Here is a 72,089-nt window from a genome sequence, read left to right as displayed (position 1 = left end):
GTTCCTTCATACCATCCATAGGTACTCATGATGGTGTGGAGACCCGAACAAGTAGTTATTGAATACCAAAACACTTTTCATAAACATTTCATAAAAAATTCATTCTGTCCTGGCCAGTTTGGCTCAGCGGTTAGAGCGTTGGCCCATGGACCGGAGAGTCCCGGGTTCAGTTCCCACTAAGGGCATGAACCTCGGTTGCAGTTTGTTCCCGGCCCTGGTTAGGGTTGTGTGGGTGGCAACCACGCAATGTGTCTCTCTCACGTTGATGTTTTTCTCTCTCTCTCTTCCTCCCTTTCTCCCTCCTACTCTATCTGAAGATACATGCAAAAATGTCCTCAAGTGAGGATAAAAGAAAAAAAATATTCTGCTGGTAGGTTACTTTTGAGATTGCCACAACACTTTAATTATAACATAATATGCAAATTTGGAAAAAATCTTACTAGGATCAGTGCATAACACATTCTCATATAGTTAAACACTCCTAAACTTTTTGAGATCTCATTTTACACAGTTGGAGCCAGCCTGCCAATGAATATGCTATGTATGCTTGAGAAATTTGCAGAACTATTTAAAAATACATGGCTTAAGTCTTTCTCCATTGTTGGAATTGGGCACAATTTATTTGATTAAATGATAACCCAATATAAGCAGTACTTTAGAATCAGCCAATACTTCCTGCCCCCAACTTGATTTCAAAGGCAGAGGCATAAAATTTCCATCATACTCTATAATTTAGGTATTAATCTTCGACTCATCCTTGACATTCTACTTACACCTACACAGTCTTTCAGTCTTACAAAACGTCACCATTTCAAGGTTTAGCAAATTGAGGCCTATAGCTTATTACCACTCAGAGAAAAATCTCTCTCCCTTCTGGCTTCTTGCTCCCTCCCTCTCTCCCAAACTACTTTAACATATGACAAATTTCTGTCCTGTCTCTGCTAACTTTAAAAAATGTTTGTGTAGCCCTGGCCGGTTTGGCTCAGTGGTTGGAGCGTTGGCCTGCAGACCAGAGAGTCCTGGGTTCGGTTTCTGCTAGGGGCATGTACCAAAAAAAAAAAAAAAAAAAAATGTTTGTGTAAGTTTTCTAAGTTAATCAATTGAAACTCTTACAAGTTAAGAGCTTAATAAGAACTCATAGGTTCCCTAAGGAATATGCCATCTTTTGTCATCAATGACACCTCCTAGAAGTTACCTGCACACCATCCTGCTGAAGAACAGCTAAGGCTTCTATTATTAATACATGGCAGCATTATTCTCTCATGATGAAGCATCCTATTATATGTGATTGGATTTAGAGTTCTGCATCCCTTTAAGACTTCTGAGCACAATGATTCTCTTCCATATCTATACATTAGAATCACCTGGGGAGTGTCTGGGCCTCACCCCAGAACATATAAATCAGAATATCTAGGAGCAAAGTCTGCACTTCAGTATATGTTTGAAGTTATGAAAGTTCTTTCAATGTGCAACCAGGGTTTAAATTACAGGCGTGCCTCTGAGATATTTCTGGTTCAGTTCCAGACCACTGTGATAAAGTGAGTATTGCAATAAAAGTAGTTGTGATCTTTTTGCTGGTGGTGGGTATTGCCTTCAATTTGAAGAAGAAAAAAAAAATCCTCACAACACCTGTGAAGCTCAACAAAGCAACACACAATAAGATGAGGTGTGCCTGCACTGTTTTAGTAATACAGGGGTACTTCAGTTGGGTATATCCAGGTCCTCCCAGTTATCTTCCACGGAGGATCCTGGTGGAGTTTAATGTGTGAAGCAGGCATTTAAACCTTGACATGCATAGACATCACCTGCAAATCTAAGGCAAAAGCAGATTCTGAATCAGTAGGTCATAGGCGAGGCCTGAGACTCTGCATTTCGAACGAGTTGCCAGGTGAGACTGATGCTGCTCTGTGGACCACTTTATTTCTAAGTGCTCACACTTGTCTTCACTGCTTCAACTTCCAACTCTGCTGAATAGGAATCCGCACCTGTAGGTATGGCCCCCACCCTTTAGACTCAAAATTTGTATTCCCTTTTAAACCTCTATAATCGAATGTTTCTGAGACTCTTGAAATTCAAAGTGACTCCCACTGAATTCCACTGTCTTAAGTCAAGTTTTCATTGTATTTTGCCTGGATATTGTCAATTACTGCTTAACAAGATTCCCTGCCTGGAGTCTAGAAAATAAAGCCAGAATAGGGCATCCTTCAGGGTGCGGTGCCTGTTGACCGCCTTATCCTCCTCGTCAATGTCTGAACCTGTCCTCCCTCTACTTGTTCCTCCCGAATAGTTAGGCTCTGCCTTGCTTCTGTGCCTTTCTCAAGCCGCCCCTCTTCCTCACCTTTTATCTTCCTGCTTGACTAGGACCTAATGGTTAACTGTTGTCACACAATACCGGCTCTTACACACTCACTAACGCCCAAGCCGAGCTGATCAATTCCCCTTCTCCCTTGTCTCCTTTAAAACACTTCAGATTCTAAATTGCAGTTGTTTGTTTTACAACAATTTCCTTGTACGAAATTAGAGCCACCCTCTGCCTCTGCCCTAGGCAAGGCCCCTTGTTGTTTTTTTGTTGTTGTGATATAAATCCTTTTGAACCAATTAAAGCAATTGCAAACTGAAGGGGCAGCACGAAATGGTCACTAACGTGGCCTTCTTTGACTCTAAAAGAATTCAGGTTTTGTTTGCTTCATTCTTTTTTGCAATCAGCATTTATTGATTGAAGATCAAATTGATTGCTCAGCTGCCCTAGAGAACATCAGAGTTGAGAGATGGAGATTTAGCAAAAAGAAAAAACAAATACTTATGTATCAGGATGAATTCAAACGCAGAAATGGTGGTTTTTATTAAATAGTCTGGCTGCTAGTCTCTGTACACTTCACCCACGGTTAGTCCCAGATACAAGTGTCATATGTTCGTCATCATAAAAGCAACTCAAGATCAGTTCGAAAAAGGTGAGGCAGTTCCAACGGCACTTTTATTTATCATAAAAATGTGGCTTTCCAGTCACTGCAGTATGAACAAAGCCAAATTTCCAAGCTAAGTTCTGTAAGTAGCAATGCGAGGCTATGGTTAAGTGAACAGAAATAGAATTGACAACCAGAATGTGTCAACATCAATGAAAGGTGATATCAGCAGGTTGTGACCTATTGTTTTTTGTTTGTTTGTTTTTTTAAGGTGAGTAGGTGTTTAAAACTTTTAAATGTTTTGAAAGTATTCTCTTCAGCTTATTTTTCTTTATATAATTTTTTAAACAAGAAAAACATTCTTTACAAGGATTGGAATACCTCTATGAACACCAACAAATGTAAAATCTTCTATCTGGCTAAACACAGGGGCATCAAGAAAGACTACAGACATCTCCCAATAAATATAATTTGTGGGTTATTATAATAATCCTAAGTCATTGGAAGAGGGCTCTGCATCGTGAATCAGACGGTGACCCTCAACCAAGCGTTGGCCATGGAATGACATCACAGGGCGGTTCTGAATAGACATCCCAGGGCGGTTCCATACGAACATCATAGGGGGCATTCTAAATGGACATAACAGGGGGCGTTCTAAATGGACATCACAGGGCGGTTCTAAATAGACATCACAGGGCGGTTCCATACAGACATCACAGGGCGGTTTCATATGGACATCACAGGGCTGTTCCAAATAGATATCACAGGGGGGTTCTAAATGGACATCACAGGGCGGTTCCATACGAACACCACTGGGCGGTTCTAAATGGACATCACAGGGCAGTTCTAAATGGACATCACAGGGCGGTTCCATACGAACATCGCAGGGCGGTTCCATACGAACGTCGCAGGGCGGTTCCATACGGACATCACAGGGCGGTTTCATATGGACATCACAGGGCTGTTCCAAATAGATATCACAGGGGGGTTCCATACGGACATCACAGGGGGGTTCCATACGGACATCACAGGGTGATTCTAAATGGACATCCGAAGGCGGTTCTAAATTGACAACCCAGGGCTGTTCCAAATTGTCATCACAGGGCGGTTCCATATGGACTACACAGGGTGGTTCCATATGGACATCACAATGCGGTTCTAAATGGACATCAAAGGGCAGTTCTACATGGACATCACAGGGCGGTTCCATACTGACATCCCAGGGCGGTTCCAAATGAATATCACAGGGCAGTTTTAAATGGAGATCACAGGGTGGTCCTAAATGGACATCAAGGGCGGCTCTAAATTCACATCACAGGGAACAGGGCAGTTCCAAATAGACATCACAGGTCGGTTCCATACGGACTTCACAAGGCTGGTCTAAATGGACATCACAGGGCGGTTCCAAAAGGACATCACAGGGCGATTCCATACGGACTTCACAGGGCGGTTCCATACGGACATCACAGGGCGGTTCTAAATGGACATCACAGGGCGGTTCCAAAAGGACATCACAGGGCGGTTCCATACGGAATTCACAGGGCGGTTCCATACGGACTTCACAGGGCGGTTCTAAATGGACATCACAGGGCGGTTCCATATGGACTTCACAGGGCGGTTCCATACGGAATTCACAGGGCGGTTCCATACGGACCTCACAGGGAGGTTCCATACTGACATCACAGGGCGGTTCCATACAAACATCACAGGGAGGTTCTAAATGGACATCACAGGGCGGTTCTAAATGGACATCACAGGGCGGTTCCATATGGACATCATAGGGCGGTTTCATACGATTGTTTGGTGATGGCCTCCTTGCTGATATCCAAAGGAATTTCAAAGGAATTTTTCAAGAGAACAGAAAAACACATCAGTTTAAAGTTTTTTGAGCACAAAAAGATGAAAACAGTCCCAGACAGTTCTCTTCCATCTTTCTGCATAAGGTTGTTGATCTTATTATCTTTCAGATGCATTTGTGAGCACAGAAAAGAATATGTAGGCTATTCCATTGATATATTTTATCTCTATTGGTGAATGGTAGTTAGTGAAATTCCTGTTGGAGCAAGCTAATCCCTCCATGCCCTCTACCCCCAAAGTCCCATGTCCATGGCTCTAAACATGACACTCATGTTTATTGTTATTTTGAGTCTGTTTACTTCAGTAGACTGAATTCTTCTTTAAATGCAGAAATTTTATTTCTAGTCATTTTTGATGTCGATGTTTAATGCTTATGCAGGCCAAAAGTTCAATACCAGCAATTTCATATTGTTTAACCTAATAATTGCTTAATGTTTAATGAGTTATTATTTAATCAATTACTTCACATTGATATCCCATTGAACAGAATTGGACTTTTCAAAAGAAAAGTCAGCACTTATTCTATGACTTTCCTGTAATACAATGTTAATGAAATTATAGAAAGTGTCATTTAGTCGATTTCTGGCTTAATACAATGGAGATTTGCACAATTTTTCTGGTATAAACAATTCAGCCCTAATGGTAACCAAATAGGATCTCTGTGCCTCGTTATATTCTGAGAAATGAATTAAAATTTCATCAATTTTTAAAATATGGGAATGTTCCTAGAAAGTTTACATTTGGTGTGTGCATGTTTCTGTGGTTATATTGTATTATATAGAGAATTTTCTCAACATTTCTTAAAAGCAATCAAGAAACTAAAATGAAAAATATAAACTCTGTAAGACATGAAATGTTCTTCCATATTTAAGAGGGTTTTGGGGGGAGATGCCTCCTTCCGAAGATAACTTCAGGGAAATTCAAACCTGCCAGTAATCTAAAAAAATACCAGAGTCAAAATGAAATAGGATAGAGCCATATTTATGTTAATTGCATTGCCCAAGTGATGATATGAAAAATTATTTATACCACTAAACAATCTATTTCAACACTAGTTCATTCTATGAAACAAGTTAACCACATAACCATTCCAAAGGACCATTTTTACTTTTTGATGTATATTTCTATCCTACTTCAAAAACATTTTGGCTTTGAAACCACTATGATTTTGCCTACAATCTCAAAAATACACTTTACTTGATATACTTACCACTTTTAAGACGCGTTTGCTTTTAGCATTAGTATTCAAAATGGGTTGCTGCTATGAAAAATAATTACAGCAAGACGTGCTGCTTGCGGACTGTAAAAGCCTCTCAACAGGTCATCTCTGCTGAAGAGTGAGGAGGATGCCGTGTCACCTTTCAGAGCATTGAAAAGCCTGTGGCGCTGATTCCAGAACTCAGTCTTTCATTTGGCGAAAACATCAAGTGAAAGAAATAATGTAGGAAAATGGACATTAGCCTTAATTATGGTATTAAGTTTTTCTTAAATTTAAAAAATAACTTTAAAAAAAAACATTCCACTGTTGGTGGGATTGTAAAATGATGCAGTTACTTTGGGAAGCCATTCCTCAAAAATTAAAAATAGAATTACCACATGACCCAGCAATTCCACTTCTGGACAAAAGCTCTAAAGAATTTAAAGTAGGAGCTTGAAGAGATATTTGTATGCCTATGTTCTCGGCAGCATTATTTACAACAGCCAAAAGGTAGAAGCCACTAATGTGTCCATCAACAAATGGAGGATCAAAATGTGGTATATACATACCATGGTATATTAGTCTTAAAAAAGAAGGAAATTATGCTGAGCTGGGTGGCTCAGTTGAATGAGCATCATTCTGTGCACCAAAAGGTTGGGTGATCGACTCTGATCTGGGCACACATACCTAGGCTGTGGATTCTATCTCCAGTCAGGGCACGTACAGGAGGCAACTAATCAATGTTGAGCATTGATGTTCTCTCTCTCTCTCTCTCTCTCTCTCTCTCTCTCTCATTAATGAAAATATCCTCAGGTGAAGATTAAAAAAAGGAAGGAAGGAAATTCTGACACATACTATAACATGAATGAACCTTGACGACATTATGATAATGAAATACACCAGTCACAAAGAAATAAATACCCTGGTATTTAAAGAAATAAATATCTGGTAAATACACGAGGTACCTAGATTAGTCAAATTTACAAAGACAGAAAGTAGAATAGTGGTTGCCAGGAACAGGGAAGAGGGGGCACGGAGAGTTATTCAATGTGTATAGAATTTTAGTTTTGCAAGATGAAAAGAGTTCTATAGATAGATGGTGGTAATGGTTTCACAACAATGTGAATGTACTTAATACCACTGAATTATATACTTTAAGATGGTTAAGATAGTAAATTTTATGTTATGCATATTGTACCACAATTAAAATGTTTTAATTTTTAAAAAGCATCTTCAAGAGGTCACTCTATCCATCATTTTGGATAGAGTGGTCTGCACAATGCATATTCTGAATCAAACACAGTATGGAGGCAATGACAACAGTACTAGGCTTGGCACCCACATATCTGGGGTTTTGCTTGGGCTCTATGACTTGGGCTCAAAGAAGTAAATTCAGTCCTCTAGGCTTTAAATCTTATCCTGTCTGAAAAATGAAGTAATAACTTCACCCCTGACTTTCATGTGATATTGTCATAAGAATAAAATGATGATTTTTAAAATTAAAAAAAATGCTATTTCAAGTTGGGAGGTGGGGAGAGTCCTCCAACGAGCTTCTTTGCCAGGAGATTATCTGTTAATAAATAAGAGAGGTTTAAGGTGGGCAATCTGAAGAAGAGCTAGTGGACACGCCTTACTCTCCTTAGCTGACTGGCCATACGGGAAATCTACCTTAAATCTTCTTTGGTTTCACCACTTCATAGTCTGTTTATTGTGTGACTACTGGCACGTTGCCTAATCTCTTTACACTTTGGTTTTCTCATCTGTTACTTGAGAATAGTAATTAATGATAACCTCAAGGGGGTGAGAGGAAGGTAAATCATGGTGCTTCCAATAATTCACCTTGCTGCCAACAAATTTATCAATAGAAATGCAGCCTCTTAATTTTTATTTCTTTATTGATTTTAGAGAGAGAGGAAGGGAGAGGGGGAGAAAGATGGAACTATCAATGAGAGAGAACATTGATTGGTCCCCTCCTGCATGCCCCCCACTGGGGATCGGGCCCACAACCTGGCCATGTGCCCTGACAGGAATCAAACCGGTGACTTCTTGGTGCAAGGGTCGACGCTCAACCACTGAGCCTCACGGGCTGGGTGAAATGCAGCCTCTTTAAGTGCTGAATGTCCGTGGTTCTCAAATTTTAATATGCATATGAATTTCCAGAAGAGATGGTTAACATGCAGGTTCTGAAACAGTGGATCTGGAGTGGGACCCAAGAGTCTACTGTTCTCAGGTGCCGAGGTCATGCTGCTGGTGGTCCATGGACGCATTGAGCAGCAAGACTCTCCCATGGGTCTCACAGTGTGGTCCACGTTTACATATTCTGGTCTCAGTTTACAGAAAAAAAAAAAAAGTTAGAGCTTAATCAGACCCCAATTCTATTGACTTCAGTTCAAATAGTTCTAGACTTTTCGAGCAATAAGATACCTTAGACTCAGAGACTTCATAGTTTAACTTCTCCATCTTCTAAGGGAAGGAAAGCACTATACCCAACATCACAGAGCTACAGATGAGAGAGCAACACCCGGGTGTTCCAGCTCCCAGTCCTTACGCTTACCAGGAATACAGTGATTGACGGTCCTAACCCAACACCCGCTAAACATACATCCCATTTGAGGAGTCATGGGGGACAGAGGGACAATGGTTAGTTCTGGAAAGAAGCCAACAGGGGTAGCATGCTTCATTCCGATCCAGAATGTTCCTCTGGACCTTCCCAAGGAGCAGAAGTGAACGACTAGTCCACAGTTCATCACTGTCTTGGAATCTAAGTAGGATTTTAGGCAAAACATCCTAGCCCATCTTCACCCTTAAAATTATGTTTTCCCCCCTTGGAAATTTTTTTAAAATGTCAGAACTTAAGCTGTCTTTGCTTGGCCTTTGGATCTTTGAATCTTAGGCTTCAGGTTCTCACACACCTCTAGGAGAACAGAGTCCTCCCTGAACAGGCAGACATGGTGACAGCCAGCCCCCGCGCCTGAGGCAGTCAGAGCAGAGGGGTCTTTCTCCAGACCCATGACTAATCACTGCAGCTTCCTGAGGATGTTATAAATGTTCCCAGCGCGGCCGCCCGGTGGCTGCTTTTTGGCTCTGTCTCACAACATATGTTATCTTCATGGTAGCTGGTCCCCAAAAGGGTTGTAACTCAAGGGAATCTCTTCACAGATTCATGTCTGGCTTTAAAACAAGAAGCTTTCAAACCTGTCAAATCAGGGAAGCAGACAGTAATTCTTTTAGGGGGGACATTTTCCCCTCTGGGTTTGTAAAGTTCTCCTCTGGGAGGACTCCCTCCTTTTACATTCCTGGGTCTGATGGCTTTCATGTCAGAAAGCAACCTGCCTGGAAGAGAGCGCTTTCCAAGGTGCACAGCTCTGTGAGGTTCGGGTTGAATCCACGGGGAGGGAGGCAGCAGGTGGGGGAGGCTCAGTGTACAAGGCATGCAGCACTAGTTGAATGCTTCTGCTGGTTGCCATAGGAATGAGAAGACTTGGAGTTTAAATCCTAGTTCCTCTGGAGCTATGTTAAAAATGTGACAGTGATTCTTGCCCTTTACCACTACCAGCTTTGAAATCAGGGGCTCTTTAAAAAATGCAGGATAAACTGATGAACAAAATTGACCCAGAGACATAGAGGTGGGGTACAGACTGACAAACCTCAGAAGAGGGGGTGTTGGGCGGAAGAGATAAACCACAGAATTTATATGCATGTACGTGTAACCAGTTGGACATAGATAACTGTGCAGGGACGGGGTGGGGGGATGGGAAGGAGGGTGTCAATGGGGGAAAGGGAGAAACATCTGTAACAAAAACAAATTGATAACAATAATTTAAGAAAAATAAATAAGAAATGCAGGACAAATGTTCACCCTGCCAGAGGAGGTCACACTAACCTAAAAAATGTCTATCCCGAGGCCCTGACAACTGAAGAACTTCCCAGTGACCTCGGGGGCCCCCCCAACTTCCAGGCTAGTGAAACACAATGCCGTTCTGTCCTTTTCCTCCCCATCAGGGATCTGTGACGTCCACAGACAAGCCTGACGCAGGTGGGAACTCACTCAAGGAAGGCAGTCATCATGGAATTGTTGTTGTGTGTGTGTGTGGGGGGGATATTTAAAAACCAAGGACTGGTTTTAAACCCGTAGCTCTTGAAACCGTTTTAAAGAGTATCTGTTGGAGACATGTACGTGTTTCCCCCGTCAGTCAGCTCTCTAGTTCTTTTCATTGCCCGTTCAAAGCCCTGACATCTATTGCCAACCCGCAAACTCAGCAGCGAACACCACACCACGTTTAATTCGTGTCCACCTCCTCCCTCCCCACACCACCGCTAGACACTGTGTTTTTCCATCTAATTTGAAAAGCTGTGGAGAAATGAAACACATCAGGAGCCGAGCACCTTACATAGAGTTTCCCAGCTGGCTTGCCACGAGGTCGCTCCTCAGCCCTGGACAGCTGAACCCCCGAAGCTGCCTGCCTCTAGCCTCATTTGCTCAAGTACAAATGTGATCATTTTCTATGTATAGTTCATATGACAAAAGTTGGAAGAAACTACGTTTAGCTAACTTGTCATTTCCTTGAGAAGAGGAATCGGTCTAGTTTATTGTGTTATCACCAGCAATTCATGCCATGATGAGAGCATAGTGAAAGATAAACAATGATCTGCCAGTTAAATCGTTATTAATAAATGATTAGTGACTGAACATATAGATTCAACAACTGCAGACCTAACTCTGAAAGAACAGAAACCTCTGCTGTTGAGCTATTCACTATGCCATAGATAAAGTGCCTCATCTAAGCCAAGCATCTACACATACTATGTTTGTTTGTTTGTTTGTTTTAATTTGGCTGAAGAAAGAGAAGCTGAGCTTATGGAAAACCGTGGCCAAAACTTTACTACACTTGAGCTCCTTGTTGTAAACATCTCCCAGGAAAGCAGAGTGGTGAAAAGAATGACAGGTGCCCTTTTGGTGAGGACATCTTGGCGTGGATCCTTCATGTCCCCTACTTTGCATGGCTCTCCAAAAAAGAACATGAGGAGCTCGCTAGAGTCCACCAGCTCTCTGTAGGAACTACCACTCTGGGGGCAATTACTACGGGCCAGGCACCATTCTAAACGTGTTACACATAGTAACTCATTTAATCCTCATGTGTACGTAACTAACTATAGGACAGGTTAGAAATGCAGACAAAATACAGTGGGATTTCATAGGACCTGGAGGTAATATTTCTTTTGTTTGTTTGTTTTTGTTTTGTTTGGGGAGTTTTTGTTTGTTTGTTTCCCAGGAGGTAATATTTCAAGTAATGTATGAGACAGATACAGTTGGGGTGCATGGGATGAGCTATCTTATTCCCATAACTCCTTGCATTTGTAAGCTGTTAAAAAATACTTAAATATAATACCTAACCTAAATACTTGATGTATGTCAGGTTCTGTGTTGCCTACATAGATGATCTCATTGGATTTTGGTTTTGAGTCTCGTTCTGCAGAGATGGACACTGTGGCTGGCTTGCTCAGCTAGTGAGCAGCAGAGCCAGGATCTCCAAGCCAATCTTATGAACCACGTTACTGCAGTGTCTCGTCTCCTGAGTAACTGGATAACATCTCTTTGCTGGTTTTTATACGGCGATGAGTGTTGTAAGGCTGAATATGACAAAAATTATTTCTATATTCTAATAATGCTGTGAAAAATTAAAACTCGGTGACCACCAATACGGTTCTCTTTGTTTCAGACGTGCACCCACCTATCACTCCCCTTTATACACATCGTGGAGGGGGCGGGTCTTCCGTTATCCTCAATCCATCAGGAGCAGAGGATGCTGATTTGGAGAACTGATACCTATCAACTGAAGCTCCTCAACACCGGCAAGTGATAGATCCTAAAGACATGTAACCCTGAAATCAAACCAAGGACTGTCATCAATGATGATATTTGTTATGGAAAGATGTGCATCAAATATGTACAAGAGTATAAGGCAAATATTTAGTATTAATAGTTAAGCACATAGACCTGTAGAATTTATCAGTGTATTCAAAGTGTTTAAAAACAAAAATCAATGGGGGAAAAAGAAGAAACATCTGTAACAAAAATAAATTAATAAAAAAAAATTTTTTTTATCCTCATCCAAGGATATTTTCCCATTTTTCGTTCAGATAGAGTGGGAGGGAGAGAGAGGAAGAAAGAGAGAGAGAAACATTGATGTGAAAGAAAAAAAATTTTTTTAAATAAATAAATAAATGAAACAGTTACTAAAGTTCCTTTGAATTCTATTTCTGCTTGTTTTTTTACCTTGGCACTTGGGAACACACCAAAAATGGTAGTTCAAGGTTACCACTACTTCTAAGTTCATTTTGATTATTTCTTAAATCTCTATATACCTCTTTTTCTGTCTGTTTCTTTCTAATCTCTATTTCTACCTACCTCTACATCTTTCTTTTCTTTCTTTCTTCCTTTCATCTATGTATCCATGTATTTATCTATGTATCTATCTATGTATCTATGTATCTTTGAATCTATCTATCTATCTATCTATCTATCTATCTAATCTATCTATTGGCAATCCTCATTTTGTATAGCAGTGCAGGATTGTAAAAATGACATTTCGATGATGTAAAAATGACTTACATGGTTTTGATAGAATTTAGAGTCACTCCCTGTGGGTTCTCACCACTATCCAATCTTATTTTCCTAATGTGTTTTGAAATGGCAAGGGCCATATCTTCTGTGCAGGGTCTGTAAACATTGTGGCCCTCAGAGATCACTATTCTTTCTTTCTTCAGTATGTCTTTGGATATTTGGAGGGTCCTATCTGGGTTTTTAGGAAGACTGGTGATTGATTTCTCAGCCCCCTCAAGGATAGTTGAAAACGCATTACACGCAAGCACATAAAGAACTGAGAGCAATATGATTTTTTTTTTTTTTGGCCAGAGGAAATAAGTCAAATAGCATTATTATATCTTCGCAAATTCGTGTTTCAAAAGCTCTACTCTCAACACATAGCTCTATCATCAAGAGGCCATTTTCATGTCTTTCTATTTAGGGATTTGAGAGTTATAGTAAATAGAGTTGCTTGAGAACGCCTCTTTTCCTATTTGACATTTCTTCATTTCCCTATTTCCAGATCAATTAGGTAAACACTGAGATACAAATATAATGTATGAGTAGTCTTTCTGCCAAGCAAAGAAATTTCCACATTGCAAGTAAGATCAACTTACCAGACTCCAGATGGCAGAAAGGCAAAGTGACATTTGATCTCTTGTTCTCCACTGTGAACCAGCCCCTCTGCAGAAAAGCGGATGGATATTTTCAGAAGCACCCAGCGGGCAAGTAGAGCCAAAGGCTTGAGTCCTCTTGGCTCTGACTTCGGTCATATTGGCCCATGCCACCTCTCTTCCAGTGTGGCCTCTCTCTCCAGGGCAATTTCAAGAGTAGAGAGCTGCATGATTCTGTTTTGAATCTTCTTGTTAACCGAGATGGGCCAAAGGGAAACTCCTTTGAAATAATGTCCTTCAGTAAGATTTAGGAGTCTGCCTCTGGTCCTCTAGGGCAACTTCAAATATTTATCGATTGTTTGCCCCTTTCTGCCACAGGAGTACCTGTTATCTTATACATAAGTAAGCCCTCAAAACATTACTACACATTTACATGGAATAAAATTAGGCTCATCCTCTCTCTGAGACTTGCTTTTTCTCAGTTCACCTTCCCAACCCTCCCAGTCTTCTTTAGCTTTCCAACTACCATCAAAAACTTCTCACAAGAAAATAATGGAAATTCATTTAACTCTAAAGTAAAAGTAACTGATGATGGCTTTAAGTCTTTCCTCGTCCAGGGAGATTTCCATATGAATAAAGCCTCAGATAAAATATTTACAGCACCCCAACCAATTCATGGCAAGCTTTAATGAAGAGGGAAGGATTTTTCAGTGATGGATTGAGGGATAGGAGAGTGACTTGCCAAGCAGAAGAAACCACTCCTATTGAAACATAATTATGTTTTTTTTTCTTGCAAAACAAATAAATATATTATTTTTATATGTATTTAGCAAGCTAGCTCTTAATCAGACATCTTCAATCTAGCCATCTCTCAAAGGGTTGCAAAATGTCCCCACACTTTGAGAGGGCTTCTAATTGTTTAAAGTTAAATTAGTTGGTTTTGTTGGGGAAGGAAACTTCCCAAAGATTGCCTGCAGGTGGAAGGCAGAACTTCATGCAGTCCAGCACAAATATAAAACATGCTCTTTTAGAAAGCTCTGGAATTAAAACAAGGCCAGTAAGGCAATTAAACAAGTAAAATTAATTGCATTATTGTCAATAACACAAATCTTTTTATCTCTTAGAAAACAGAAAACCACAGGCTGGTTCTGACGAAAGTCAATCGAATATTAGAAAAAGAGCAAAAGAGCACGTTGTTTACTTACAAGTCATGTGACCATCTTCCCCAGAATGTTTGTGTCTTGTGCTGGCCAATAGAATAAATGAGCAAACCCGAAACACAAATAAACACAAACTGATATTTTTACTGGTCTCCAGATTTCATCTTGAAATATGCCTCCATTTTGAATTAATCAAATACTTCTTCCCTTTTCCATGTAGACATATCTTCTTCCTACCAAAATGAACAGAAAAGTATATACATCTCTATGTCATGTATTTTTAGTGGTCCTAGATTATTTGTTTCAGCCTTCCAGTTCTAAACTTTCACACCGTAATGCCATCAATTAAAAGATAACATCTGGCCTGACCAGCGTGGCTCAGTGGATTGAGCACCGTCCCATGGACTGAGAGGTCCTGGTTGCATTCCCAGTCAGGGCCCATGTCTGGGTTGCAGGCTTGATCCCCAGTAGGGGGTGTGCAGGAGGTGGCCAATCAATGTTTTTCTTTTGCATTGATGTTTCTATCTCTCTCTCCCTTCCTTTCTCTCTAAAAAAATCAATAAAATGTATTTTATTTTATTTTATTTTTTTATTATTATTTTTTATCCTCACCCGAGGACATTTTTCCATTTTTTGTTCAGATAGAACGGGAGGGAGAGAGAGGAAGAGAGAGAGAGAGAAACATCGACGTGAAAGGGACACATCGAGTGGCTGCCACCCCGCACGACCAACCAGGGCAGGGGACAAACTGCAACCGAGGTACATGCCCTTAGTGGGAACCGAACCCGGGTCTCTCTGTACCGCAGGCCGACGCTCCAACCGCTGAGCCAAACTGGCCAGGGCTAAAATGTATTTTAAAACATAAAAATAAAGATAAAATTCTGCCCTGGCTGATGTGGCTCAGTTGGTTGGAGAGTCATACACCAAAAGATGCGGGTTCAATTCTCCATCAGGACACATAATTTGGATGCAGGTTCAGTCCTCAGGTGTTGGGGCGCATACGAAGGGCAACCAGTCAGTGTTTCTCTCTCTCACTCTTTTTCTCCCTCCCTCCCTCCCTCCCTCCTTCCCTTCCTCCCTCCTTCTCTTCCTCTCTATAAAATCAATAAACATATTCTTGGGTGAGGATTTTTTTAAAAGATAAAATTCTACTTTTTTTTTTTTTAATTCTAGCTCACTGAGATGGTAACACTGAGTTCATTTTTAGAACTGATGTCTTGAGGATGTTTTGGGCTGAATGGTTCAGTGCTGCATAAATGTGAGTCTGAATACTTGCTCTAACCTTGCCTTCTCTGTCAGGTTCTATTATAGCTCAGAACAATGGGCCTTTCCCAGTGTTGCCTTTGAGTAGCTTAAAGTTATAAAACAGAGCTGAGCTGATTGGATTTTGACATTGGGTTTTGAACACTATGGTGCTCCCCCACCTAAAAAACATTCCTCACACAGGTATTCCTGCATGTAAACTGCAGCTGTGCTCCCCAGGAGTAAAGTCATGTTTTGAACTTCAGAAACTGGTCAGTCTATTTTAAAGAACCCAGTCATTAACTATTTAGTAAAATAAAGTCCCGTTTTACAAGTGAATAATCCATCATCCTCTTTTAAAATACATTTCTTTTTACTAAGTTGAAACTTTTCTGAATTTTCTTAAGTCATGGCCCTTTTACATTTCTATGTAAGACATTTCAAATTTCCCTTTCTTGGTCAACTCTTCAGAAATGACTGACTTCGAAACTCATCCCCAACCCCTAGGAATCAACTCTATTTTTCAAATTTCCAATTTAGCATCTCCTTCAATCACACTTTCATTTGTGCTCACCTAAATGATTGGTGTTTGTCAGTAAATTGTACATTGTCTCTCATTTTCTCTCTCCCTCCCTCCCTCCCTCCCTCTCTCTCTCTCCTATGAGTCATTACAATTTCAGTCGAATCACAATAGAGTTCAGAACCTCTCGCCCACACTTCACTGTAAGCTAAAGGAACCAGAAGACAGCTTTCTCTTGTAAATGTCAAGTGTTCAGCATGTCTCCATTGGGGGCTGAATAGAAATGTAACCTTAGAAAAGTTAAGTTCCCGGGTCTTGGGCACAGCTTTCAGCACAGGCAGACCTCATTCTGTGGTGCTTTGCTTTGTTGCACTTCACAGGTGTTGCATTGCATTGTCTGTTTGTTACAAACTGAAGTCAAGACCCTCCACCAGCAAAAAGATGACGACTTGCTTTATTGTGCTGGTCTTGACTCAAACTCCCGGTATCTCCAAGGTTTGCCTGTTTTCTGAGTCTAAAGTGGACTTTTGACTTTCCCTACAAAGGACATATAATTGGTCATTTTAGCTTCCTCTTTCATTAGACTTAATTCTCTGTGACACCAACTTTGTGTCTAATTTGTTCTGATTGGGTAGGAAAACCCACAAGGCAAACAGTAGGTTTTCATGTTTGTCTTAAGAACAGTCAGCAGAACCCTGGCTGGTGTGGCTCAGCAGTTAGAGCATGGGCCTGTGGACCAAAGAGCTCCAGTTTGATTCCCCTTCAAGGGTGGGTACCTGGGTCACAGGTTTCATGCCCGGTCCTCGTCTGGGTCGTTCAGGAGGCAACCAATCGGTGTGTCTCTCTCATTGATGTTTCTTTCTCTCTCTCCCTCCTTTCCACTCTATTCCATTCTATCTAAAAATCAATAAAAAAAATATCCTTGGATGAGGATTAACAACAACAAAAAAGAACGGTCAGCAGAGCTATAGACATGGGAGAAAGGGGTCTAGGGAGGGGTCTGGTGATCTTCCTCAAAAGGCTTCTCAAATGTAGCTTTGTTTAATAACCCAACACGTCCCACACCACATCGTACTTGTTACCACGTCTGCTTGGTCAACAAAGGGTGCAAGAAGTTTGTAGAAAACCCATTAGAGGGTTTGTGTTTGGCTATCATTATGCCTTTCATGAGCTAATCTCAAATATTGTGCCTAAGAGTCCTTACTGAGTTTTGAATCTTTTTTTTTTTTTAATCCTCACCTGAGGATATTTTTCCATTTTTTGTACAGATAGAGTGGGAGGGAGAGAGAGTGAGAAACATCGACGTGAAGGGACACATCGAGTGGCTGCCACCCGCACGACCAACCAGGGCCGGGGACAAACTGCAACCGAAGTACATGCCCTTAGCGGGAACCGAACCCGGGTCTCTCCGGACCGCAGGCCGACACTCTAACCGCTGAGCCAAACTGGCCAGGGCCTTACTGAGTTTTGGTAGGGAGGATATCTAAGCAGAATCAACTCAGGAATCTAACCAAAGTTGGGTTTTGTTTTGTTTTGTTTTTGCTGTTGAGATTATTTTGCTACATTCAGGCAGAGAGGAATGCATTTAGACAGATTGGCATGATTTGGCCTGGAGGTTTGACCAAGCAATCAGAGGCAGAAAGAGGAAGAAAGACCAGGACTAAGGGAGAGAGGGGTGAAATGAAAGGTGCACAGTGTATTTCACTCCAGAAAACAGCTCACAATGATAATTACCCACCTTGCTTTGCAGCTCAGCATAAAAGCGGCGTTGCACCAAACCCTACCCAGGCAACCGTCGTGATTAGAAAGTACTCCACACCTTGGAGAACTGAGGAGACATGAGCATAATTTTAAATGCAAATTAAATTGAGGGGGTAGCGGAGAGAACACACGAAAGACAGTAAAACAAAACCTTTCAATTTTCTTAAATTAGCAGTCTAAAGAGCAACTCCACTCAGATCTCTTTTAGGGTTTGCATTTCATCACAGTATAAAATGGGCAAACCCATCTCCTTCTTCTGCTCAGCGCTCCGGAATTGGGATTGAAGGGAAAATTAGAAGCTGTTCGTTTGGGCTTGCACACTCAGCGGCTTGCACACTCAGCATCTTACACAGCTTCATCTTGTGCTCTACCGTGTCCTTTGAAAGGGGCCAACAAGTGCTGGTGAGTATGTGCTAACTTTAAGACTCTTCCTTTCGTGCATCTTTTCTGGCTACCTTTCTTTCGGAGGGGACTGGCGGGGAATCTCACCAAGATCTATGACAGAATGCGTCTTTTAAAAGCTGGGAGATTTCAGACAGCTTTTTCAGCGTCTTCCAGTGACTGATTCACAGAAGGCAAGAGAGTTATTTCCAGCCTAGATGCGGATGGCTGATCTTTGTAATAATTATAACGGGAGAATGTTTAACATGTGCTGGCTAAACACGGCCCTTTTCTACCACCCTACCCAGCATTAGGGTAAGAACTGGTGCCCCCAACAATTTCCAGACAACTTTCTTATCAGGTTAACTGTTTATTCATGCAATTCTGTTGCAATTGCACACCAAACTGTGACTTGGGGCTAGAGAAATAAATTACTAAGCCCCAAACCATTTTTTAGTGTCTATGACACTTCTCTGCAAAAGAGATGGGCGGGGACTGAGAGAGGGAGAGTGGACCCACGTGACTGTTACATATAGATTTTGATGGGCATGGTTTTATGCCAAAGTTTTACACAGGAAACCGGGCATTTTCTTCCTTCACAGTGGAGGATACAAAGAGACTGAGGTTGGCGTCACCTTCCGTTGCTAAGGTAACGTGCTCTGGCCATTTGAGCGGATAAAGCAAGTCCAGTGGAAGGTATACGTTATTCATTGCCGTTCTAATCGAACAATCAAAACTGTTTACTTCCACCGGGAATATTTAATGAGATCAATGACTCTCTGGCTGAAATTGCTCTTGCTTTTATTGCCGGCAGGTAGCTCTTGATTTTTTTTTTTTTTTTTTTTTATTTGCAGTAAGTATGATTTGCTGTTGGGGTACCTTTGGGTATTTCTTAAAGTTTCCTCTTACCAGACTTGGTTTCTTAGATTAAAATGTTAGAAAGAGAAATAGCTGAATTTGCCTTCTGAGCTTGATTTTAATGACTTTGTCTTGTTAATTCTTTCTAAAAGCATCTTGCAGAAATAGAGTAGTTAATTTGTGCAAGAGTCAGGAAAAGAACCCAACAGGCTAAATGTTTTCCAGTGAAGTGTACCAGCTTCCCGAAAGACTAGTGCATGATAATATTATGGGGATCGTAGTAATTCTGAAATAATTGTCACTGCTCTACAAACCAGAATTCTTTCTTAAACTCAGTCCGTGTCAGGGGTAAGCAGGTAATCCTGTAGCACTTTACAAAATGTGTTGAGGGAATCGCTATAAAAAAAAGAATTGGAGGCATTTTACAGCAAACATGTCAGCATGTGTCATAAATGCAAAACATCTATAAGCGGAGGCTCTGACTCCCAGGCGATTCTTTGCTGCTCAAGGGGAATCAGAACTCCCTGGACCAGCTGAGGGTGAGAGCTAGGAAAATCTCTGGTGATGCCATTTATCAGACAGACCTTTAGAAAACAGATGGCATATGAATTCAACAGCATATTTCCAGTCGGCAGACCACAAGGAAAGGCTGGTATGTTATCTCTCTTTAGCCTGCATCATCTGTTTGTTCCGAGTGGAATATATGACTTTCAATGAATGTTGCTTTAATGTGGCATTTTCTCATATAATAGGAAAGCTATATTGAAGGGTGACTTTAGAATTGGACACATCAGTCAAATACAGGATATTCTAATGAGATAACATATATGCTTATGATATATATGCATGTTTGAGGCTTTAACGATCTATTTGACAGTCTAAAATACTGTGATTTTTTTTCCCTCCTTCACAGGCAACCAAGTGACTATTTTGTCTTAAAACTCTGTTTTTGAAGCGTCAAGGATGGATTATCCCAAAATGGATTATTTTCTGGATGTCGAGTCTGCTCATAGACTCTTGGATGTGGAGTCGGCTCAAAGATTCTTCTACAGTCAAGGAGCTCAAGGTAATAAAGGAAATGGGAGAAAGAGAGGAAGTTTGAAAGGCATCAGGGACACTTTTACCCCCGGAAAGGCTGCTCCTGCAGGCTGTGCCCTTGCAGGGAGCACCTGTCTGGCTGAAATCCAGCTGGGAGAGAGGCTCCTGAGATAGGCATCAGCTCCTGCAGCTGCCTTACCTGTTTTACATGAGCCCAGCCCCTGCCCCAGGGAATCCCCAGTGCACTGGGGAGCAGGAAGGAGCATGCCTGTTGTGAAGTGTTGGTGATGTGTACATTTTTATTGCATATTTCAAGATGGTGCATCAGGCTCCAGTTTACTCTCTTTTCTGTTCAAGGATGCATTTAGAATGTTTTCCCACCACATTTCGTACTTTCTCTTTTCCGTGAAATAGGCAGGGCATTCAGTCTAAGCAACCTGACGACGGGCATATTCCAATGGTACCACGGTTGCTCTGAGGGACAGGACAATGCCTGTATTCGTCAATGGAAAAGTAGTTGAAATCTTGGAAGGCACAAGGCAGAGCTGGGAAGGAAGTGCTGTTTTGATCGTGCTGGCTGGTTGCCCTTTTAGGTGGCGCTTGTGCTCCCCACAGAGCACTGCTAATATTCTGCCTTGGTTTTCCCACTGGAGTCTGCTAAATTGGTTTTACCTCGCTCTCAGGCCAGTTTCTCATGGTAACCTTGAGGGCTTGCAAGACTTCTCCATCTCTGTTTCCAAATTTCTGGGCATGATCCAGTCTTCTTAAAGTCAAGAGGGGTTGGAATTTGTTTGATCTATCTATTTGAGTCAGTGCGCTCATCAGCAGAGCTTAAATTCACAAAAGTGATATAATAGCTAGTTCTGCTCACCCCTCTGCTGTCTGTGATTAGCATTGCTACTCTCAAACACTACAAAGACACAAAGATGTTGCTGAAGTAGGAGGAGGGTAAGAGACTGGCCAGACCTTCAGCTTCCACGGGGTCTGCAAGTAAGAAAATGCTCGAAGGAGATGGAAAATGGAGGAAGGGAAAGGGGGTTCGAGCAGGGCTCAAGCCCGACGGCAGACCTGCGCTGAAACATTGCTGGGTCTGGTCCGTTCAGTGTGAATGGGAGAAAACAATGGGTGGCGGAGTCACCCGCCCGAGCTGCACAGCTGTCAGAACAAGAGAAGGAGAGTGGCGGTTGATTGCAGATAATACACATGCCCACTGTGCCTGGCGGTAGAGACAATTTAAGCATTTAAGGAGACTACGCTTCGAATTTTTACAGAAGGAAAAAAGGCAGGAAGTGGGGAGTCTCAGAGGACTGAAGGCAGCCTGGTGGCTGCTGGCAGATGGAGCTGGGGGTGGAGTGGTCAGAATTGTCACCGTCAGTGACTGTGGTTTAGACACCGGAGTCGGAAATGTTTGGGGGAAGGGGATGGTATAGGTTACTGCTGCTTTGATATCATGCTCATTGCAGGGTAATCAGAATGATGTTTCAATCAGATCATTTTGGACTTGTAGTAAGGGTGGAAGTTCCCCACACATCATCTAGGTCTATTCCCCCAAATCCCAGACTTTCTCAGTCAGAGATCCAGGGTAAGGCTTCGGAGTTTGGACTTTGGGCAAGCGCCCCAACGACGATGACCTAGGAGCACATTCCAGAACAGTCCACCCAGTCCGGTTTCCCTCTCCGCCAGAGCAGGGACACTCCCCTCAGGATTAGCAGCAGGTAATGCAGCGAGCGGTCCGGTCCGGGATCACAGCCTGGCCCCTGGCTGCCTAGGTGCAATCCTGGGTCTGCCAAGGTCAATCTGGGTAAATTAACCTCTTCTGCAAATAAGAGAGCCTAATGTATAAATTCTTCAGTGCATGAGGAGGTGAGACTTTAAGTACTTAAAACAGTTTTTGCCACATAGGGGGTGCTATATGTAAGCAAAGCAATAAAATAAACATCTCTGGCAGAGGCCGTCGGTCCTCTGTTTGATGTCATAAGGAAGCCACTGCCTTTCAAACAAATGTGGCCCTATAGGAATTTAACTTCCTATTTAGGGTAACATTTTAAAAAAATGAAAATAAATGTTAAAACACAGTGATCATTTTCTTGCCTCATCAAAACGTAACTCAGAGAAAAACTGAACCATAGTAAAACTTTGTCTTGATACTTACTCCCTACCTACCTAGTCCTTCCTTTCACTTGAAAGGTAACAGGCCCTTTCCTTCAACACCTTATGCAGAGCCCCACCACCTAGCCCTGGTCAACCCCCCAAGTCTCCTTTCTGGGCTTCTGTGGCCACTAGAATGTGGGGCTTGTCCCTGCCCTGTGCCAGCCCCTCCCTCCATGCCCGCTTCCTCCCCTCGGCACAGACTCCAGTCTTTCCTGGACAACATGCCCCTCGGTCTGATAAACGGCTCAAGTGAGTGGGGAGAGGCCTGAGGGCCGAGGCCCGTGCCCCTCTCTTTCTGAAGCAATGCCCATGCTTTAGAGTGGATGACTAACGCACACACCTTTCCACTGGCGAGGCTCTACGGACCAGTGGGAGGAGGGCAGCATGGAGGCTGGCCCTTAAGATGGGCATTGAGTCAATTAGTTTGGCTCTGCCCTTGGCCAGTCCAACCCAGGACCAGAGGGGTATTAGTAAGGTCAGACCGCCCCATCTTGGTACCTTCTGTAATGTGGGTGGCCTAGGACACGGTCATGTGATTATTACCTTTTTGAGTTGTCCATTGCAGAGGTCATACAGATATTTCTGCAGACTGATCAAATGTTCTTATAGGTACAAATGCTTTAAAGGGGAAAGAAAGAAAATGTGATCTTCTCTCATTTTTCACATTACCATTCTTGTACCAATTTATTTACAAATTCATAAACTTCTTGGAAACCAACCCCTTCCGTATTAATTATAATATCAGAATTGTAATTTTTTGACCCTGATATAGTTTTCCATTTTTCTTTTCTTTTTTTTCATCCTCACCAGAGGACATTTTTCCATTTTTTGCACAGATAGAGTGGGAGGGAGAGAGAGGAAGAGAGAGAGAGAGAGAGAGAGAGAGAGAGAAACATCGACATGAAAGGGACACATCGAGTGGCTGCCACCCGCACGACCAACCAGGGCCGGGGACAAACTGCAACCGAGGTACGCGCCCTTAGCGGAAACCGAACCCGGGTCTCTCCGGACCGCAGGCCGACGCTCTAACCGCTGAGCCAAACCAGCCAGGGCTAGTTTTCCATTTTTCTTGTAATGTGGTGAATGCCTGGCCCCGAGAAGGGGTGTTTCTAGCTAGTAAGAGCAAGAGGAACCAGGAAGGTGAGAAGAAGAACGGGAAGGGAAAAGCTATTCATTCTCTCATGGGACGGATTCTTCTGGAGGTCCCAGGGCTTTTCCGGAGTCAGTGTCTGCTTTGCTGAGCAACACAGCTTATGTTTTCTCCCATCTTCGCTTCCCTTGGTTTGCTCCCAAGGTTGGGAGGACGAGCCCATGCCTCTGGGGATTCTGCTCTCGAAAGCATGGCGTATTGCACAGAGCAGAAAAAAGCCCAGGGTCATTGGTCATCTCCTCTCAACGAAGGATGCTCTCCCAATTAATCTGAGTGCTTTGCCCACAGTAAATCCTGCTCACACAGACCGAGTTCTTTGAAAGTCCCCATTAGCTCAAGGGGAGATTCTGGAGGTTGAAGATACACGGGGCACAAGATTAGCCTCGTGCTGACATCACATCCCTGGAGCTCACCCATCCGTCACGTTCTGACAGTGATGTCTCACATACTCAGCTCCACACTCTGTCCTTTATTTCACTGAACAACTGAAATAGGAGGGAAGCCGTATTATAAAATCACAAAAATTTTCAGGTCAAAATGGACATTATAGATCAGTGATTCTCTTGGTCACTCCTTAAACCAAGTGAAACAGGGTTTGTGAAGGGCAGGCCCAGGTCTTAGCGCTGCATTTTCAACAAGAGATTGGGTTATTCTGATGAGCATTGAAGGTTTAGAACCACTGTTCTGGATCATTAATCACTTGCTACTCAGAGTGTGGTCCTGGGCTAGCAGCATCAGCTTCACCTGGGAGCTCGTTAGAAATGCAGAATCCCAGGCCCCAGCCAGACCTAGAGAAGCATTATCTGCCAGGTAAAATATGTTGAAGTTGGAGAAGTAATGATTGAATCCAGTGCATTAGAAGCATGCGGAGAGCTTGCATGAACTCAAGGCTGGAGTCCTACAGCAGACCAGTTAATTTAGTCTTTGGAGGAGAGCCCCATGCTTGGAAATGTTTTCAACTGTCCTCAGTGATTCAAATGTGCAACCAGGGCTAAGAACTACTGAGCTCCCATTTTAAGTTTGTTTTAATCCCCCACCCCCACCTCGAACATATTTTTTCTACTGATTCTTAGAGAGAGTGGAAGGGAAGGAAGGAGGGGGAGAGAGAGAGAAACATCGGTTAGTTACCTCCTGCACACACCCCGACTGGGGCCGGGGATTGAACCTGCAATGCAAGTACATGCCCTTGACTGGGAATCAAACCTGAGAACCCTTTGGTGCATGGGCCAATGCTCTAACCACTGAGCACACCGGTCAGGACTGACCTCCCTTTTTATAAAAAAGGATGCTTTAGCACATCATGTAGCTATTCTTACCTGAGTATCTTTATCTATCTAAGTATTTCCTTGTAAATGAATCCAAACCATTTGGAAAGGTGCAAATGAACTTATCTGATAAAAGGATTGGACTATGTATCTGGTGCTACACTTTACATTGTACCCATGAATCCTGAATGTATATACACACACACATACATACATATAGTCTTTTCTAATGTACAAAGTGAGCATCACAATTCCTTTTTCCCCAAATTCCCTTCAGGATTCATATATATATATATATATATATATATATATATATATATATATGGACACAGACAACAGTGTGGTGATAGCCAGAGGAAAAGCGGGTGGGGGTATTTGGAGTGGGCAAAGAAAGGATGAATGAGGACAGAAAGAGACTTTGCTTTGGATGATGGGCACACACTGCAGTGTGCAGACGATGTTTTGCTGAGTTGTACACTGGAAACCTGTATGGTTTAGTGAACCAATGTCACCCCAATAAATTTAATAAAAAAGAAAACTATAAATTTAGAAATATAACTAGAATTTGAACTCAAGCATATCTGACTCCAAAACCCCACAGGTAATGAAGATAACATTCGTGACCAAATCACATTCCCAGAGAAGCTGAAGCTCAGAGTGGCTGAGCCACCCGCTCAAATCGCCCAGCTCACAGTGAGACGGCGAAGACTAGAACCAGATCTCTTCTCGCTACACACATCCGCGCCCTTCCCACTGCACTAGATTTCTCTTCTCAAAGGCCATCAATATCCTTGGACATTTAGGTTACCTTTAAAAAGAAAATACATTAAAAGAGAGCAAATTGACTGAAATCACTAGGGAATCACATTTATGACTCCTGCTCACAATCCCCCCTCTTTTATCATTTTAAATAACTCTTGGCCTTGGACCTGGTGCCATAGCCATTGTGACTTCATCACAATGCATCTTTTCTGCCATCTGCATTGTCTCCTTCAACAAAGGGAAACGCCAGTTTTGACAACTGATAAATGCCGCAGGGAGCAGCTGAGACTCTCTCCCGCTGCATCTGGGAATAGAGAGGAAGTCATCTACACCCCTTCTGAGCCTTCTCCTCCCCCACTCCCCACTGCCTCACAGCTCTGCCCACCCTGTGAACCCTGTCAGGACAGCTTGATTTTCCTTCTTTAGCTCTGAGTTCAATGTACTCTCTAAACCTCTGGGATTTCTTAACAGGGCCCCAAGAGACAGACATTTGGTAGCACTTAATTATTTGCAAAGCATTGACAATAGTCATCCTCACAGAATATGCTCATGTTATCTTCTCTCTTGTGCTGAATGCAAGACACAGCCCCTCACCTCCTCCGTGAAGCCCTCCCTAACTTTTCCAGGCCTTTCAACCCAAGCATTCTGTCCAGCTTCACTATAGCCATGGTTGTATTGTGTCATTCTGCTTTCATTACTTATTAGACTCACGAGCTCACATAGTTTTACTGCCTAAGCTTCAGCATCCTAATCAAAATGGATAGAATGCTTGATCTGAACATATAGACCTTATTGAGAATAAAGGGAGTTATACCTATAAAATGTTTAGTACATCATTTGTTGTTATTGATTAGTTATCGATGCTATTGTTTTATTACTACTTAGGTGTCTGTTACTTACCTAGATCAGGATAATCTCTTTAAATATAATTTTCTGGCCCTGGCCAGTTTGGCTCAGCGGTTAGAGCATCAGCCTGCGGTCCCGAGAGACCCGGGTTCGGTTCCCGCTGGGGACATGTGCCTTGGTTGCAGTTTGTCCCCGGCCCTGGTCAGTCGTGCGGGTGGCAGCCGCTCGATGTGTCCCTTTCACATCGATGTTTCTATTCCTCTCTCTCGCTCCCACTCTACCTGAACAAAAAAATGTCCTCGGGTGAGGATAAAATATATATAATTTTCTGGTCCAGCGAGTGTGGCTTACTGGTTGAGCATTGACTCATGCACCAAGAGGTCACCAGTTCGATTCCCGGTCAGGACACATGCCCAGGTTGTGGGCCCTATCCCCTGTTGGGACATGCAGGAGAAGGCCAGTTGATGTTCTCTCTCATCAATGTTTCTGTCTCTCTCTCTCCCTCTCCCTTCCTCTCTCTCTAATATCAATAAAGAAAAATAAATAAATAAACAAACAAATAAATAAATAAATATCATTTTCTGGGTGCCTGGTGTCATCCGTGGTATACAGCAGAAGCATTTAAGATTTATCAAATGTCTCCATTGAACTGAAGGAATGAAAATGCTTAAATCTATATTACAAGGGGAGACTTGAGATTCAGGGAAAGGACTTCCTAAGACCTTTAAAGAACCTACATCTTGCCCGGCCTGTGTGGCTCAGTGGATTGAGCATCGTCCCATGGACTGAGAGGTCCCAGTTTGATTGCCAGTCAGGGCACATCCCTAGGTCACAGGCTTGATCCCCAGTAGGTGGTGTGCGGGAGGCAGCCAATTGATGTTTCTAGCTCTCTCTCCCTTCTTCTTTCTCTAAAAAATCAACAAAAACATACTAAAAAAAAAAAGAACTAACATAATTTGTCGTTGTTTTATCCTCGCTGGAGGATATTTCTTCCGTTGATTTAAAGAGAGTGGAAGGGAGGGAGGAAGAGAAGGAGGGGGCGGGGGGGACATCATCATGAGACATGTATTGATTGGTTACCTCCCACACGTGCCTGACCAGGGCCAGGGATTGCACCTGCAACCCAGGTACATGTCCTTAACCAGGAATCGAACCCGAGGCCCTTCGGTGCACAGGTCAACGCTCTAAACAGTGAGCCCTGCCGGACAGGGCAAGAACTAAAATCTTTAGCAGAAAATAGAGATTCTTCTTAAGGCCAAAGGGAGGGACAGGTAAAAATAATTTTCCAATACACAGAGATGCAGGAAACAGCAGAAAGTCATCCACTCTTCAACATCTATAAAACAGAAGAAATTTAAAACTCAAAAGCAACAAGAAAATATAGCAGGAGGGAACTGGTATACTATTGATGAGAATTAAGCTTTTAAAATAGATTTCCAGGGATCCCTGAATAGTGCCCTTTTTCGAAGCGTATTTTAATATACAACGATCTGTGAAGGACGGTTTTCATTCTGTCTGAAAGTAGAATTATGGAAGAGGTGACCACCCAGTGTTTGCTCTGATGAAGCTGATTGAGATCAATTTGAAAATTACTCTGAACATGTGCAGGAGACCAGCTCTGAGATGTACCTTAGCTGAGATGTTTTCCCTTTCTTCTTTAGATCTGTGCTGCTTAGTCCTGTTTTTACCGTTTGGGGCTGATTAATCCCCAAAGTAGCTTCTGACCAGGCTCCAAAGAAAGCAGCTGTGGATGCCCACAAAACCCCACACTGAAGACGTGTGCTTTGAACACCACTCCCTGCAAGCCTGGCTGTGGTGTTCCCAGGAGCCTCTCTGAGTAATGCCGGTAGTTTTCCTTCTGTGTCTGCTCCCCAAGGCTTTAATATCATGGCCACAGACTTGGCTCATATCTGGACTTGCAGATCTAATTTCCTCCATAAGAATAGAGGCAGGAACAGTGATTGCAAAACAACTGGATGCTTATTTGGGGCATGATTGGCAATTGGGTTATAACCCTTTGCACTCACCAGTCCAATGTCCTCCCACGTGCCCCTCGGAGCCCTGCTAGGACCAGCACCGCAAACCCAGCCAACTCTTCTGTCTCCTCATGGTGATGCCCTAACCAAGCAGTTTACATGTAATCACACTAGTTCCCAAAGTGCTTCAGAAGACACTTTGCGGGTCGTTTACAGCTTTGTTTCTATGGTGCTCAAGTCATCACCCTCCGAGAATACTTGTTTTCGGTCCTTGTTTTTTTCTCTGTAACTCTAGCCAAGAAGCAGCACACGGGGTTTCCCCACCGATGACAAGCTCAGCTACCGAGCCTTCCTTCCGAACCTCCCACACACTCCCTTTTAGACTTCTCATTGCTCACACCCAGGCTCTCCAACCCGGTGTTTAATGCAGGGAACACTGTGTGTGAAAAAGAAGGTGAAGGCAGATGAAATGGAAAAATCTTGTAAAGATAGCCAGCCTGCCAGTTCCATCCATGTGCAGATGACCATGAAACCCACCCTCCCAGGTCCGGAGTGTGTCCCCGGAACAGTGCACAAAGACGCATCCTTAGTGCTGACAATTCGTCTGCACACGGCCTCCTGACGCTCTTCACGCCTTTGCCCCCAGAAAACATCTACTTTGCCACATGTTGTGATTCAGGCTCATCAGTAAAGTAGGGCATGAGGAAGAAAGGACAAGGGAGAGAGGATGAGAGACAGAGAGGGAGAAAATCATATGGAAATACAATAGAATAATTCCAATCAGTGAATAGCTCCTAGTCTCACATAAGACACAGGAGAGAGTGGATCACAGACACAGCCGCACACAGCCAACCCCGGCGGTGACCCTGGAGCATCAGCAATTGGCAGGTGCTTGGGAAAGAATTCTCACTCCTCATTGGCCCAAACAAATCTGTGCCCCCTACCCCAAATATTCAGAACCACCCTCTGTGACTGAGCTGGTAGAGGCAAGGACAGGGAGTCTAGCACATCAAAAAGTATTTCAAAGACTATCTCAGAAAACTATTAGACCCACCCACTCAGGCAGCACCACTGAATGAATGTTGATGTTAAATCAGACTTCAGAAATTCTAGGAATGAGAGAGATTATTTTACAAATAGAGGGATTATTTTACAAATCTATGTACTGTTTTTGTTTCGTTTCGTTTTTGTTTTGTTTTTTCTTTTATAATAGAAAAAACCGAGTAATATGAAATCATTTGGAACAAATTGAAAAGAAAATCAAACCTACACAATTATTTTAATTTGTTCTATTTTTGGTCACCTTCACACACACATTTTACGTTGCCTTAACGGTGGCACGTAGAAAAACTGGGAGTGGGAATGAGCTCGCTCCCAGGACTGGCTAAAGAATGTCAGTGTTTTAGGGCTTGGACTTCACAGTGACATCAGATCTGAATGCAAACTCTGATTTCTCCTTTTTAGCTTGTGACATTAGGCAAGTCATTGTATCTCTCTTTGCTCACTTTTCTCTTCTGAGTGCAAATGGTCATAATAAGTGTTTTTAACCCAAAGGGTTATTTTGAGGATTAAATGAAACAAATTAGCATTTCACAAACTATGGTGCAAGTGATGATTTTTCAGGTAATACATGAACTCTTTTATAATAATAATGTATTTGTCTCACTGTGTTTTAGAAAAATGTAACTACAAAAAATTCAATTGAAGTATAAAAATATATATCTAGACTTCATACTTATGGGCTACTGCTTAGAACAAGGAAAAAAAAAATAGGCTGACTAAAATCCATTTAAGGTAAAAAAAAATTAAGTAAATAATAATGCAGATGACAGATGTAGCAAAATCCATAAAGTGATACAGGAATGACTAAAGTTTGGAAAGTAGTAAATATAAAACACTAAGCAAAATGTCATATACGGAATGTTAATTTAATAAATGTTAGCTCTTATGTTAATTCTATTTTAATTTTGTTAAGTCTCAGAGGAAATGGCAAGACCTCAGCGTCCCTGAGACCCATCACCCCTGTCCCATTTCTTATCTTCTTTGCTGCCATTTATGCCCAATTCAAATATCTGGACCAGCGGCTGTCAACCAGTGTGCCACAAGAATTTCTAAAACATGCAATACCTGGCTACTTAGTCAGGGGCACTGACTTCTTTTCCTTTAAGTCATGAAATTTAAAAAAAATGACAGCAGCCAACACAACAATATCCATCCAGCGTGAATGAATCAAAATTATATCCATTTTTTTGGTGAGATTGGCAAAAAGTATATATTTTTGGTGTGCCATGGAATTTTAGCAATTAGTTTATGTGTGCCATGAGACGAGACAGGTAGAACATTGCTGGTCTAGACCCTTTGGAAATGTGAGAGTCTGCAACACAAGAAAAAGCAATACAACTTTGACTTTTTTAAAAATAAAATTGGTAACAAATCTTTAAAAAAATCCTCTTTATAGTTCTACTACTGGAAATTTTTTGTTTCAAACTCTTAAAGCATTAGCTCAACTGTACTGATTTCCTCGGAAGTTCCAACAAACTCTGGCTCATCAGAATGTGGCTTCCTGGTAGTAATTTAAATGAGTCAACATTTACCTAGAAATGAGGTATAGATATGGAAGAATTCACTTTAATTCTTTTCATTTTTCAAATTTTGATAACGTGCAGAAAGCAGCATCAGCGATACCTAGAAGATAATTCTAACCCAACCATTAGACAACCATGGGCCTGGCCCAGCAAATGGCCCAACCTCGATGAGCCTTTGTTTCCTCACTTGCAAAATGATAACAAGTGCACTATCATTATAATGAGGATATAATGACATAAAGTAACAAATTTAGATTAGGACTGTCTCAATTTAGATAGTAGAGTCTCAATAAATATTTAAGGAGTGGAAAAAATTGCCACAATAAAGAAAGGAAAAATATTCGTTCAGAAATTGTTCTTCGTCTTTAAGAAGCTCAGACAATCAAACACAACAAAAAGTGCTCGGATGGAAGCAAAAGCAGGATCTAAAAGGGGAAGGGAAAGAAGTCAGAGAATGCTTCATGGAAGAGCTGATGCCTGAACTTCATCCTGGAGTTAACACAATAGTGGGGCTGTCTTTGCAGGAAAAGCCTGCACGTACATGTCTCTCTAAAAACAATTCAGTATGACTGGGTCATGAAGTGCAAGAAGGTGACGTGTAAGAAGATACCTGAGGCTGGAGAAAAAGTGGGTTCAAGGCAAGAGACCTTGAACACCAGGGTAAGAATAAAAGAACTAACAAAACAGAAACAGACTCATAGGTACAGAAACTGATTTTTGTCAAGGGTTGAGGAGGGGAGGTTGGGGGACTGGGTGAAAAAGGTGGGGGGATTAAAAAGCACAAATTGGGCCCTGCCAGTGTAGCTCAGTGGTTGAGTGTCGACCCATGCACCAAGATGTCGCTGGTTGGATTCCTGGTCAGGACACATGCCCAGGTTGTGGGCTTGATCCCCAGTGGCCAATCGATGTTCTCTCTCATGGATGTTTCTATCTCTCTCTTCCTCTTCCTTCCTCTCTCTAAAAATCAATAAAGGAAAAACAATTTTTTTTTTTTAAAGTACAAATTGGTCGTAACAAAGTAATCACAGGGATGCAAAGTACAGCATAGGAAATACAGTCAATAATATTGTAGTAACTGTGTATGGAGCCAGGTGGGTAGTGGAAATTCTGGGGGAACTGCTTTGTAAAGTATATGATTGTCTCACCCTTGTGTTGTACACCTGAAACTAATACAACATAATATGAAATGTAAACTGTAATTGAAAAAAAAAAAAAGAATTTTTAATCTATTTATACGAAACGGAGTATTTGAAGGATTTTTGAAGCTGAAAGAGCATTCTTAGGCCAGCTGATCCCAATCCATCCCAGGTCAGCAGAGCACAATCTACAGCCTCTGCCCAGGTGTACGAATCGGAATCTTTGGGAGTCGGTGTGGTTATCTGAATTTTTCTTATCTTTAAAGGATTGTTTTGTTTTATTTCTGCAACTCCTGATGCTTTAGTGCAAATAATATGAGGTTTGGAATTTGAGACTCATTGACTAGTCTAACTTTTTACTTTTATAGATGAAGAAAATAGAGTCCAGAGAGATAAATGAATGAAATGGAAGAAAAAATCCAAGATCATATTCATTTAAAATTCACCATTTGTTAAACACTAACCATGTTCTGGGGATTCAAACTCAAAATAAACAAATCCCCTGGCCTCAAGGAGTTAATCATCTAATATAGAGACAGATACATTAATCAGTAATTTCGGTTTCAAAAGATAGATGCTGGGAAAATGAACACACTGGGAGTTTTGTAAGCACAGATGAGGACACCCAAGTCAGACAAGAGGGTGCATGCGTGTGCGTGCATGTGTGCGTGCGTGCGTGCGTGTGTGTGTGTGTGTGTGTTGGGGAGAGAGGTAGATGTATTTCCAAGTTGATGTCCAAGAGGAGATGACAGTTATCGGCCTTTGAGTTAGACTTAGATATGAGGGGAAGAAGAATATTCTCAGCAGTGTGAAATGGCATGTGAGAAGGCATGACCGTGTCAGGAGTATAATACATTAGAGGAACTGTACCTGCTACACAATGGAGGGTATAGTGTACATATGGGGAACGGCAAGCGAAGAGAGTAGAATAGCACGCAAGACTTTGTGTGCCCAACCAAGGAATTTCAAATCTGATACTGAATCCATTAATATATCGACTACAGAAGACACCTGTTGTCAGATGGGTTTTTATCAAGACCACATCTATGGAGAACAGATTGGAAAGAGTAAGATTAGGGTCAAAGGAAGTGCGGCAGTGACCCCAGCAGGAAGTAAGGAGAGCCCGGAAAGGGAATTGACAGAGTGAGTTGTCAGGTGAGAGGGGTCGTTGAAGTATTTTTTGTTGGTTACATCGTGGCAGGGTGAGAAGACAGAAAGCGAGAGAGGAGTACTTCAAATAATCCCCAAATGATTCCTTTGGACCCACTGGATGGATAACGGACCTGTTCACTAAAAGATGAAACAGGAAGAGAGTCAGAGTGGAGGGAGGAAAAGCTAAATCCAACTTAGAATATATTGAATTTGGAGACCCTACATCATATCCAAGCATAGATTATCAGTAAGGAATAAGTTCTATGGGTATAACGTTTAGTGCAGAGACATTGGAAAACCATTCAAAATATTGTGTGCCTTGGTAATTCTTAAATTAATTTCACTAGTGTGTTTTCTCTCTGCCTCTAAACACGCAGTTCCACTGGGTTTTTAATATTTCTTTTATATTAAATAGTGAATTGGAGATTGTTTAAAATAAAGATTTATTTTCTAAATTAAAAGTTTTCACTACAAATACAAGATTTTCTCCCCAGCACTAGTACATTTGAAATATTTACATGAACCAAACATTTGAAGTTACCAACATTATTTCCAATGCTGGCTTGTTTACTCATAAAAAACAAAATTTCAAGTTAACATTTGTGAGATCATCTAAAGAATACAGGGTTTTTTGTTTGTTTGTTTTTTTAATTTGAGTGCAGTTCAGTCATTTTACAGAACTATAGGCTGTCACAGAATGTTGAAAAGGAAGCAAAGAGAGAGAGAGAGAGATTTAGATACAGCTGATTAAAAATAGACCTTACTTTCTTTTGAATCTACACAGTAAGATCTTTCTCTTCCATTTAGTTGATTATGCACAATTTGGTGATTAAACTTGATAGATGTTAGGCAGAGAAAAAACTACGTGGCTTATCCTAATTTAATCCCTGTATCTGGAGAGCAAGTCCACATGCAAAACGTCCTACTACAAGGCTGACTTCTCCCTTACCCCATGTCCCACGCTAGCTCCATAAGCCGAAGACGGGTAAACGCTGCAAAAGGAAATGCGAGTGAGAAGCGGAGTCACATTCCTGTGCCAGGGACTTGGTATCTATTCTTTCATTTAGTCCTGGAAAAGGAAATGTGTGAAGTACTTATTATTTTCCCCATTTCATAGAAGCAACAATTCATGTTTCCGATCATCGAGTAACTTCCAAGCTCACACAGCTATTGGAAATGGAGCCAGAATTAGTCTTGAACCTTCCGAGTCTTCCTGCTGCGCTGGAGTCCTTTTCTGAACCGGTGGCTATGGCCATGCTAGGAAAGATGTCGGCATAAGTGGCTCGTTTGTTTCCACACATTCAAAGATCGAATTTCTCACTGTGATAGGACATGATGTGGCAATGGAGTTGCTTTGTGTAATGATACTGTTAGGTTCACCTGCTTAAAGTAATTTTTTACCTTCACTAATTTGGGAAACTGTCACTAGGGGATGGTGGCTCTCTGTCCTTTAGATTGAGTTGCAGGGGTCAGGATGGAGGAAGGTAATCTCCCTAAGTACTTACAAGAGTTTCATATGATACTCATAGCTTGTTTTTCCATTTCATTACCAATGTAGCACATAACAATTATAGAAGGTTTAGAAAATATAGATACACAACAAAACTCAACTATATCCATCATCTAAAAATAGGTATTCTTATCCTGGACAGATAACTTAGTTGGTTAGAGTGTTATTCCAATATACCAAGGTTGCAGTCCAGTCAGGGCATATACAAGAAGCAACAAATGAATGCATAAATAAGTGCAGAAACAAATCTCTCTCTCTTCCTCCTCCTCCCCTTCCTCCTCTTCTCCTTCTTCTTCTTCTCTCTCTCTCTCAAAAAAAAAAAAAAAAATAGCGACAAAAATAGGTACATAGGTACTCTTTACAACCTGTTAAATATTCATATATTCTTTTTAGACATATGGGCACACACACTCACACACATATATATTATTTTAACCTAAATGAAGCCCAGATTTATTACCTTTAATTTTCTGTCTTAATTTTAAAAATAAATAAAATCTTCATTTGTTGGGGTAGGCGATTTTAGCTGATATAGGAAATAGTCAAACACAGTTTGGGCTGAGAGAAAGGTCAACTGTGCTTTGTTTTGGCCCAAAGGGTCAATGGTGTTTGCCAGCTGGGTTAATGGTCCTGGGTGGGTTCTGCTATTATTTACTAGACAGAGTCTCTGACTAATAACCTGTGATCTGATCATTATCATCAGGCCATCTGTAGACACAATAGAGTGCAAGTAAAATATTTACTGAATCTATGTTGGGCAGGCCTTCCTTTTGGACACATACATTTAGGAATTTTTGTGTTTTTCTTCCATCTGCAACCACAATATGTTTTTATTCTTATTATAACCAGAGGCAACTCTTTTTGTTTAATTTTTTTTTCCTTTATTGATTTTAGAGAGAGAGGAAGTGAGAGGGAGAGAGAGATAGAAACATCAATGAGAGAGAACATTGATTGTCCTTGGCCGCCTCCTGCATGCCCCCCACTGGGGATCGGGCCCACAACCTGGGCATGTGCTCTGACAGAGAATCGAACCATTGACCTCTTGGTGCATGGGTTGACCCTCAACCGCTGAGCCACACCTGTCAGGCTAGATGCAATTCTTTATTACATACCAAGAGCAAGTGCCCAGATCTTTTTAATGTTGCATTGATCAGTATAATTTCTATAACAATAGAACATTAGAATCAGAAGGGACTTAATTCAACTGGCTCTTTTTACAGGTGATAAAACTGAGACACAAAAGAAAGGAAAAGAAGAAATGTGTTTATTAAACACCTAACATATACCAGAAGCTATGCATGTTTATTTTATTCAAAATCACAGGCTTCTGAGTTAGAATGATGGCCCCAGTTTATAGGAAGTTAAAGCTCAGTGGGTGCCAGGATTGAAATATGAGTCTTTCTGACTCAGTTTTCCCTAAAAAAAACCTGCTTTTCTAGAAAGGTGTCTTATCTAAACTAGGTAGCTAGAAGGTAGCAGACCGAGAGCTAGAATCCCATCTCCTATTGCCTAGTTCGATGCCCATAACTACACTCTACTGTTGTATGTGAGGCTCAGATGAGATTCAAGCCCAAGGTCTTTGCCTCTAAGATCAGTTCGCAAGTACCGAGGCCCAGCCGTTTGCCACACAAAGATATGTTCAAGTTCATGTCACCCTTTTGTACATTGAACATGAATTAAAAATATTAGAATCTTTAGATTTCAAAGTATGGTATTAATTACAGCAATGATATTGAAATCAATCATGTAGAACATACAAAATTAAAATGGATAAAGTTTAACATTGCCTGAACTATTACATAAGACTGGGAAAGACTTGTGTGTCTTAACCAGGTATGTTCAACATTTAAACAATGGAAAGCTGTTTGGGATTATGTCCAACTCCATTCAGCATACAAAACCTGAAGTGCAGTTCCCTTGTAGCATGGTTACCAGCCAGCCTCCAGCCGCCCTGTGTGGCATCTACTTTAAGAAGCTGAGAAGATGGAAACAGTGAACATTTGTTGCCTGCCTACCACTTGCCAAGCTCTGTGTTAGCTGTTTTACATTTATTACATAATGTTTTATCCTCCAAAGGCCTGGTGAGAGAGTTGATTTTATTTCTGGTTTACATATACAGAAACTATAGCTTGGAGACCTCACTCACTATTTTCCAAGATCTAATAAGCATTAAGCTTGGGGACTATGCCAAGGTTTCATTTCATAGTGACAGCCTTACTCAGAGCTGACCAGTAATAATAGTTTTAAAATAAATCTTTATTAAATCTTATTGTTTTCCCCAATGACTACATAGATTACACATTTGAATCTTCATAGCAGCCCAAGGCATCTGTACTACATAAGGCCCATCTTATAGATGCACAAGAGATTGTGACTTGCACGAAAGCACACAGCTACTAAATGTGGAATTTGGATACCAACTCAGGAAGGCTGACCTCAAAGCTTGTGCTATTAGCCTTTATTTCATACTGTCTGGAAGGCTACCAATAGCCCACATTATAGTGTTTATATATTCATACAAGGTGAAAATTGCAAAGTGCCACAGGTGAACAGAGATAAAGAAAAAAGGAAGATACTACATTCTCACAGTTTTGCTGGATTGAGGATGGGAATAGTTCAGCCAGAGAGATGGGCAGAGTGTAGACACGCAAAGATTGAAGGAGGAAAAGAAAGCTTCTCCAGGGGAAAGATTTGTACTGTCCTTTGATAATGTTTGTTTGGATCTTCAGTCTTAATATTTGCTAATTGATCCATCAAACTGGTTAATATCTGGATTTCCTGATGGATGTAGAGGCATCTAAGCATTCATGGCTGATGCTCTGAGTCCATTGAGAACCCAAGTGTGTTACTTACCCGAGCTGCACATCAAGTTACCCCCAGATTAGTGGCTTAAAACAACAACATCATCTTGCGGTTTCTGTAGGTCAGAAACTAGAGTCTTAGCTGGGTGATTCTGGCTCAGGGTCTGAAGTGGCAGTCAGGATGTTGGCCAAGACTACAGTCATCCAAATGCCTGACTGGTACTTCCAAGGTGACTCCCACACATGGTGCATGGCAGGAGGTCTCAGTTCCTTGCCACATGAGCCTCTCAGGCTTCTGGGTTGCAGATGTCCCCCAGAACAAGAGACACAAAGAGAATGCAAGGCGGAGGTCACAGTGTATTTTACGGCCTTCCTTTGGAAGTGATGCGCCATCATTTCTACCATATTCTACTAGTCACAGAGAACAGCCCTGGTTCAGGATGGGAGGGGACTTCACAAGGGCATAATACCAAGAGCTGGGGATTATTGCAAGCCATCTTGGAGCCTGGCTACTTCCACATACAAGTTTATACGGGAGCAGAATTTTTTTAAAGAAACGGAGAACATGGCTCCTATATTTGAGCATATTTTGGAAATAGACTTTATAACTTAAAGTGGTTTCTAAATTAGGCACAATTCTACACAAATCAAAATGTAGTCCCTCTGGGGGAGAAGTCACTATGCCAATTTTAGGGTAGCTATTAAACAGTCTGGTGTCCATCTTTATCCAGGCATCAAGTCAAGGAAAGCTAGATATTCAAGCCTTACAGGAAGACTCGGAACAAAGTGAATGTCAGACCCTGTTGTTATAGGAAGCAGCTGACCTGAATGCGGGGCCTGGAACCACCTCTGCAGGGAGCCACGATCCCATCCGTTCTGTTTACGCAGACTGTGACGTGAACGGCGCGCTCCTCAAGTTGTGCAACATGAAAGACCCAAATTAGGCCAGTAGGGATGCCGTGGAGCTGGAGCGCCAGGCAGCAACGGTACAAACAAAATGGTTACCCCCTCTTCTTTGTGGACCCCACAAAATTAGTGAGGTCGGAAAGGGAATGAATATCAGAAATTTCTGCGGTGGACAGCTCCTTCAATGACAGGTGTAGGCAGAGAGCACTAAGATGCACCGATAACAATTCCTCAGACTCTTGGTTTCCTAGCAAAGGATGCATAGGTTTGGAAAAGAATAAAAATGTCTCAGTGGCTACATACTGAATTTAGTTGTAGTAAAATGTCCAAAAGACTTTTTAGTTCTATTTTTGTTAAACTTATTTAAGATAGGCAAATTACTACTGCAATCTTATTGGGTTGATATCGTAGTTACTATTCATCCTCATCGTTTACATTTTGTATTTTCTACATGTATGATTTTGAAAACATCACTGTAATTAGTAACATCACATGGGGTTTAATTGTGAGGTATGAAGGTTCTTATATTTTTAATTCATGTTAGATAAGCAAAATGGTGACATATATAATTAATTCATTTGTACAACCAAGATTCTTTATTTTACTCTAGTATACCAGAATCGATTTTTTAACAAAAATTTAAAGACCTTTCATGTAAATGCGGGACAGATTACCCTTAAGATCTATATAGTATTTATCCACAGCCTATGGAGACGCCTGACAAAGATAATTTTTCAGAAAGGTTTGAAATAAGAATGGGTTCGGCCAGTGTGGCTCAGTGGTTGAGAATTGAACCATGCACCAAGTGGTCGCTAGTTCGATCCCTGGTCAGGACACAAGCCCGGGTTGTGGGCCTCATCCCCAGTGGGAGGCATGCAGGAGGCGGCCAATAAATGTTCTCGCTCATTGATGTTTCTATTTCTCTTCCTCACACTTCCTCTCTATAAAATCAAGAAAGGGAAAAACATTTTTTTTTAATAAAAATAAAGTAAGAATGGGACACCATCTCTTATTTTTGGAAATGCTCCTAAATTTAAAAACTTTTTTTTTACTAGTACTTTTTAACTTTTCAGATTTTAAAACATAAAAACTGGCAAATTCATCTATTGATAATATTGTACCCCATTTGCTTATTATTTGCTATTCCTCATTATCTATCTATCTATCTATCTATCTATCTATCTATCTATCTATCTAGAAAGGAGTATAGAAGTATTTACATAGAGATAAAAGAAGAGACAGAGAGGAGCAAAAAAGGAAGAGAGAATATATATATGTCATTGATTGTGTGGCATTTTTTTTTAAACATGTTTTCATTGATTTTAGAGGGAGAAAAGGGAAAAGAGAGAGAGAGAAACATTCATCAGCTGCCTCCTGCACACCCCCTACTGGGGATCGAGCCCAAAACCCAGGCATGTACCCTGACCAAGAATTGAACTGGCAACTCTTCAGTTCATGACGCCCAACCAACTGAGCCACACAGGCCACGGCAATGTGTGTTTGGTTTTGTGTGTGTTTTTTGTTTGGGTTTTATTGTTGTTGCTGAGCCATCAGGGCTTTTTATCTTTAATACTTTACTAGGCATTCCTAAGAATAAGGATAGAGTAGTCTCTTCCATAACCACAGCACACTTATCAACTGCAGTAAATTTAAATTTGATTCCTGAATCTGCTCTTTGAATTTCAATTTTGTCAGTTAATCCTAGAGATCTTTGATTGATTTTTAGAGAGAGAGGACAGGAAAGGGAGAGAAATATCTGATGTGAGTGTGAAACACCAGTCTTGTTGCCGCTTGCATGCTCCCTTCCGGGGATCGAGCCCCCAACTCGGGCATATGCCCTGACCGCGGATTTGAACTGGGCAACCCTTCAGTTCATGGGATGATGCCCAACCAACTGAGCCTACAGGCCAGGGTCAAGAGGGTTCTCAACAGCACTTTCCCCTGTAGGACAGGATGCAGGCCAGTGTCCGTTCCAGATTCATCTTGGACAGATACCTTTTTCCTTCCTTTATCTGTAAATTTCCCCTGCCTTAGTTTGTCTTTTAGAACACTGACATTTTTTTTAAGAATACACTTCCCTTCCCTGTTTAAATAGACCATTTCTACTTTTGATATTGTCTGATGTTTTTTTCCTCATACTTTGACTCAGGTTATGCATTCTAGGCTAGAATACTCAAAGGTGAATTTTAACATCACGAAAATATCTTTATCATCAAAATATCCCACTAGAGTTAGCATCTATTATTGATTCTTGTTTGATCTTAACTATGATGGTTGCAAAGTGATGATTTTCTAACTCCAGCATCCCTCTGCACTGATTCATCAGCCCTGGCCATTCTGGTGTAAACGAGAGCCCACGCCTCTCCTGCATGTATTTATTTAGATATTTATCCATTTATTATTAGTTTTTATCTCTTATTTATTTACAAAACTCAAAAATGCCTATTATTAATGATTTATAATTTATTAGAGGACTTAATTGTTCCTGTGCTCCAATTTTTGGCCATTATAAGCCCCTTCAAGTTAACTCCTGTGTTTGTCACATGCCCTCTTTTGGGGGAAATAAAATGCTACCTTGTTTCTGGCATAACAAGAAACCTATTGCCATCATTTTTTCTTTATTCCTCATATACATTTCCAATCTAATTATTTGTTGTTATTAATGCAGCACAGAACAGTGGGAGCAGAATATTTAAAAGATCATCATTACAAGTGAGATATGATAGCCTAAAAATAAGGCTGAGACAGAAAACACATTACAGAAGTTTAGCACAGTGGAATGTTGACATTCACAAAGATGACCCAATTTATTAAGAAATTATTTAAATTAAATTTATTCTTATTAATAGTATGGTTTTGTAAATATTTGGTACTTAAATGCAACAATTCTCAAATTTATTTGTGCATTTTAGTAAGCTGGATGTTTTTTAGCCTTTAAAAAAGAGCTTGTGCATTTATTTTTAAATTGATTATTGGTATCAAATAACTGTGATACTTTACATACTATGATATTCTCCAGGATATGTATTTGCTTACAAAAAATATGTAACAGTTGTATTTGTAAACATGTAGCTAGTAGTAACTAGCACATTTTCATTATCGTTAAGCTTAATATAATTTTATTTTCAGTGGTATATAACATATGTAGAGTGATGCGAACAAACATGAAATGTATAACTTCATGAACTTCTATGAAAGTAATCACCTTTCCTAAAGGTATAATCACCACCCAGATCAAGATACAGAATATTTCCTACATCCACATGGGTCCTTTGTGCCCCTTCCAAGACACTCTCTCTCTAATCAAACTTCTATCATCGTCTATTAGCTTTCCTTTTTCTTAAACTTCATATAAGCGGAATATATTCATATTCATGCAATGTATAGTCTTCCAGGTCTGGCTTCTCATGCTCAGCGTTATTTCTATGAGAGTTGTCCACATTGTTGCCTGTAGTGACAGTTTCTTTTTTTTTTTCATTTCTATGTAGGGTGACACTGTATGAAGAGATTGCAATCATTTTTTGTCTGTTTTCTTGTTGATGGTTACCTGAGTTGTTTCCTGTTTGGGGCCATTATGGATCAATCTGCTATCAACGTGCTTATCCATGTCATAGGGTTTATGTGTGTCACCTATGTTTATATATACATTTGCATAAAATGTTTTCCAGAGGAGTTTTACAAGTTTATGTTCCCACCAGCAATGCATCAGAGCCTCAGCTCCTCCCCCTCTTCACCAGTGCTTGGCATTGAATGAATTTTAAGTTTTAGTCAGATTGGCGCTGTGTAATAATATCTCGCTGAGGTTTCTAATTGAATTTACCTTTAAGTAATGATGCTAAACATCTTTTCTGATACTTCTTGAACATTTGGATATCTACTTTTTTGAACTGCCTATTCAAGTCTTAAAAAAAAAAACACAACACACAAAACCAAGATGAGTTGTCTGTCTTTTCATTATTGTTTTACCAGTTTTCTATTATTGTGGTTACAAGTCCTTTGTCATGTGTAAAATTGAAAGTATCTTCTCCTTATCATTTGCCTTTCCACTCTCCTAATACCTTATCTTTTTTCTCTGTCTATAGCTGCTCTGGATATAACATAAATGTAAGGGTCTTCAGTGTTAAGACGTTGACTAGCTTTATAAAAGAAAAGAATAAAACAACCCTTGAGTCAGCAATCATATTGAAAAAGAAGCAATCTTTAAAATTTAAAAAACCCTAAAATTTGAAGTTGTTGTGGTCACAGTTGAATTCAACTCTTTCTATACACACACTCACATTCACACATGTACACACACAAACAATCCTATTTATGTTGTATCATAATAGAAATAATATGAGAAAAAATAGATTCTAAAGGATGCACCATTATCTAAAATAGACTTGAACGATATGAAATTACTTGAAAGAAGTATGGATACTATGTGGTTTCCTAAATGTGGTTAGGTAAAAATGAAAGGAACGGTATATTTTCTTTCTTAAAATATGTTTTTCCTGCCTTGCCAGTGTGGCTCAGTGGTTGAGCAACAACCCAGGTCACCGGTTCGACTCCTGGTCAGGGCACATGCCCACATGTGGGCCAAACCCCTAGTGGGGGCATGCAGGAGGCGGCCAATCAATGTTCTCTCTCATCAATGTTTCTATCTCATTCTCCCTCTCCCTTTGTCTCTCTCTCTAAAACTAAATAAAGAAAAAAAATGTTTTTATTGGGTTTTTTTAGACAGAGAGAGGAAGAGAGAGAGATAGAACATCAATGAGAGAGAAACGTCAATTGGCTGCCTCCTGCATGCCCCCTACTGAGAATGGAGCCAGCAACCCAAGCATGTGCACTGACCAGAAATCCAACTGGCTACCTCTTGGTGCATGGGACGATGCACAACCAACCGAGCCACGCTGGCCAGTCAGGAACAGTGTATTCTCTTAGATTAAGAGAGAAAATATGCCATGGACACTGATAGACAGAGTAGAGATACAAGAATAGCTGCAAATATTCATGGAGTATTAGAACTAGGTAGGGTCTTAAGATCACTTCTCTGACGTTTGCGCTTTTATAGCTTAGGTGACTGAGACCCATCCTGGTAGAGTGAGTGGCTGGCTTGTCCAGTGTTAATTGCTGGTGGTGGTAGTACAGCACCCACCACCCCTGATTCCCACCCAGGGCCCTTCCCTCATGTCACTCAGATATTTTATGATGAAAGGTTATGTAGATGAAAGAAATTCCAGCAGATGAAAAATGTGGAAACATTGGGACAAGCCCACAAAGGTAAATCCTTCATATGGAGGGTGATCAATGAAATGGGGCTGATTTTGAAAAGAAATTGTTAGAAAGAACTAAGAAAGATGTGACAAAAGAGAGGCAAAGTGAAAAGAGAATGGGAAAAATTAGATGAGACAAAGGAGACAGAAAATTAGGAAAGCCAAAAAATGGAAGATTATAGTAAAAGTGAAAAATAAGATAAAATATGAACATGAAGACAGATGTAGTATTTTATGTTGTTTTTGTAAAAGTGTCTCTCTCTAGAATTATATCAATATAAAATAGTCCATAAAGAAATAATATAAAAGTGCATTTAAACTCCTTTAACAAAGGTAAACCTAAAGCAGTAGTGATGATATTAAGTTCCTAATTCTCCCCTGGCCAGTGTGGCTCAGTTGGTTGAGCATTGGCCCATGCACTAACAGGTTACCAGTTCGATTCCTGGTCAGGGCACATCCCCAGTTTGTGGGTCCTATCCCTAATGGGGAACGCACAGGTGGAAGCCAATCAATGTTCTCTCTCATTGATGTTTCTATCTCTCTCCCCCTCCCTTCTTTTCTCTCTAAAATCAATAAAGAAAAATTATTTCTAAAAAAAGTTCCTAATCCTCTAAAATATTGAATGAATAAGAAACAGAAATACAAAGATGTGCTTCTCTATATCAAGAATCATTAATATGTTAAATCGAAGGAACATAGGGAAAGCTAAGGTGAGATATTCCTTCAAATGACTTTATTTATTTTAGAGGCATGACTAATGAATGAACAGACAGGGGTGAGGGGGGTGGGGAATCCCAAACATTTTAAACAATAAAATAGCACTGCATTAATTCAAAGAAAGGAATGGATTATACAGTATTCAGAATTGTTTGCATTTCTTTCTTTCTTTTGTGCTTCCTTAAAAGCCTAAACCTAAATATAACAATCATAATATTGGTTTGCAACCTGATTAGTCATGGTTCATTTGATGAGCAAATGCCCCTGGTGTGTCTCCTGGGATAAGAGGGATCCACTTTTAATCTATGTTTAACAGAGATAAATGGGGCATAATAATGAGGCAAGTGTCATAGAAAAGTGAATTTAAAATGTGGTTAGAAAAACCAAATATAGATACTTAGCAAATCAATATACTGGCTAAAGACACAGTTTTTTGTGGGTTTTTAAAAAAATCAAACAGACATGGATTTGGTCCCCAGTTCAGCTACTCTTTAGTTATATAACCTTCCTTCACTCATTTTTTTTTCTCTTCTCTGCTTTATTCTTCCCCTCCTCTTTCTGTTTTCACCCTTCTTTTATTCAAAAATTTCTGTTGAGCATTTACTATATACTGGGTTCTGCCATATACTACTGGGCCAGTTACCTCACATTCCTGAGGGAGAACATGGAAAATTTATAGGAAAGACATGTGTGGTGCACAACATAAGCAAAGGTGCAAATGCACAAATGAGCCAGACTTGTTAAGACAACTGCAAGCAGCCTGGAGGTAAATACAGACAGATTTGGAAAGACAGGATGAGATCAGATTGTGAAGGGCCTAGAATGCCAGGATAAGCAATTTCAGATGAACACACAGAGAATTGGCTAATAATTAGAAATCAAGTGCTTAGGGAGTTAGTCTAGTAAGGAAAGGCCGAAGGGGATTATTTCAAGAAGGACAGACTACTACATACTTTAAAGAGGCCAAGACAGAAGTGGATTTAACTGTTAGAAGGCTGTTAATGACCTTTAAAATAACTTTGATTGAGAGGCAGGAATAGAAACCGGTTGTAACTATGAAAGGAGGGGATTAAGAGTGAAAAAAAATGGAGCCTGTGGGGCCAAGAGTTCCAAAGGAAAGTTCAATGGAATGGAAGGAAATGGGATAGAGATTGAGGAAGCAGTAAGAAGGGCAGACGTATTTTTCCTAAGATGAAGAGTTACTACCTATGTGGGAAGTAAGAGACCAAAGAAGAGAGACTGGAGATTGTAGGGGCAAGAATACAAGATGAGAGTTAGAACTGACAGCCGCAGTGGAGAGGGAAGTCTTGCAGGGTCAGAGCAGCACTTCCTGCTCTGCACCCGAAGGGCATGACTTGGCACTGAGGTTTCCTTTGTAGCAGGGAGGTACTGGGGCAACGTTAACCTGTGTACTCCAGGTGGGCTCTTCTTCAAAAGAGGACCAGGCCACAAAAACACCAAATGACTGAAGCTTCAGAAAGACAAACATAAAAGAGTTGAGCCCATCAATAGCTTCAGTAGGAGCATCAAACCATTCTGATTCACACTCCAGAAACCTTTCTGGGTCCTTCTGCTGGGTAACATGTGAATGTAGCAGTGCAAACATTCAAAGGAATGTAACATGCCCTTGATCTTCACCTATCCTTCAGAAACAATGGTACAGAGTTTTAAAGACCACAAGTCCAACCCCAGGTCTATTACCTGTGCTCTAATTCACCAAATAAAGAGAAAGTAGAAAGTTCGATGAATGGATATTTGTGTAAAGGTAAACACATCATAGACCTTAGGGGTTGTAAAAGAGACCCACTCAATTCTGTGTGAATATGCCTACTCTACATTCAAAACACCAACTCTAGAAACTTGACTGCCAAACTTCTCTTTAAGTTGTACACACTTTTCCTCTGTCCTCTATCTCCAGGGTTCAAGGGGGCTGGTAAGAGAGCTTCTGAGAATTTCCTGATCTGGCTCCATCTCTATTTGAGCTCTGGGTTGGGGAAGAGGGAGCAGAGGGATACCCTGGGTGCAGTGCTCTCCTCCATGGCCAACGGGGCCTGGGCTTACGCCCTGGGAGTAATAATTCCACACAAGGAAAGCTGAGGCGGGTACATCTGGCTGGACTGGAGACTCCTGTGGGTTAAGGAGACCCCAGTGTATACTTGAAGAGCAGAGTAAGTGCATTTGGCGGGAGAGGACACAGTGCTGACTGAGCATCTTTACCCTGGAGTCCTCTCTTTCGCAGTAGCCTATCTGTGCCAAGAGCTGGGAACTGGGCTCCGGGCAGGAGGCAGGGTGTCGGTCCGGAGCACTCTCTCCTGGGTCCTGGCCCGGAGAGGAGTTAGGGGGAGCCCTGGGAGCCAGCCAGAGATAGCCTGCCGGATCTCTGCTCCAGTCCACAAATCCTTAACGGATTTTCTTTCTCTCCTTTCACCCCTTTCTCTCCTTTGCTCTCTTTCTCTCTCCTTCTTCCTTTTTCCCTCTCTTTTCCCCCTTCCTCCCCATCCCCTTTCCCTTCCTTTCCCATCCCCCTTTCCCCTCCCCCTTCCCATGTGTGTGAGCCTCTTCCTTTCCCCTCCTCCCCTTTTCCGCCTGTCTCCCTCTCTCTCCATCTCCTTCTCCCTCTCAGCTCGCCGGGCGACCCTGCTCCTGCCTCCCACATTAATGGCGGCATCTTCGGAGGATGACATAGACCGGCGGCCCATCAGGAGAGTCCGCTCCAAGAGCGACACGCCGTACCTCGCCGAGGCCAGGATTTCCTTTAACCTGGGGGCAGGTAAGGACGACCTTCTGGCTGCTCTCTCCCCGCCGCGCTCGCTCTCCGCCTTTCCTGGGCGCCGGGCTCAGCCCCTGCCCCCCTCGGGGCTCCCTCTCCTGCCGGTGCCCCCCGCCCCCGCCCTCTGCCGCCCGGCCCCGCGCCGGCTCGCTCACTCGCTCTCTTTGTGTCGCTGGTTGAAGAGGGTGTGTGAGTGTGCGCGCGCTGCGGAAGTGGGGAAGGGTAGTGCGCGGAGACCTACATTCGCCCGGGAGTCACCCGCGGGCTTTCCTCTCCCGTGAAGGGAGAGCGTTGTCACCGGTAACAATGACCATAGGAATAACTAGGAGCTGGGTCAGGATGCGGGTGCGCGGGCTGTGGGCTCAGCTGGCGGGGCTCGCTGGCGGGGCTACTACAGGGTGGGTGGAACTTGTTGGTGACATTCAGACTCTGGTGATTTTGCCGGGTTGCTACTCGGCTGTGGTGTTGGAGTGAGGAGAGGGGTGGGGTTGGTAGCTGGAAACAGGACCTTTTCCTTGCACCAAGCAGTTGGCAAGCAACCATTCATAATAGTAATAATGTGGTCTATAGGATACATTAGGTGATTTGCTGGTGTCTCTGGAACTGGTGCCCAAAGTGACTCAGTGGAATTAAGTGAAAAGGGTAACTGAGGTAGAAGAGGGAGGGGTGGAAGGAGAAAAGGAAGAAAACAGGAAGATAAAGAAGAAGGGAGGGAAGGAAGGAAGGAAGGAAGGAAGGAAGGAAGGAAGGAAGGAAGGAAGGAAGGAAGGAAGGAAGGAAGGAAGGAAGGAAGGAAGGAAGGAAGGAAGGAAAATAGAGAGGACTATGGAATTCAGAGTCAGATTGTTCAGTTGTGATCTCTCAGGTTACCTGAGAAGCACCCAGGTCTGCTGTCCCCACCGTTGCCCCCGTCAGAGTCACAGGCAGACCTCACCCACCTCTCCATTGCTGGTAGGTGATCACTATGACTGGGAAGAAGTTGTTCACCACTAACTTCAGAGTGCTGCCTTTTCTTAATGACTCCTAAACTCCCACTCTCGCTGTGTCTTCCTTCCTGGAATCCCTTAGTATTCTAGCAACTCCAATGCAAAAGGAGTAAGGGCATTTACCTGAAGACCTTCCTTCGAAGTAAGTTCAAAAACCAGATGATAGCTTTTCCCTCCAGGCAACTAAACCCTTGAAAATAGAACTGAATCAAACAAAGTGTTTGAATTTTTAAATTATGAGTATTTTACACACTATTGAGAAGTTTGGACAAAAAAGAAGAACTCTGCAGAGAGAGACAAGGTGTGCTCACCAAGCAACCACATCTTTATGACTGCAAGGATGGCAGCTGGGAGCACCAGCATAGCCAAGTTCCTTAACGTGTAGTTTTTTTGTCTTGGTGATTTTGATTTTCCAATCATATGTTTCCTTGTCACTCCTGAAATGTTTGCCTCTGGATTTGGGGCTGGGGGAAAGAGGACTTCATTGGGGGAAGCTTTGGCAGTTTTAGTGGTATGCTGTAGCAGCTGATGGCCCCACTGTGGAACTGTGAATCCTCTCCTTGTATGTTCCAGACTCAAGATACAGTTGTGAGGTCTTGAAAAGGACTGGGAAGAGTTTCCTTCAGGGGACTCAGTGACATTAGGACTTACTCCGGTGACTCCTTTGCTATAAAATGATACTCTGGTATATCCCCTTGGTGTCTTTGGCTAACACAGGAGGAAAGGGGTTAAAGCAGCAGTAAGTGAAGGCTGTTTACCTCCTACTAGTCCTTTACAACAAAACAATAAAATAAAACACTAAAAAGAGTTTCAAGTTTCAGTTACTACTGACATACATTGAACTATTTTGCTACCAGATTAAACGCAGTGACTTGCAGTCTTTTATTCTGGTTAAATTGCTCTGGAGGCCAATTAAAAGAACAAACTTTTCTGAAAGGATGTGTCTTCCTTTTACCAGGAGAAAAAAAAGCCAAACAAGCTCCAAGTCCTTTCCATATGTCCCTTAGAACACCGCTAAAGGCAAAGTGTCCAGAAGGAAGAGAAATGCAGTCGAGAGGGTACTAAAGGAGGGAGGGCAGTCGCTGCTGGAGCTGTTCTTCCTTTAGGGGAGCTGTCCTTCCTCGGTGGTGCTGAAGAGGACTTTGTGACAGAGATGTTACTGTAAGCTTGACTGCGGAGGGAGGGGTGCCCAGTCTGCGATGGAATCCCCTGAAAAATGCGGAAGATCTGGCCACCGAAAACTTTTCTATCCCTGACCACTTAATGTTTGTCGCTTGTTTACTATGCCTCACGCCTACTGCTCCACTGCTCAAATCAAGCGGTTTTGCTCTAATTCTGCACCGGCTGCTCACTCCTAAGGCTTTATTTTCCAGCTGGTTTATGGTGGCTTTCCTGACATAGTAAGATCTACTTGCAGATGTGCCTGTCCCCGGCGTTTAGAAGTAATTGTAACCCCTGGTTTAAAAAGCAGACAGCTTTGTTTATCTCCTTGAGCAGCAAGTAGTAATTAAACTATTAGTGTCCTTATCAGTGTTGCTGAGCGGAAGAGCCTGCATACTCGGGATAAACTCCATAATTTGAGCATAGAGAATTTTGTTTGTCTCTGAACTCTGAACAACAATTTATAAACAATTAAACAAGAAGCTTTTGTCTGCCCATTTTCTCCACTTTTGTACTAACGCCCAGTCACTTATTGTTTACTCTTTCCAGGGAAATGCTTTATTGATTTAAACTACTTAAGTTTAATACTTGCTTTCTCACACCCATTCATTATATACACTTCTATGTTTAATGTTTTATAGGTTTAACACTGCTTCAAGGAAGTAAATATACAAATACTCATTTTATTTGGATATCATGAAATCGTTTTGGGCATTTTGAATACTAATTAAATACTTAGGCATTTCTTCAACTTTACCCTGTCCCTGATGATACTTAATAATATCATTTCAGAAATAACTCCATTCACTTACAGTCCAAAGTCAGTCAAGACTAGCACCAAAATGTGGGTCTTTCATAACTTTATGAAGATGTTAATTTTAAGGTTCAGCCTCAATTGAGACAGTAGAGAATAGCAATTTTCTGATCCATGACTTTTATTTATCTCAAAGAGCCCCTTTTATAGGTTTTTAACATCTATTCAGCATTTAGCATATTATGCAAATATTGATAGATGACTGTTTGCTGAAGATAGTATGTATGCTGGAGAAAATCAGGCTAATGCATTTGCTAAAAGTCACCCAGACACATCAGACTTTATTTAAAACACTGGAGGAGTTTTAATTTGAGAATTTCAAATGTGTTAAAAAGACATTGTGCAACAGAAGAGTATATTCATGTTATTAGTAGCAAGTGTTTCTAATTGTGTTCTCACATAGTAATGAACATCATTTGCTTATAAGAGCCTACCCTGCCTTATGCGGTCATTCATTCACTACATTAAAGAGAATGCACTAAAGAGTTGCAGCTCATCTGGCAGATATTGTCCTGTGGGCTAGTGTATTCTATTTTTCTTTATATTGACAGTATGTACAAGAGTGTTCAATACATAGAAGTTTCTGAAATGGAAAAGTTTTCTATAATTACATATCAAGAATAGATGAAAGTGTTAAAGTAAATAGAAGATTTAAACACATCTAAAATTTCTTAAAGGGATGTCATAAGAAGGAAGGCTAATCATCCTGATGATTTGGGATTATTTAAAACACCAACTATTGGGCACTTTTGAGAAGAGTAAGTACTCTTCGAATCATCAGGAAGTTTCATCTTTGTAGACACTTCATAATTGTTTTGTATGAGCAGCCCTGGCATACCTATCCTCCTTGGAAGGCTGAGATTTGTTTTAGCTCCTGATGTCACCCAAGGATAGCTGTTTCTAACTTCCATTGGTCTCCCCACTCTTCTGGGCCCACAGAATAATGACAGTGAAAATTGGCTTGCTCTGGCTACCTGTAAGAATGGACGGGTTGGCCAGATTAAGTTACAAACTGGGTCTCAGGAGATCTATTTCCTACCTTTCTTGAGAACAAAGAACTTTATTTCTTAGCTAAATTATGAAAGCCCATGATATTGAGAGGTGAGAGCCCATAATGTGCTAACGTAACTTAGCAATGAGAGCTGTTCTTGGGCAAAATTGTGAATATTGTTGTGGTGAACTGAGTTGTTTCACCAATCTAAAAGTCTTGGTAAGCATTCTCTTTTGTTCTTTCATTGAATAATGCTTTTTGTTTGTTTGTTTGTTTGTTTGTTTGTTTTTGGTACTGATTTCAAATTGAAAGTGGGTTATATGAGCCTGGCTTTTATTTTGTGGACCCAAATTCTTCTTTTAAGTATTGCTCTCATATTCAGAAGCCATAATAATCCAAGTGGCTGACCACGTAGATGACCAGGAGTCTCTACTATGGGGCTTTCTGAGGGTCTGCCCTCCTTTTGTACCATTGTTGAAGTTAGCTAAACTGATAACCTCATTATGTCATGTATTAAGGTGGTACTAGTGAAGACTACTCCAGATAACATAAATAATATAAACAAGGCAGAAGAAAGTAAGTAATTAACACTGTGAGAAAACAGGAATCTGTTTGCTGCACATATATAACCATAAATATATGACATATAAACCATGTCATTTTTCAACAAGAATTTAAGCATTTATGAGACAAACACAAAATCTGTGTTGATTAGTTAAATCTACTTAGTATATTTTGCATGGGAATTATTCATTTTTTTCAACATCTAAGTAGTGTATTTACTATTTTCTTATGTTTAAAGGACAAATTACTTATTTGTTCTATCCATATGCTTCCATATTATTTAATTTCATGGAAAATCGTGGAGGTATGTCTTATATGGAAAATGTGAGGCAAGAATCAGAAAAACTTTATTTTAATGCATCTCTTCCACTTAGACAGTGGACAAGTCATTTAACCTTTCTGGGCTTCATTGTCTCAGCTCTAAGATGAGGGATTTGGAATTTAAAATCTCTAACACTCTATTCAGTAAAAAGTTTGTATAAAATAGCTGGTACTTCTAGCTCTAGCTATACTATTAGAAACATACTACATGCTGATTTTATAAATTATCTTATTTATGGTATAAAACATATACAATAGTATAATTATAATAAGAATTAAAATATTTTATCACAGCTAAGTTATGAAAATAAATTGAGTTCAAAGAGAACTAATATATATTTTAAGGTACATTATATTTACACTGTCAATAAAAATGTTTTAAATTTGAATATACAGGGATTAAAATATTTAACACAGTTGAAAGCTCTATCAATATGTAACTGAATAAGGTAATGGAGTATTCTTAGCAAAAAATGGAGAATGAGAACACTAAATATTAATATGGTTCTCAATTGGCATTTTAAGTCTATTAGCCTGTTCTTTTATGTAATTAAAATGAAATGGGAATATGAGATCTATATTTTCCCTTTATTCTTTTAAATTACCAAGGAAGAGAAACATGCATGCTAACTACCTAAATGGCAGGATTCAACCAAGCTGCAATGTACCCCTTTTCAACTGGCAGATAGAATAATCCTAACTTCTAGGCACTTAGAAAATTTGGCCATGAAACTACAAAGAACTATTTTTTCCTTTTTCTTCACAGGCATATAAGCTGACAGGAGCAAATGAACCATAGGTCAGAACAAGTACAACAAATGAATATTAATACATTTTTATAAGACATTTTAGTACTCAGCAAAACAGTGAACACTTACGGAGTGACTCTTTGATATATGCGACTTCAATTCATGGTCATTATTTATTGCACAAGTAAAAGAGTTAAACTTCAAGTGGGAAGAGAAGGTAACTTGTAGAGCTGACTATTTTTATCCTTGACTTCGTAAGGTGGAAAGGGGAACATACAGTATAGCCAGTGTGTTATGTTACACAAACAAAATCAGGCCTGAAGGAACAAGGAATAGATACAACATTTTCCTCACTGGGCAGTACAAGAACTCTGGCATTCTTGTATTTTGTTTCATCACTCTCCCTACCCACTTTGGTAGGTGATAAAATGGATATGATTTCAGAAGGGGGAAATAGCCATGTTGACATTTTAATTGCTTTAATTTACTAGTCTTTTTCATATAATGAAAGATAGTTAAGTAAAAGACAAAATCAATTTTATGGCCTTATTGAATAATGGTGGCTTCCCATGATTTTCAAAGAACAACAGGAATAATCTCCTTTTGCTAGTAGTTATTTAACATTTGTGAAGGCAAGTGTTGTGTAAAAGCCTGTAGGTTTTTATTGATGTTTTCTGCAACATTTGTATACCCTAAACTAACAATTCAGGAGCAGAACCTTTGAATAGTAAATATTTGGGCTGTAATGGTAGACATGAAGATTTAATACATATTTGATTTTGAAACTATACTGAACTTTATCAATATGTTAATTTGCTATTTATAGACATAGAGAGCCCATTATTTCTGGATCTCTACCAATTAAACAAGTTAGTTTAATATTTAATCATGATTTAATCAGAAGTGTAACAAAAGCTTTGTTAGGCTTGAATTTATTCCTTGTTCCTTCTGAGTGCTGTTTTAAGGGTGGTGGTACAGGAAGGTAAGAAGGAATAATAATATAATAATGTTCATTCACTCAATGAATATTGAAAAATTAAATATGTATTAGACCATATTTTAGATATGTGGGATACGTTAGTGATCAAAATATACAACTTCTTACCCTCATGAATTTTAAATTCTGAAAGTGGGTTATGGACAATAAACAATATTCTATTTAAGTACATTGTATAGTATTTTAAGTTAAGCATGAAGGCAAAAGTCAAGAAAGCTAAGAGTATAAGGCATATGGAGGCAGAGAAAGGGGTGGATTGCAAGACAGGCAACATTGTGTTCAGGGAATTTGAACCAAGTTCTCCAGGATAGGTGAGGGTGTAAGCAATGCCACTGTGGGTGCAGGACAGGGGGGGAGAAAGCTGAGGGGAAGCAAGTGTAAAGGCCCTAAATCAGAAGGGTTCCCAGTATGTTCAGGACCTGTCAAGGAGCCCAGTGTGGCTGGAGAGCAGTGAGTGAAGGGGAGAGTGGCAGGAGAGGAAATTCATAAGGGGATGGGGCCAGATCACATAGGGGCTGGTGGATCACTGCCAAGACTTCAACGTTACTTAGTGAATGTGGAACTATGCAGGGACTTGAGCATAGGAGTAACACAATCTGAAAGAGATTTGCAAAGGGGCACTGGGGCTGCAATGTTGAGAAGAGACTATAGTGGGGCAATGAGGAGTCAGGGAAACTGACTTGGAAGCTACTACAGTAATCCAGAGAACTGGTGATGGCTCAGCAGCGTGGTAGAGAAGAAGCCGTGGCAAGTGGTCAGATTTTTTTTTTTGAATTTCATATCTTTTTTTATTATTGACAGTACTACAGATGTCCCCAATTTCCCCCCATTCATTAGACTTTCTCCACCAAACCCCCAACCCACCACAGGCCTTCCCCACACCATTATCTGTGTCCATGGGCTATGAATATAGGCATATATGTTCTTTGGTTAATCTCTTCCCCTCCCCTCCACCCTCTTCCTCTCTGAGAACTGTCATTCTGTTCAATCTATCTGTGCTTCTGGACCTATTTGTTGTTGTTGTTGTTGTCACAAATGCTTCTTCTTTTTTTACCCCATTGACACCCTCCTCCCCATCCCCCGCTTTGTTGTCAATGTCCATTGGTTATGCATACATGCATATAAGTTCTGTAATTTATCTCTTCCCGTCCCCCACCACCTCCTCTTCTGAGGGTTGTCAGTCTGTACCCTACTTCCACATCTCTGGGTCTACCATATTCTTCAGACTGTTATGTTCATTATATTCCACAAATAAGTGAGATCATGCGGTATTTGTCTTTCTGCTTGGCTTGTTTCGCCTAGAATAATACTTTCCAGGTCCCTCCATGTCGTCTCAAAGGATAAGAGATCTCTCTTTCTTACAGCTACATAGTACTCCATTGTGTATATATACCACAGCTTTTTTATCCATTCGTCTACTGATGGACACTTGGGTTGTTTCCAGATCTTAGCTATTGTATATAGTGCTGTTATAAACATGGGAGTACATATATTCTTTCTGATTGGTGTTTCAGGCTTCTCAGGGTATATTCCTAGAAGTGGGATCACTGGGTCAAATGGTAATTTAATTTTTAATTTTTGAGGTAACACCATAGTGTTTTCCACAGTGGCTGCAACAGTCTGCATTCCCACCAGCAGTGTACCGGAGTCCTTTTTCTCCACACCCTCGCCAACACTTGTTGTTTGATGATTTGTTGATGGTGGGCATTCTGACAGGTGTGAGGTGATACCGTATTGTTGTTTTAATTTGCATCTCTCTGATGATTAGTGATGTTGAGCATTTCTTCATATGTCTCTTGGCCATTTGTTCTGTTTGGAGGGGTGTCTATTCAGCTCCTCTGCCCATTTTTTAATTGGGATCTTTGTCTTCTTTTGTTGAGTTGTATGAGTACTCTATATTTTGGAAATTAACCCCTTATCTGATGTATCATTGGCAATGATGCGCTCCCATATAGTGGGTTGCCTTTTAATTTTGATGGTTGTTTCTTTTGCTGTGCAGAAGCTTTTTAGTTTGATATAGTCCCATGTGTTCATTTTTTCCTTTGTTTCTGTTGCCTGAGGTGAAGTATCAGTGAAAAGTCTGCTGTGTATGATGTTCGAAATTTTGTTGCCTACATTTTCTTCTAGGATTTTTATGGATTCATGGGTCACATTTAAGTCTTTTATCCATATTGTATTTATTTTTGTGTATGGTGTAAGTTGATGATCTGGTTTCATTTTTTTGCATGTAGCTGTCCAATTTTCTCAACACCATTTATTAAAGAGGCTGTCTTTACTCCACTGTATGCTCTTGCCTCCTTTGTCAAATATTAATTGAGCATAATGTCTTGGGTCCATTTCTGGGTTCTCTGTTCTGTTCCACTGGTCTATATGCCTATTCTTGTGCCAGTACCAGGCTGTTTTGATTACAGTAGCTTTGTAGTATAACCTGATACCTGGTATTGTGATCCCACCTACTTTGTTCTTCTTTTTCAAGATTGCTGTGGCTATTCAAGGTCTTTTTTGGTTCCATATGAACTTTTGAAGTATTTGTTCTAGTTCTGTGAAATATGCCGTTGGTATTTTGATGGGGATTGCATTAAATCTATAGATTGCTTTGGGTAATATGGACATTTTAATGATGTTAATTCTTTCAGTCCATGAACAAGATATGTGCTTCCACTTTTTTATATCTTCCTCTATTTCTTTTTTCAATGTCCTATAGTTTTCTGCAAATAGGTCCTTTACTTCTTTGGTTAAGTTAATTCCTAGGTATCTTAAATTTTTTGCTGTGATGGTAAATGGGGTTGTTTTTTCAGTTTCTCTTTCTGTGAGTTTGTCATTGGTATATAAGAATGCCATCAATTTCTTGACATTGATTTTGCATCCTGCTATTTTGTCAAATTCATTTATTAAGTCTAGTAGCTTTTTGATGGAGTCTTTAGGGTTTTCTATGTATAATATCATGTCATCTGCCAATAATGACAGTTTTACTTCCTCCTTTCCAATTTGAATCCCTTTTATTTTTTCTTCATGTCTGATTGCTGTGGCTAAAACTTCAGTACTATGTTAAAGAAGAGTGGCGAAAGTGGGCATCCCTCTCTTGTACCTGTTCTTAAGGGAAATGCTTTTAGTTTCTTCCCATTGAGTATGATGCTGGCTGTAGGCCTTTCATATATGGCCTTTATTATGTCAAGATATGATCCCTCTATTCCCACATTGCTGAGCATTTTTATCAGAAATGGGTGCTGGATTTTGTTGAATGCTTTCTCAGAATCTATTGATATGATCGTGTGGTTTTTATTCTTCATTTTATTTATGTGGTGTATCACATTTATTGATTTGTGAATATTGTACCAGCTTTGCATCCTTGGGATGAATCTCACTTGGTCATGGTGAATAATTTTTTTGATGTATTGCTGGATTCGATTTGCTAGTATTTTGTTCAGGATTTTGGCATCTCTGTTCATCAGGGATATTGGCCTTCGTTTTCTTTCTTTGTAGTGTCTTTTTCTGTTTTTGGAATTAGAATTATGCTGGCCTCATAAAACAAGTTTAAAAGTCTTCCTTCTTTTTGAATTTTTTGAAATAGTTTGAGGAGAATGGGTGTTAGTTCTTTTTTGAATGTTCGGTAAAACTCCCTCGTGAAGTCATCTAGTCCTGGGCTTTTGTTTGCTGGGAGAGTCTTGATTACCTCTTCAATTTCCTTAGTTGTTATTGGTCTGTTAAAGTTTTCTCTCTTCCTGGTCCAGTTTTGGGAGACTGTGTATTTCTAGAAATTTGTCCATTTCGCTTAGATTGTCGAATTTGTTGCCATATAATTGTTGTTAGTAGTTGTTAACGATCTTTTGTGGTTTTTTTTTGTTGTTTTTTTTATCCTCACCTGAGGATATTTTTCCATTTTTTGTTCAGGTAGAGTGGGAGGGAGAGAGAGGAAGAGAAAAAGAGAGAGAAACATCGACGTGAAAGGGACATATCGAGTGGCTGCCACCCACACAGTCCAACCAGGGCCAGGGACAAACTGCAACTGAAGTACACACCCTTAGCAGGAACCGGACCCGGGTCTCTCTGGACTGCAGGCCGATGCTCCAACCGCAGAGCCAAACTGGCCAGGGCTCTTTTGTGTTTCTGTGGTGTCAGTTGTTACTTCTTCTCTTTAATTTCCTATTTTTGTGTATTTGGTTTCTCTCTCTTTGTTTCTTGGTGAGTCTAGCTAAGGGTCCATCAGTCTTGTTTATCTTTTCCAAGAACCAGCTCTTTGTTTCATTGATCCTTTGCATTGTTTTTTGGGGCTCTATGTCATTTATTTCTGCTCTGATCTTTACTATTTCCTTTTTTATACTTGCTCTGGGGTTTTCTTTTCGTTTGCTTTCTAGTTCTTTAAGTTGTGAGGTTAGACAGTGTATTAGAAATTTTTCTTGTTTCTTGAGGTAGGCCTGTAGTGCTATGAACTTCCCTCTCAGAACTGCTTTTGCTGCATCGCATAGATTTTGTGTTATTGTGTGTTCATTTTCATTGGTTTCCAGGAAGTTTTTAATTTCTTCCTTGATCTTCATGGTAACCCATTCATTGTTTAATAGCGTGCTATTTAGCTCCCATGTGTTCAAATGTCTTTGTATGTTCTTGTTGCAATTGATTTCTAGTTTCATGCCATTGTGATCTGAGAAGATGCTTGATATGATTTCAATCTTCTTGAACTTGTAGAGATTTTGTTTGTGTCCTAACATGTGATCTATCTTTGAGAATGTCCCATGTGCACTTGAGAAGAATGTGAATTCTCTAGTTTTGGAGTGCAGTTTTCTGTAGATATCAATTCAATCCATTTGGTCTAGTGCTTCATTTAGAGTCTCTGTTTCCTTGCTAATTTTTTGTCTAGAGGATCTATCCAGTGGTGTCAGCGTGGTGTTGAAGTCCCCTGCTATGATTGTATTGCTGTTGATTTGTCCTTTGAAGTTCTCCAGAAGATTTTTAATATATTTTGGTGTTCCTATATTGGGTGCATATATGTTTATCAAGGTTATATCTGCCTGTTAGATAGATCCTTTCAATATTATGTAGTGGCCTTCTTTGTCTCTAGTTATGACCTTCATTTTGAAATCTGTTTTATCAGATATGAGTATTGCTACCCCAGCTTTTTTTTCCTTTCCATATTCTTGGAAGATTTTTTTCCATCCCTTCACTTTCAACCTATGTGAGTCTTTTTTTTTGTGAAGTGGGTCTCTTGTAAACAACATATAGAAGAGTCATGCTTTTTTATCCAATCAGCTACTCTGTGTCTTTTTATGGGAGCATTCAATCCATTTACATTTAAGGTGATTATTAATATGTACTTATTTATTGCCACTTTTGTTTAGTGTGATTATATTTTTCTTTCTATTTTTTCTACTAATGACTGCAGTCCTTTTAACATTTCTTGCAGTGCTGGTTTGGTGCTAATGTATTCCCTTAGCCTTTTTTTGTCTGGGAAGATCTTTATTTGACCTTCTATTTTGAATGATAGCCTTGCTGGGTAGTGTAGTGTTGTATTCAGATCCTTGTTTTTCATAACCTTAATTACTTCATGCCATTCCCTTCTGGCCTGTAGTGTTTCTGTTGAGAAGTCAGCTGAGAGCCTTATGGGTGTTCCTTTGTAGGTAACCTGTTGCTTATCTCTTGCTGCCTTTAGGATTCTCTCTTTGTCTTGAATTTTTGGCATTTTACTTACTATGTGTCTTGGTGTGGGCCTGTTTGGGTTCTTCTTACTCGGGGCTCTGTGTGCTTCTTGAACTTGAATGCCTTCTTCCTTCACCAAATTAGGAACGTTTTCTGTCACTATTTCTTCAAATATATTCTCTAACCCTTGCTCATTTTCTTTTTTTTTCGGGGACTCCTATGAAGTGATTATTATTATGTTTTCAGTTGTCCCACAGTTCTCTTAAGCTGTCTTCCTGTTTTTTAATTGTTTTTTTCCTTTTGGTTTTCTGATTGGTTGATTTTTTTTCTACCCTGCCTCCTAATTCACTGATCCGGTCCTCAGCTTCCTCTACTCTGCTGTTTAGACCTTCCAATGTGTTCTTTATTTCTGATATGTTATTCTTTATTTCTTCTTGGTGGTTTTTAATTTCCAGTTGGTTGATTTTCAATATTTCAAGTCTTTACTCATGGTGTTGATGTCCTTACTCATGTTGTTGAGCTTCCTCAAGATTATGGCTCTGAATTCTAGCTCTGTTAACTTGTTTAACTGCTCCTCATTTATCTTATCTTTGGTAGAGGTCTCTTGTTCTTTCATTTGGCATTTCTTTCTTTGTTTCACCATTTTGGCTCTCACAGTGGGCTTTGGAGCCTGCCAAATTTTTCCTGTGGGTGTTGGTGTTCTGCTGTTTGTGGCTCCCTCTCCTCGGTTTGGATGAACAAAGGAGGACCCATGTTAAACACCACTGTCAAGTCTTACTATCCTGGTTAGAGTTGCTAGCCCAGGAATGGTTCAGCTATCCTCTAGCTTTTTGCCTGGAGATTATCAGTAGAGGTTACTTGAAGAGCCTTGGGTTCTCAGTTGAATGAAAAACTCCCTCAGGTGGTCAGGTTAAGGGGATATCCCAAGGGTGGGGAAGGTGCTGGTTGTTAATGAGCCTCAATTTGCATTTCAATGGCCCACCTGGGTGGTGTTGAATCTCTGAGGGAGGGGCCCCCGCCTCCTCCCAGAGCCCTGGGAAGGAGCAATATGGCCACTATCCTGCATGGGTGCAACTCAGAAAAGCTCAGAGCGTCCTCCAAATCCCGAGTGTCCCCACACAGTTCCAGTTTAGTCCGCCCTCCCTCTGCCAGAGCCCCAGGTGAGTGGCTGTGGCTCCTTTAGTGTCTGTCCAGGCTCTGGGTTGTGGAGCCACTTGAGAGTTTTACCCAAGGGTGCTGCTCACAGCTAAGACCGCTGCTGTCCATGGGCTCCCAGCCCCTTCTCGTGCCTCTCCAATCCTTCCATGATAGAGTCAGTGTCCCTGGTTATATGGTCCTCACAAGCTGCTTTTCTGTTGCTTTTTCCCAACTATATGTCTTTATTGTAGTTGTAATTCCAGTTTGGTCCTGGGAGATGGTCTGTGTAGCTTCCATTCATTCCGCCACCATTTTGGAATCCATGGAAGTGGTCAGATTGTGTGTGTGTTTGACTTTATAGCAAAAGTCTTTTATGGTGGACTGGATGTGGGCTGTGAGAGAAGGAGAAGAGTAGAGAATAAGTGCCTCAGAAGTTTGGCCTGCGCAGCATGGGGGAACCGTTAGAAGTTCAGATATGAACATGTCAACTGTGAGATGTTTGTCAGACATCCAATTGGAGTTATACAAGTCTAAGGCTAAAAATGAGGTCTGATCCAGAAATAAATATTTGACTTGTCAACCTATATAGAGCATTGACTAACATCTTTGGTAAGGACTTTATAAGCACTTGCTCATCAGTTTCTCATAATGGCCCTATGAGATTGGCATTATTATTACAATCTTTATTTTATTTATGTGGAACTAAATCACAAAGAAGTTAAATTACTTAGCAAAGGTAATATAACTAATAAGAGGACTAAGAGGAAGAATGAAATTCGAATCAAATGTAATTTTATAACTTCAAAATCTATATTTTTAATGACCATTATTTATTACAAGAAAGCAAACTTATATTATCAACTTTGTTATGAGATCACATTTTCAGCTGAACTTGGCTAAGGAGAAGAAAGAGACAGAACTAGGAATGCATTCTAGCTCAGTATTTTAAAAAAGATATTCAGATAGGATTCACTGTAAGAAATGCACTTTTTATCACCTCACATAACACACATACATATTTATAATTGGAATAAAATATAGTTAACCATTGAAAAGCATGAGGTTATGGGTATCAAAAATCTGTAAATAATTTTTGACTCCCCCAAAATGTAACTACTAAAATAGCCTTACAGAGAACATAAACAGTCAAGAAACATATATTTTTGTGTTATATATATTATATACTGTATTCTCATAAAAAGTAAACTAGAGAAAATAAAAAATCATAAGATAAAAAGAATCATAAGGAAGAGAAAGTACATTTATCGTATTGTACATATTTATTTTTAAATATCTGCCTACAAGTCGACTTGTTCAGTTGAAACCTGCATTGTTTAAGGGTCAAAATATTCCTGAAAATACCCGTACAGGGTGCAAATGTACTCTGATGCTTCTATGCTATCCTGTCTCATCCCTTCCCACTCCATTTCACTCTAACAGAGTTCAGTCATAGAAATGCTAATTATGACCAATCTACATGATTTTATAACCCATAGTTTAAAAAGCATTATTTAATTTGTGGTCCCTACAGGCTATTTTTGAATTCTGAAGAAGTATTTACAGGGAAATCTCACTTTACTACTTCTGGTATCCCCCTAAGAGAAATTCATTCTCTCACCGGGACATGAGTCAAGGTGAAAGAGAAAAATCCCAGGGTCTGGGCCAACTTAGCTATTGTGTTGAGTAGGCACAGAGCCCCAGTACACAGTACATATGGACAACCATGGAAATACTTTAATTTCTTTAAAGTCAGAAAGCTAAATAAATATAATCCAGCCTGGTTTATATTTGGTTTTACACCAACACAGTGATCTAATATAGTTTTTAATCTTTTGTGATAAAAGTAGCCTACAAAGGCAAAAGTACTGTCTCAGCTGGGTGGCTCAATTGGTTGAAGTGTCATCTGCTACACCGTCAAATGTTGTGGGTTAGATTCCTGGTCTGGGCACATACCTAGATTGTGAGTTCGATCCTAGGTAAGGGTGCACAGGGAGGCAATCAATTGATGTTTCTCTCTCATTATGATGTTTTTCTCTCTCTCGCTAAAATCAATAAAAACATATCCTCAGATGAGCATTTTGTAAAAAAAAAAAAAAAAAGGCAAAAAGTACCTAGAACCCACACAGGTTATAATGTGGCCCTGTGAAGAGTGGGAAGAGGAGCAATGAGAAAGAATTCTCTCTTTTCTGAGGCAGTATAGCAACTATGAGGATATACTCTTGGACCACACTTACTGGGTTTAAATTCCTACTTTTTTACTTCCTAGGTGTGTGACCTTGGGCAAGACATTAAACTTCTCCCTGGCTCAGTTTTCCTACCTGTAAAATGGGACCTGTAATAGTGAGGTTTGTTTTGAAAGGCAAATAAGTTATTAAACATGAAAAACTTAGATTAATGCTTAGCACATAATGAGTATTCCCCACACAAAGCAGAGGAGGACTCCGTTGTGTCTCTATGTTCTGCTTTACCATTGTTCTATTCTACAAAAAAAAAAAATTGCCCTTCTAGTTACCACATCTTACAAGACCAAATGAGCTACAAAGTTAAAAACTATCACATAAAAATCCATTTTCTTAGTTAAACCCCATTCAATCCTTCTTGCTTATGCTACATAATGAATATAACCAGCCCCAAAATGAGAAAGTCACCCTCGGACTCTGAAAGTTAAAAAAATCTACATTAAGAATAGTTTATCCTCTGTCTAGACTTGAATGGATTAATGGCCACATGGAAAAGAATAACCTACTGGACTTTCCAACAATCCCCTGAACTTGGAGGTGGTGTGGTGAACAAAGGGAATGTACAGAAGAGTAGAGAAAGAAATTTGGGGAGAAGCAGGGAGAGAGGCAAAGAGGGAAGGGGAAAGAGAGGCAGCACAGGTTGCAGCATGAGAAGCCATCTGTGCAGGTCAGGAGAGTACATAAAGTCTGAGTCTGCTACTTCTGAGCTGAATCCTCTCTCAGAATCTTGGAAACCTGTAACATGCAGATAGCACTGCCTAATTTTCATTCTTACTTTGAGGACCAAATGTGAAAATGCTTTGCCAACGTTCAAGTGCTAGACAAAGACAAGAAACAGATGTGGTCAGGGTGAATGGGACAGCTGTAAATGCCCAGCTCAGGCACAAATAAGGCACAAGAATGAAACTGGAAAAAATAGACATTCTACCTAGAACGTTGCCTTTGCCATGGCTGAAAATTCAACACAGCCCAATAGTCCAGAAAAACTAAACACGACATCTACCAACTGATTAATTTAGACTGTGTTCATGCATCCACTGTCAACTCTCATCACTGTATGAAATGTGGTTGCTTCAGGATGATCCTATCCATCCATAAGAGACACAGGGCTGGAATTTTTACGAGTTTGAGAACTGCAGAAATGTTTAACTTCTTCGTGCAGTCCCGGCCCCACCTCACTTCCACTTTTCACTTGATAACAGTCCTCCAGAAGGTACCTGTCATTTTGAAACTAAAAGTAATTGTACTGCACACTGGACTTACTGGCCAATGCCATATGGGACATTAATACACGTTGGCCTTCGACAACCAGCCAATTAACCAGGTTGCACCCTTATTTTTTTGCATAATCTCTCCCCTTTTCTTTATCCTCTCCCTCTTCCCCCAGCTGAATGTCCTACTTATTTGTTTTGACTTGAAGAAAACCCAACCAGAGGTTTTACGCAAAACCTTCATTTGTGCGAGAAAGAGCGGCTTCAGCGTCCCCTGTGTATCTGTGGAAGTCTAGGGCTGTTCATTACCGCCCACGACAACCCCAGAAGTACAAGAGTTCGCACAGCTGTGGAGCCAGCTGCCCTGCGCTCTCCCCAGACCTCGCACCGTGCTGCCTCCCAGCAGCATCCTGCTGTAACTGCTCCAACTCCGGCTGCAATCCGCTGAGAAGCAACTAGTTCAAAGAGAGAAGTCTTCCTACCAGCAGTTCTAGCATAGTACTCGGAGCGGCCTTACGTGTAAAAGCTTCTCAGTTCTAGAAACACTTTCGTGTTCAATTTGCTCAACTAAAATAGAACAGGCAGAAACAAAATCCTGAGTGACTGCTTTTTGTGCTTTTTGTCTTCAACTGTTAGCGTTTGGATGTTCCTCCGAAGCTATAGCTTTTGTTCACATGAATGCAAAAACGTTCAGCCAATATCTGGGTCTGGAGCCGTGATGGGACCTGCAGACCACACCAGATTTGGGTGAATCACAAATTCCCCACTGCACACAATGTATGATACCACATGATTTTCACGAGGGCATTTAACTGCATTTTGACATAAAAAAAAAAAAATTTCAGTTAACAGACTAGAAGCAAATTAAATGTTTGATACCTCGTTGCAATTTTACCAAATTTCACAATGACTAAATGTTATTCAAGCTGTAAAATGTGTGAGGTAGTTTTCCTTTATCCGCTCATGTAAGAAGTTCATTTTAAATATGCAGGCATAAATTGTTAGTGTGGTTTCTGACATTTTAACCAGTCACGTACCATTCGATTCTCACCACAAAAGTTCTCATTTTATAAAACAACCAGACAGCGTGGTCAATGGTCTCTGTGAATGATGCTTGGTTTACTGTTTAGTTGATTTGAAAATTCTTCTTCATTTCTCTAAGTTCATTCATATGTTTGCATGTATTGTTCAGGTCATATACATTCAGGTATCTTAAGAACATTTATATTGCTAGAGATGAAAGGTTTTCTCCTCTTTTTTTTTGTCCACCAAACTGAATCAAATCATGTCATTACTTGTCTCATAGAATGGCAACCACATAAATGGAAGTGTGTATTAAGCATAAGACAACTAGAATCATCCATAAAAATAATGCCACGTCAACCCAAAGTAAGCTCTAATCAGCCTTAAACTCACTTCATTGGCCTCGTGGTTACAGCTCGTATAATATGATCTGTATGAACAATTTCTGCTATAAAGTTACCTCATAAAGAAATATATCATCTACAGAGTCCTTTCATAAACCCAATTATAGGAACAATTCATCAGAGTTATAGCTACTGGGATCTGTGTTCTATCTCCTCCTTGGTTCTACTTGTTAAAGACACCGAAGTGGAAATATTGAAGTGGAAAGAAAACAATGACTGAATTTGGCCAACAGAGAAAAGGCTGGAATGATCACTCAGACGTAACCTTAGTTCTCTCTCACGACTGTTTCCAGCTTCATTTATTACAGATGGTTTATTTAAAGAAACACTATAAGCAGGACTTTTGAACACAAATATAAATATATTTTCAATATCTTAATGACATGTTTGCATAAAATTGTGCATGATTCATTTAAAACTATTAATTGGCTATTTAATTTAAATTCAATCATCATAGTGCTTTGATAAGTAAGATCTTTGGTGGCAAGAGGCAGAAAGGAAAATGAGAATAACAATTAATAAAATACATTGTTAATTAATCATTAATAAAAATATATTATTCGGCAAAAATTGTCCAATTGTGAAATATGTGATTATTTTTATTCTTATACCAAGACCAAAAGGTATTGATATTAAATTTGTTATTTCACGCAGAGTTGAAAAGAAATCACATGTTATAATAAAAAGGCCCAGAAAAAGACAAAGTAGATCAATAGATATTAAGGTTCAAACAAAATATTTTCTGCAGCCAAGATTCCTCATTCAGAACTGGGGGGAAATGAGAAGCATGTTATGGTGACACGTGCACTGATTCGAATATTTAGTGCATTCAATGCAGCTGGGGAAATACCCTCAACAACACTGGCATATATTAAAGGTAGTGTAATTTTCTTCCAGTTGCTGGTTCTCTGTGAACTTTATTCTCTGTTGATCTCTGGAAACCTCAAATACAGTCTAATAACCACAATGCATCTTGAGTACATTCTAGTGTCTTTTCTAACTTATAACTGATTTTATCTCCCTTGTTCTTGCTCTTTAGTGACCCAAGGGAAAATAATTGTGTTATATATGTGGGCTCATAAAAACATACATTTTTTCCATAAGTCCTCAGTTTCCATAAATCTGTTGCTGAGGTTCAATTATTTTCCTCCCTTGAGTGGGAGAACATTTTCAAGCCTTAGGTTCACATAATTCCTCCCATTACATTCCTGGCTCTGCCAAGTATTAGGAATTAGATGCCTTACTGTGATGAAGGTCTAGGGGCCACACCGTTAGGAGCAGGTAAAAGAAGTAATAAGTAGAGTCTTCCTAGGGATAAATTGCCTGAGGGGCCCACTGATTTGTAGTATATTATCATACACAGAAGGAGAAATGTTTCTGAGGATTATTGGTTCATATGAGAATCTCTGCTGAAACACAAGTATAATGACCACTCTGACTGTTCAAAGCATTGTCCACATAGGGATAGGCACGGGCCTGTGTCTTTCAGATCTGGGTATAAATTCTGACTCAGCTGGGCAATTTTAGGGCAAGGTTATTGTTTTTATGAACTTCAGCTAGCTTAGCTATAAAATGGGAATACTCATGTAGCATCATTGTTGTGAGAATTACACGAAAGGGGGATATAAACCAAAGCTCCTGCAATAGAAGCTGCTCAGTAGACACCTTTCAAATATTTCAAGCACGATACATGCTCAATTTAATTTATTATCATAATATCTTGATCTTGAATCACAGTGACAATTATTTCATTAGATTACCAAAACCCCCTTAGGAAAAGAAAGGATGACTTGTTACTGTGACTTCTTTCATTAAATATCAGTGTAACAAACATTTATCAAAGGTCTCCTGTCTCGCGCTCAACAGGGATTTAACAATTTTCGCAGCAACTAAATCCATCAGTCAGAGCATCCATTAGACTCCAAGCTTTCTAAGGGAAGGGACCATGTCTGCCTTATTCATCCCTAAATCCTCAGTGCCTAGCATAAGGCATGGCCCATAAGAGGTGCTCAAAAAGTACTTGTCGAGTGAAGAAATGTATCAGGGCAGTGGCCTTTGCCATGAGTCCATCTTTATACTAAACTTGTTGGATTTCTTCTTCATATTTTAAAAAAGGACTTTATTTTTTGCATTTTTATTTTTGTTGAGATAGAATTAACATAACATTGTATAAATTTAAGGTGTGCAATGTGTTGATGAAAGGACTTGTTTTTAAAGATTAGCTTTAGGTTCACAGAAAAATTTAAAGGGAGGCACAGAGAGTTCCCATGTATCTCCTTTCCCTATAGCCTCCCCCGACCAGAGTGGTGCATTTATTACAACTGATGAACCTACACTGACATGTCATTATCCCCCAAAGTCCATAGTTGACCTTAGGGTTCACCCTTGGTGTTGTACTTCTAATGGATTTGGTCAATTGTATGACATATTCATCATTATAGTATCATAGAGTATTTTCACTGCCCCCAAAATCTTTGGTGATCTGCTTATTCATTTCTCCCTCCATCCCCTGGCAACCACTGATTTTTTTTCTGTCCTTACAGTTTTGCCTTTTCCAGAATGTCATATAATTGGAATCATACAGCATGCAGCCTGTATGTGATGAAAGAAGATTGGCTTCTTTCAGCTATATGCATTTAAGGTTCCTTTTCTTCTTTTCATGGCTTGATAGCTCATTTCTTTTTAGTGCTGAATAACATTCCATTGTTTTCATATATCACAGTTGATCCATTCACTTACTGAAGGACATCTTGGTTGTTTCCAGGTTTTGGCAACTATGAATAAAGCCGCTATACACATCTGTGGGCAGGTTTTTGTGTGACATAAGTTTTCAACTCTTTTGAATAAATGCAAAGAAATGCAATCGCTGGATCATATGGTAGGTGTATATTTAGTTTTGTAAGAAACCGCCGAACTGTCTTGGAATGTGACTGTGCTATTATGCATTGCTGCCAGCAATGAATGAGAGTTCCTCTTCTTCGTTTTTCAGTAATATCTGTATACATTTTCACATAACTGGTCCTTATTTTCTTCTAACAATTTCTGTAAACAGAATCTTTAGAGCAAGGTGACAAACGTATTCCCTCCGACCTGTATTTTCTCTTTGAGCTGAACTATATAGCAACAGACACCATTGTGATAAGATCATGGGAACCTCCCTTTTGTATGTTTCTGAAAACTATACCCAAATTTTATAAAATAAACCTTACTGAAGTAGGCATACCATGCTCTGTGTTGGAGGCCATCTTTCATCTGCCAGTTCTTAGAATGTGAACTTGGACTCAACAGAATTTTTTAAAACTCTGGAATCATATTCAGGCTGCCTTAAAATGCAGAGAGCTCTGTGGTACCCAAGAAGAGAAAAAAGAAGTGAAAGGGGAACTCCCCAGAATCCAGGCACCTAAAACTACCTCAGGCTCGGCCAGTGTGGCTCAGTGGATTGAGCGCCCTCCCATGGACTGAGAGGTCCGGCTCCCGGGCGGGGTACAGGCCCGGGCTGCGGGCTCCATCCCCAGTAGGGGGCGTGCAGGAGGCAGCTGCTAGATGTTTCTCTCTCACATTGATGTTTACGAATCTCTCCTTCTCCTTTCTTCTCTTTCTAAAAAAATCAATAAAAACATATTTAAAAAATAAAATAAAAGTAGCTTAGTTCCAGAGGTGTTCTGGAGTCAGCGGCTCCTATGGGTCCGTGAGAGCCAGCTAGGGGCATGGCTTCCCAACTCCACGTTCAGGACGTCACGTAAAAGCAGCCATGGGGCCCTGCTGACGCCATGGAAACCAGCGACCACTACTATACATTAGACCCTTTTCAGAAAGCTGGTTTCACAGAGTTGAGCCTGACATTTGATAGATATACTCTAAGCACCATCTGTGTGTGTATGTTTGTGTGTGTGTGTGGTTTAGGGATGTTTTATTAGATGTAAAAAATATTAAAGGAAAAGTCTCAGAATGGTTTGGCATGACCAATTTAATTTGACAACCTAACATTCAAATGTTTATATACTTCAAAGGATATAGGAACATGTTGATGGGTAAAATTACTATTGCTTTATGTTCATTTAATATGGAAAAATCAATATGGCTAAGGGGAAGAATACAAGCAAGTCTGTTGAAAATATGATTTTAACTTTAGATATAAATATATATGATACCATTTTGCACTTTTTCATAGAAACTATTTTATCACCTTACATTGTATTTTGGACACTTATGGAGAAGAAAGTGGGTTTGTTTTTGCAATTCATTCAATACTAAGATCAAGCTGGTCAGCATTCCAACATCCTCTGCAGCATTTCTACCTTTTCTGTCTGATGCTACAGCAGTACAGTCACTCTATTTGGAATCCAGTTTCAATCAAATAAATGGTGAATCAGTTGCAATGTTCCTATACCAGTCTTGCCTATGGGAAAGGTACATCTTGAAGCAAGAAGTGAACAGCTATTTTCCAACCTGTCTTTAGCACAATAGCTTACCTACATCACAATAAAAATATGTATAAAAAATTCATCTCATGTAGGCCTTCCAAAGAGAGCCTTTTAAAATTTTATTTAAGTTTCTGCAAGTCACACATATTTTCCAAGCAGTGGAGAAAAGGGTTTTGTTGTTGTTGTTGCTGTTATTGTTTTCTGAATAATTGCTACTTTATAGTAGATGAAATGAGGTTCCCAGGGGAGCACCTGACTTGCTGTAGGGAATTTGAACAACCTCCTTTACATTCTTTTCTTTCTTTTTAAAATGTGATTCAATTGATGGTTGTAAAGGAGTACATGTCCATAAACTGAGAAACCAAATTAGAATTTCGCACTATGCGTAAGGACAGCGTAAAGCAATAAGTGAGAATGTTGCCCTGTTGCTGTCCTTTAAAGCTCTCCAGTTCCCTTCCAGGCATGCGGACAAAGGTGAAAACGTCTAAAAGGATTCAGAATGAGAGGTCATTCATTACGAAAATGGCCAAAGGGTGGAGAATTCCAAGAAAAATAACAAACTTTAAAAGCATTAATACAAACTATTTGAATTGCTTTAATACAGTCTAGGTGAATACATGAATAGCAGAAAGTGTTAGGGTGTGGGGCTTCTATATTATTGCATAACAGACCTGGTGTTCCTTTTGACGTAGAAAGCAAGACTTGGTACATTGGGATAACACGTTTGTCAGTCGGGAACTGGAAATACTTGGTTCTGATAACTTGGATGTGATTAGGTACAGCATCTCTTTCTACAGGGACGATGACTTAGAATGCGATCAAACCCTTTTCCGGGAACAGATCCTGGGAAGAATAGTCATCACCCTCAAACCCCTGTTTGGCAAAAGCTTCTGGAAAAAAATTGGATTTTTGCCTCCTTTAAGGTCTTGGGAGCATGAATTAGCACGGAGTGCCCGAAACATTTTTTTCACCTTCTTTCTCTTTGATAAAGGACCGTGTTCTGATGTTGGTTTGGGTTGGGATCTGTGGGTTAGACCATGGACCCTGGTGTCCGGCCTGGGTTTGCACCCCCCCTCTAGCCTTCCCTAAGTACAGGAGTGTGAGCTCATTGCTGAGCCCCTCTGCCTTCTGTTTCAATACATCGGGGGCAAGTACAGCATTTATTTTAGTTGTGAGGATTCGATAAGGCAATATGTGTGCAATTCTTAAAGAGTTTCTGATACATAATGAGCACTCAGCCAGTGTTCGCTGGTAGTAGTAGTAGGAACGGCTGGCCCGGTCAGCCCAGGACACTAACCCGCTTGGGAGACGCAGCACCTGCTGGGCGCAGAGCAGCAGGCGGACTCCAAGGGCAGAGCCCGCTGGCCCGCAGTGAGCTCCCCCAGCGAGCTGGTGCTTTCGCTTTGCTTCCCTTTCCGCACAGACCTGCTTGGAGGCTCAGAAGAAAACCTCTTTAACCCCCTGGGTTGAGTCGTGGCTGAAGCAACCTGTCCCCAGCCACGGTTCAGGCTGTAGCTAAGCAGATTCCAGATTCAAACCTCTTTTAGGTAACTCAGTTTATGGGATTAAGTGGAATTCAGTAGGCAGGTAAAAGGTGCGACATGGCTGTGTTTAGTCACTTGTAATTCTGACTGCTTGAGAGGACTGTGCACTTTGAGATGCCACAGGGTGTGGGAAGCGTGGTGTGAGTCAGCAAAGGTTCAGGTCCTCTTGTTCTTTCATTTAGAAAGGCCCCTTGATGAGTCCTTCCTCTGCGGGACCCCTCAAACCTGGTTCCACTATCCCAGAAGGGTGATAGTGGAGCCAGAGTTCTAGGTATTAATACAGCTGGTTTGCACCATGCCTCTGTTTATTATCCCTACACCCCGTGCTAGGCAGTAGAACACGTGACAGGTAGGTACGACTAATTGTTAGGAGGCTGAGTCGGCTTGGGTAGAGGGATAGTAAACAGACGGTTGCAGTTCAAAGTGGCAGTCCTTATAGTCAAGGCACAGACGATCAAGGGACCGCTGGACACAATGAAGACACCAGTCCTGCCTGGGAGAGGCAGAAACCTTTATTGATTAGGGCACTAGGGCTGATCCCAGGAGGATTAGTAGGTTTTTCCCATGGATAAAACCATGTGTGGAGACCTGAGGGGTAGGGTTTCAGAAACTGAAGGGCATTCTGATCGAAGGAAACAGTCTGGTTCACAACGATTTTATATGCAGTCCTAAAAAACATACTTGCAGGATCTGCCGTGAACTGGCCATGGACGTCTCTGCCATAAGGAGCGCAGAGTAGACAGAAGGCGACCGTGGAAGGCGACTGTGATGGAGCATCAGTGTTATAACAGT

General features: G+C 40.6%; 2 protein-coding genes across 2 annotated transcripts; one reads left to right on the top strand and one right to left on the bottom strand.

Annotated features, from left to right (window-relative positions):
* Positions 1 to 4,215: 4,215 nt before the first annotated feature.
* Positions 4,216 to 4,695, bottom strand: LOC118626251 (cornifin alpha-like). Its single transcript, XM_036255644.1, has one exon. The coding sequence runs from the start codon at positions 4,693 to 4,695 to the stop codon at positions 4,216 to 4,218; it is 480 nt and encodes a 159-aa protein (XP_036111537.1).
* A 15,348-nt stretch (positions 4,696 to 20,043) lies between these two features.
* LOC118626250 (phosphatase and actin regulator 1-like) lies at positions 20,044 to 64,621 on the top strand. The gene is made up of 3 exons (XM_036255643.1): positions 20,044 to 20,146; positions 46,954 to 47,100; positions 64,539 to 64,621. Exons 1-3 carry the CDS (start codon positions 20,044 to 20,046, stop codon positions 64,619 to 64,621), a joined length of 333 nt encoding a protein of 110 aa, XP_036111536.1.
* The last annotated feature ends 7,468 nt before the right edge of the window (positions 64,622 to 72,089 follow it).

The sequence above is a fragment of the Molossus molossus genome, unplaced genomic scaffold (genome assembly GCF_014108415.1).
Source record: "Molossus molossus isolate mMolMol1 unplaced genomic scaffold, mMolMol1.p scaffold_m16_p_12, whole genome shotgun sequence".
Classification (NCBI taxonomy): Eukaryota; Metazoa; Chordata; class Mammalia; order Chiroptera; family Molossidae; genus Molossus; species Molossus molossus.
Note: the sequence above shows the minus strand (reverse complement) of the source record. Positions and strands in the feature narration are given on the sequence as shown.

What these genes read in the sequence shown, in the direction of transcription:
- LOC118626251 (XM_036255644.1), bottom strand. Translation starts at nt 4,695, where the DNA reads ATGAAACCGCCCTATGATGTCCATATGGAACCGCCCTGTGATGTCCAT.
- LOC118626250 (XM_036255643.1), top strand. Translation starts at nt 20,044, where the DNA reads ATGGATTATCCCAAAATGGATTATTTTCTGGATGTCGAGTCTGCTCAT. An exon ending in CTACAGTCAAGGAGCTCAAG is followed by an intron (nt 20,147 to 46,953) that starts GTAATAAAGGAA and finishes TCTCCCTCTCAG; the next exon opens with CTCGCCGGGCGACCCTGCTC. An exon ending in TTCCTTTAACCTGGGGGCAG is followed by an intron (nt 47,101 to 64,538) that starts GTAAGGACGACC and finishes TTCAACTGTTAG; the next exon opens with CGTTTGGATGTTCCTCCGAA.